Source organism: Lampris incognitus, chromosome 7 (assembly GCF_029633865.1).
Source record: "Lampris incognitus isolate fLamInc1 chromosome 7, fLamInc1.hap2, whole genome shotgun sequence".
Taxonomy (NCBI): domain Eukaryota; kingdom Metazoa; phylum Chordata; class Actinopteri; order Lampriformes; family Lampridae; genus Lampris; species Lampris incognitus.
This window is the reverse complement of record NC_079217.1, coordinates 25069896-25141984: the sequence shown is the minus strand read 5'-3', so window position 1 is coordinate 25141984 and position 72089 is coordinate 25069896. Positions and strand designations below refer to the sequence as shown.

The following is a 72089-nucleotide window of genomic DNA, read 5'->3' as shown; positions in this document are numbered from 1 at the left end:
TTGCGTAAACACAACATCTATTGCACACTGTCCATCTTGGGAGAGAGATCCCTCCTCTGTTGCTCTCCCTGAGGTTTCTTCCTATTTTTTCTCCCTGTTAAAGGTTTTTTTTTTAGGGAGTTGTTCCTTATCCGTTGAGAGGGTCTAAGGACAGGATGTTGTGTTGCTGTTAAGCCCACTGAGGCAAATTTGTAATTTGTGATATTTGGCTATATAAATAAAATTGATTTGATTTGACTTGGCAGCTCATTTTCTCCTTAGATGATTTACTAATATGCCCCTGTTTCAGGCAGCTGAAGCACAGGCCTTTTGCTCGTAAGAAGTCAATCTTCTCCTTATGAAGAGACTTCTTCATCTTCTTGCACTGTTCCATAGCATGTTCTCCACCCTGACAGAAGAGACATGATTTGGAAAATGCACAAACTTGGCTCCCAGTGACTTTACATTCTGACTTAGGCTGAGGACTCACTGCTTGATTACTGGTGATAGTTGCAGCTGTGGTGAAACCTCTCTTGTTACCACTTCTTCTGTACAACCTCTCATCCACTTGACCTTTAGCTTGGCACTTTGAAGCAAAGTGCTTGATATCACCAAATATTGAGTGCAAGGCTTCCTTTGCTTGATTGATGACAAAGTCCACAAGGTCGTTGAACTTGGCTCTGTGATTTTCCCTGTCCTGAATACCACAGACCACACTTCTCCACCTTTCCCTCAACTTGTACGGGAGCTTGACAGTGATTGCATGTATGTTAGCTGCATTGTCCAATTCTTCCATGTACTCCAGATCAGTCATAGCATTACGACATCCTGTGAGATAGAGGCCGAATGAATGGAGCGCTTCTCCGTTGTCTGACTTGATGGTAGGCCAGTTCAGGGCCTTGTTGATATATGCCACAGAAATCTTGTAAGCATTTCCAAAATGTTCTTCCAGAAGTCTCTTGGCTTCACAGTAGCCATGCTCGGGTTCCATATGGAGACATCCTTATCAGCTCCCTGGGCTGTCTGCTAGTATACTGCTCCATAAAGTAGAGCCGGTCTTTGCTTCTATCTCTCTTTTCTTCTACTCCATGTTTGAATGCCCTTAAGCCGATATTCTAGAGCAGCGGTGGCTAACCATGTGCCATGGAGAGCCATGTGTATGCTGGTTTTCATTCCAACCTGAATGCACACCAGGTGATTTCACTGATACATTCTTCCTCTTTGGTTGAAGGGTTACTAATCAGTGAAATCACCTGGTATGGAGTCCGGCTGGAATGAAAACCTGCATACACATGGCTCTTCATGGCACATGGTTAGCCACTCCTGTTCTAGGGGCTCTCCCTTAAACACAGGCATGTTCTGAGGGGGCAGAGTGGTTAGTCTTTGCTGCTTAGCTAGCATTTCAGTAACACCTTGTAAAGTCTCTGGTGTCTCTGCCCTTGCCTGAGTAGTTGCAGCAGTTGATCTTCGAACATTGTGTAGAAGGTCATTACTCTGCACTACTTGCCTGTTTGTGAGCAATGAACACTTTACTTGCCTGTGAGCTAGCAAATCTATAGATTTGTTTTAACTCAAGTAGGAGTTCATTCCATCATGAATTGATGCTCTGGATGAGATAACCCCTTTAAACTCGTTCAAGAGCTTAATTTTAGCATCAGATGCTGCTAAAACAGTTTGTATCTCCAGCTCCTTTCTTTCCTTTTTTAGTGTAGCTTCCTGTTCCTCTAAGATTTGTCTCTGTTTTAGAGTGGATGCTTGGGCTATCAATGTAACTATCTCCAATTCTGTCTTTAGACGAGTAGATGAAGCATAAGATGATGCATGAGAAGAATGCACAGAAGCTATCTTGGAACCATGCTTTAATAATGAGGAAGATGTCATGGATACGCTATCTGATGGCTGCACTTCTTCGTTGCATTTTGTAGCTTCTACAATGCATAGATGAGCCTCATATCCAAGCCTTAGCCCTCACTCCAAAATCCCTAAAGGCACCAGCCTTGGGTTCAAACCAGTTAGCTTGATCTTTGTTCATTTCTTCAGAAATTTGTTGAAGTATCCCTTTAACATTGGCATGGAGATCACAAAACTCCCCAAACAGCCTGTTTAACTCCACCATTTATTTGGTTTGAATTAATGTTAAGCTATTATCATCACCATCGTCCATTAAGCCGTGTATCTGACTCATTTTACCTGTTAGTTTAGCCTTAGCTAGCTTGGCCTTCCATGCACTAAAGGCATGTTGCAACCTTTCTTCCATTGCCTTAGCTGTGACATTCACCACCCTTGGCTTCACAACTGTAGCTGAATCTTCAACTCCGTGCTCCATTCTTTATGCGCCAACTGGGTTGAAATAGCTAAATGTGATGACGGTGTGACGGTTCAGAGTCTGATAATTACCCTCCACAATGTAGCATGGCTAACCGCAAGAAATCGTATATTTCCTTTTACGATAATGTCGGGCTAGTCCACTAGCTAACACTTACCACAGATGGCACCTTTATATGGGGAGAGTTGCGAATTGAACTTTACTCACAGCCACCGTATCGCGAAGTAGTTGTAATTCTTCTTTCCTTGTGGTTTCCTACCCTTCAAAAATGTCCATTCATTCAACTGGAGGTGTGTTTCTTACTAATGTGGGTGTTGAAGCTCAACAATTGCCTGGACTAAACTCGTGTACATTAACTTGAAAAGGATAAAACTTCCACAGGACTCCGATGTAAAAAAGGATAAAACAAGTATGTATTTTATTCCACAGTTTGTATTATCTTCTTACAGGAATCTTCAAGGTTAAGTTCTCCTTAAATCAAGGCTTGGTCACTGCTTGGCTTCAACTCCACAAAACAAAATGTCCTCTCCCTGGCTCCCTTCTAAACCCACAAGACCTATCTCTTAAAGCGACAGTAACCTAAATCACCATTCTAACAGAAAGTTCACAGTGTTGCCTTTTACAAAATATCACACTTACATCAACATGAACTAAATCAAATGACTATTAGCTGACTTTTAACAACTACTATTAATTAACTTATTCAATGAAATCACTTATCTCAATTTACATAAGCTGTTAACCCAATACAGACTGCTTATTTATAGAACTAAACATATAAATGTAACTTGGCTTCCACATTAACATTTAGTGGCTGCCCATTTTGTGTTTTTTTTTCTTTTCTTTTTCTTTCTGCCTTTTGACGACATTGTGAATTTTCATGATGCCCAGCCTCTGTTTTTGTGCCGCTGTCAAACCTGGGCCCTTGAAGCTCAATTGATTTGTGTTTGGTATCGCTTCCTTAAGTTGACTCTTTTGTTAAACTTTCATTCAGTGCTTGTAACAACAACAAAAACGGTTTGAGAAAAATGTTGTGCATTTAAAGTTCTTGCAAGCACACCCAAAAGGCTATTAAAAAGTTATAGCTATCACTTAATTCTCTACCCAGTCTGCTAACACACATTATCATATTTTTTAGCTCCAAGACCAATAAAGTTGGAAGTATCTAAAATTGTGTCTGTTATTTTTCTGACTAGTACCATTTGTGTACCACACAGAAGATAACACTTGGTTTGAGAGGATAATACAAACCTATTCATGAAAGGGAACCAGGTTTTGGCTCAAAAGGGCACTAACAAAGAAGCAAGTTCAAGTTCAACTTTATTGTCATATGTATTTAGATTTCAATGAAATTATTGTGTTCTGGCTCTCTCTGCCTTATCACAAAGACAAAGGACACACCATACCAAAAAACACACCACAGACCTACATAGACTATGTACACATGAATTCATACCGTGAATTCATACATTAGCAGAGATGCCAAGATTCACAGATCCTCATTACAATTGGAATACATTTGATCAATTTTATAGCAGTTGTTTGGTTCCTTACTGTTTCGCTCATTTCAGATCAAATTTTAGAATAGAAACGTCTTATTTGAAAATGTATGTTGCTGAACTCAGTATGGTACAGTGGATCCCGTTTAGTGGCAACAGTTGACTTTTAAACCATATTATTATCATAATATGACAATATGAATGTTATTATCATAATTATGATAACATTCATATTGCCATTTTGATATCTTCTTTTTCTTCTTCTTCTTGTTATTATTATCATGGTTAAAACTAAATAATATATTTTATTCTAAGCTACTACTTTCACATTACATACCATATTGTTACTTATCTCAGATTTGTATCACTTTATATTGCCTTATTGTATTATTACTGATTCATCATTCACATTTTGTGCTGGCAGTGGGTGTGTCTTACTGTAGTGACCCTTCTACTCTGAATGAAAACAGGGTAGACACCATGATGAGCCTTGGTCTAGTTAATTGGCAGCAGTAGGGATGTGGCATAACCTGCTGACTGCAGTTATCCAGGGAGGAGAACGAGCATCAAAGTGGTCGGCAGCTGACACATGGGGAAAATACAGAATGCAGCATATAGCATGTACAGGTTTGAATTGATACTTGAATAACAAACTTATGACACAATGGGATGCATGTACAGAGAACTCTTTTAAATCAATGTGATGTATCAGCCAGCCGTCTTCTGGGCAGTACAAATAGGATTCACTGAACAATTAGCACAAGATACAGTGGTGCAGCTGGTGCAGAAAACAGGATACAACAGATAAAGAATACAGTGAACAAAACAGGATGCAATTGACAGCAGGGACAGCACACAGTGGACAGCAAATGCACAATCTGATGCACAACAGGTACAGGATAAAGTGTACTGTAGCCACAAGATATAGTGCATGGCAGGTACAAGATACAAAGGAGAGCAAATACTACATACTGTAGTGAACAAGAGTAGGATAGGACAGCTGACATGTTTAGCTACTAGTCCATGGGCCAGACGATATTTCGGTACACTCAAGGTGGCAAAACTTACTTATAATTTTTGAAAGGATCCATGTCTGTAGATGATATTTTGGTATGATAACCATTCCTGAGTGGCAGCTGTATCACAGTTATCAGCTCATGAAGTTAACCACCCGCGAAACTAAATTGCATTTTAGACGCTGGTGCATATCCTGGTTTAGCCTCATGGTCAGGACATTTTTAAATGTTCTATAATATTGTCTTTGGTATCATTTTAAAGGGGACCTTCTTAGCTTTCATTCAAGCCCTGTTGTGGATATTTCTCACAAATATAGAGGTCACTTGAGCTCTTCAACCCGTCAATAACACACATCTTTCTGCAATTTTCGCCTAAACTATATACTTTCTTTTAGCCCTGTGGCATCTAGGAATATCAGGGACACAAAACACAAAAACTGGAATACTCACAGGACTGTAAAGATTCAGGAAATGTATAATATACCCATACTATTTCATTGTGTGAGGTGATTGTGAGCCTTAAATGAGAACTAGACCAAAGCCAGTTAGGTCACAAACTGGTCTCTATACATTTGTTTAAATACACAATCAAAATACATGATAAAAAGGAATACCATAGTGAGGTAATGAACTATTTTAATATTTTAAACAACATTGACATTTACATATACTTAGTCAATGATACATGTAATCCCATATCATTAGTGGGTATATGTAATGGTAATGGGTAGGGTAATGGGTATATGTGAATATGGTTACATTATTGTTATCAAGCTCTGGGTAACCAAGTCCAGAATCAACATCCTGTGCATCAATAGACTACTACCACAGTAATACCATCAGAATCATCACACTGTCATTCATCAAACTGCTCGTTTCTCTCATCATCTGACTCCCCAAGTTCAAAGTCCAGTTCTGGACCATCCTGCTGTTTTTGGTTACTGCAGGTCTGTAACCTGCACATGTCTGTGCATGGAAGTCCATTTGACAGGCACATGCAGCTTGGCATTTTGCATGAATGCACACACTTGCATGTTAGCATTTCCAAGACCACATCTGGTGCAGGTGGGGAGCGCATCCAGTAAATGGCCAGCTTGCCTTCATCGTCTGTCCATCCATACTCAGTAGGGCTTGGCACCACAGGGTTAGCCTGCAGACAGCACTTCCATATTGCTGCCTGATAGTTGGCTCGTTGAACATGCATAAAGAGACAGTCTCTACGTGGTGGCAGCTGGCTGGACTCAACCTCTCCCCTTTTGGTGCAGAAGAGCTGGTAACGCAGTTTGTTCACCTCAGCAGTGCTGCTATTAGCAACATACATCAGACAGGTGAACTGCTCAATTTTCTGGAACAGCTCATCACTCACATTCCATGTCTGTCCCAGTTGACTAAAAGTCTCTTGGCAGGAAGTGTGCTTTCTCACTATCTTCAGGGCATTCAGCTTCCCTCGACCAGCGAATGCACTGACAGTGTCGCAGCCTGTGAAGGCATGTAAGCCAATTAGGCTGTCACAGATGCTGTCTCCAAGTGAACTTGCCAGTTTGGTGATGTCGACAAACCGTGTGCGGTTCTGAGTCCCACACTTCTGGTAGATGGGACAGGTGATGTCCTTCTGGAAGCCAAGACAAAGCACCATGACATCAGTGTCCTCAGCTGTGATGATAACTGACTTTGAGCCCGCATTTGCTGCATGCAATGCATGCAGGAGCAGACGGGTGTCAGCTTCTTCATGTGTGGAGTGCAGTTCTGCTGCTTCCTCACACCCATCTTCTGTCAACTTGTAGCAGGTTTCCTCACAGGTCATGTACAACACCTTGCCATGCAGCATAGCTCTGTATCGTGGGAGTTTCCACTCTTCCACCAGAAACTTGATGAGACTGGTCTTGTTGGAGGAACTGCGCAGAAATTTTCTCCACTGCTGGACGTGGTGTCCCCCTGCAAGATTCTTGTACTGGAGAGTGATGTCTCCACCCCGATTCAGTCGTTCAGCATCTTTGATCGAAGTCTGGTGATAGACATCAAAAACAACATCAATCCTCCCACTCTGTGCTCTCTCATGGAGGACCTGGGTCAAGGCTGACTCTGCCACCTGTGCAAAGGTTTTGTTGTTGCCATTCATTTTTTGGACCAGGATCATCCCATCAATGATGGAAGTGGATGGGATTGGGATGTCTTCTGCAGGAGATACATTCTTTTCAAGCTCTCTGGCAAGTGCAGCCTTGTTTGTTTTTCGTAAGGACCCATCAGCATTTGCCAGTGCCCATGGTAGTGGGCCCAATGGGTAGGCAAGGACATCCTTCAGATTCACCTTCCTGCTTTCAGCCACCAGGATCATGTGACTGAAAAGGTTTCTATCTGCCTCAGAACCACATCCTGTGCTTTCTTTCCATGAGCTTGTTTTGTGCTGACATTGGAGAATGTTTTCAGACTTTGCTTGGTCATCTTGTCGTGGAATTTCACAGGTGGTGGGTCTGCATCGAACCTTGTTTGCTGGAATGCTTGGTAGGCCTCTTCTCCTTTCTCAAGAGCTCTCAAGAGATCTATGGTCACATCAGGTGGAGCCATGTTGCCAGTGGAGAGGCTAACCAAATCAATCTCATCAGGGGACATAGGATTGAGCCAGTTATTCTCCATAAGGTCCATGAGAGACTGGACATCTGCTTCATCTCTCTTGATCCTTGGACTCTGTAGATCTGGATGAGACCATTTGCACCTGCCTTGACCTGTCAGGTCTCTCAGCTGTCTGAGGTACATACTTCTATACTCAGCTGTGAGATAATATTTGGTCACAGCTCCTGGCTTCAAGCTGAATCCCTTTGTCCCTCCAGCTGTTTGGGTGTCTTTGTTCACCGTTTCTTCTATAGCTTGGTCAACAGGGATTCGGCCAAAGGGATTGGTGGAGCCCAGTTGGACTGAGAAGCCTCCTTCCATGAATTCTGTGTACACATCTGGGTGTGTGATGGGCAGCTCAGACATCTGGTTGTAGTAGTAGGGGAGGTAGCGTGCATAATTCATCCTGTCATAAGCAAAGCACCATGGGATCATTGCTCGAATGCTAGCCAAGTGTAGCATCCAGTCTCCCTCTCTGGATGCTCGGGTGAGCCCCAACAAGATTTCAACCATGTCCAAATAGGACATCCAGAAGTTCGAGAGGCTGCCGTTTCCACCTCTAAGGAACTCACGGTAGACTTCAAATAGATCCATGATGCGTGTACAAGAGCTGTTCTCGAGGACCTCCTTCAAAGCATGTTGTGAGACTTCTTTCCCAAGGCTGTCAATGGTCTTCAGTGTCTCATTCAGGTGAACCATGTCATTCCTGTGAGTTTCTTCCAACCAGGACAGGAAACCATTCAAGGTCAGTCGCATGAGAGCCTCATACAGGAGCTTGTGTAGTCGCACTGCCCTGTTGTACTTGCGGCCATCCATAACACCAGCAATTGAGCCTTCTGCAATCATGCCAGACTCAATGCAGAGGTCTTTGAGTCCAGCATCTTGGAAACGCTTTCCTATTATTGCCAGCAGTGTGCAGATGGTGTGGAATACCCCAAGCCTAACGATGATATCATGGAACTTGTCATGGTGTTTCCATGTGATCTCGACAGCCTTCGCATACAGGGCTTGGTCAAAGACACAGACAATCTTCCTCAGGCCTAAGCACTGCATGATGCTCAGTGACTGGTTAAGCACCTCGTTGACAGTAGACATTTGTGTCGCTGGAGCATTGATGGTAGGCAGATAGCCTATATTGTCGGGGATGACCGTCATCTCTCCTCGAGTCAGGATGTTGAAGCCTGTCCAGCTGCTGACTGACTGTTCTTCTTGTTGTGACATGCGTGCTAGGACCCAAAGAAGGTTTTTCTCTCTGGCAAGCTTAGTATTGGCTGCAGTATCGGCATCTGACTTTTTGCTTTGTGGTGGCCCTACCCGTTGTCCAGCATTGTAAGTTGGTAACATTGGTGGGGGTCCATCAATGCTTCTCTTCTTTGTTTTGGGAACAGTGGGCATGGGTTGGACAGGAAGTGGGTTGACTGGCTTTGCTTGCACAGCAATCCCATTGACTCTGTGAGATGTTCCCTCACCACTGACAGTTTCTTCAAGACGGTCGATATTGTCCCAGGCTAAAGTTGTGAATATGCCAGGATGGATGTTAGCTGGAAGGGCAATGCCACTCCCTGATGATGAGAGTTTCTGGAGACACAGGGCAGTGTTGATCTCTTCCATCTGTGAATAGGACACACTGTGACCAAGTCGGTTGAGGATGTTTATCAACTCTACATTTCCTGTCAACGATTTGACACTGAATGGCAGAACAATGTGCTTGGAAGGCTTGGTATTTCCACATGTCACTGCATATACTATGTCATGGCCAAATGACTGCAGAAGGCACTGCACTCTCTGGGATGCATGATCAGGATCATTTGAGCCTGTGAGTAGAGAGTACAGGAAGATAATGAGCGACTCTGGAATGGTAGGACATTCTGCTTCTGGTTTGACTTCAGGCGGCCAGGTTTGAGGAACATCTTGACTTTTAATGTCTGCTCTCAATTTGATGGCTGCTTTGGCTATAACATCTTGTGCACTGACACTTTTCAGGGTCTGCAGCTCCCTTTTGAGAGACTGATTTTCTTTGGCAAGTTCCCTCATGGACAAGTTATCGGGATAGAGGAGGAATTTTCCTTTCTCATCAGGGAATATCTGCAAGGCTCCAGCAAACTCACTCTCCAGGTTTCGCCTTATGTGCTTCTTGGTTGATTCCTTGACTTGGGCAATGCCTTGGGAGTTCATTGAAGCTACCAGTCTAGAAGAGAGAGCAGTCATTGTCATCACTTGAGGATTGCCAAAAAGCTCCATCCTGATGAAGAGGAACAGCTCATTGTATGCCTTATTCACAGCAGCTTCATACTGGGCTGCAGCATCATCATCTTCATTGCTGGCAACCTCTCCTTTGGAAACCTCTTCTTTGGTGTAAAGTCTATAGCATGACCTGTGGTAGTGCCCTTCAGCTGCTATAAGGTCTCTACTTACAATGGCAAGGATTCTGCTGTCCCTTTTCTTTGTGGCTGCACTCCTGATCTTTGCATCAGCTCGCAGTTCTCGACACTGCACCAGTGCTTCTCTCGTATTCTGTCTCTTGGAATATTTGCTGTTTTTCTGACAAAATATGCACTCTGCATCATAAGTCCTAGATGTACTTGGAGCATGTCGAGCTACTCTCTTAGATTGTTTCTCTTCAGCAGAGACACAACTTTTCTTTTCTTTTGCAAGGAGGCCATCAAGAATTTGCTTCATAGTGAAGATACTGTGACACTTTCTGTGGTAGTAGATTGCGGGAATCTGTCCCTCAGGAATGTCTTTTGCCAGTTTCAAAACTGGTGCATGATTTCGTATCTGAGCTGCCCTGAGCAGAGTTCTCCATGAGTCGACACTTTGTAGTGAAACCAGCTTATCTGTATCATCAGAACAGTGGATAATGCACTCCACCCGTGGGCGCTTTGGTATTGGGTAAAAACTTGCTTGTTCACCAGTGGCCATATTCAGTCAGTTTTCACCTGCCACATACAAACAAATACATGTAACTTAGGTGTATGAACACTACTAAAACAAAGTTTACTTTGCTTCACCAGCGTCATATTACCATTATTTATCTTACATAGCCACAAATAGATACATTACCTAGTTGCTATGCAACAGCTGTATTTTGTCCACATGAGGCCGCTAAAATCAACACAAGATGAAAGTTCCTCGTAGCCACTTTAACTAATCATATTAACATATACATTAAAAGAACATGCTAACATTATGGGAAATTAGCTTACAATCTTCTCCAGAGTGAGACAAGAAGATAGATACCAGTTTCCTCTATATGTGTTTAGTAGAAAGCTATCTGGCTGCACGTTAGCCTAGCTTAGCACAATGAATGGAAGTACACAGTACTGGTTATCCTTGGTTGTTGGCCAACTAAGAACTGTCCCAGAGTTTAAGCTAGGCTAATCAGTACCAGGGGTGTTGAAATGCTATATTTGTAAAAATCTGGGCAAATACACAATCGTGAGAGGCACAGAAACAGGTTTCCTGAAAGAAAAATTAAATAGCTGCTCATTTGGAAAGGTTATCATGTATTATTTTACTTCTGTTAGTGTACCAAATAAAATGGCACCAGTGAAGTTGTGTCACCTTGGGTGATATCGATATCTGGTCTGACCCATGGACTAACTGGCTTTGGTCTAGTTAGTTTCTTAGTAATAATGCCCTTCTAATTTAAGGTTCACAATCACCTCACACAATGAAATAGTATGGGTATATTATACATTTCCTGAATCTTTACAGTCCTGTGAGTATTCCAGTTTTTGTGTTTTGTGTCCCTGATATTCCTAGATGCCACAGGGCTAAAAGACAGTATATAGTTTAGGCGAACATTGCAGAAAGATGTGTGTTATTGACGGGTTGAAGAGCTCAAGTGACCTCTATATTTGTGAGAAATATCCACAACAGGGCTTGAATGAAAGCTAAGAAGGTCCCCTTTAAAATGATACCAAAGACAATATTATAGAACATTTAAAAATGTCCTGAACATGAGGCTAAACCAGGATATGCACCAGCGTCTAAAATGCAATTTACTTTAGGGGGTGGTTAACTTCATGAGCTGATAACTGTGATACAGCTGCCACTCAGGAGTGGTTATCATACCAAAATATCATCTACAGACATGGATCCTTTCAAAAATTATAAGTAAGTTTTGCCACCTTGAGTGTACCGAAATAGGAAATTTTGGGCTCTGGCCCATGGACTATACAGCATGCATTGCATTGTTACAAGAAACAATCATCAGCATGTATAAGATACAGTGCATTGCAAGTACAGGATATAGGATACAGTGCACATAAGGCACAGAAAACATGACAAAGTGGGCAGAAAGTACATAATATAGGATACACTGGACAAAAGGTAGAAGATATAGGATACCATAGACATCAGGTACAGGACATAGAATACAATAGACAAAAGATGCAGAACATAAGACACTTTAGACAGCAGGTACAAAATATAGGATACAATAGACACCAGGTACAAGATATTGGATATGATAGACATCAGGCACAAGGTATAGGATACAATAGACAGCCGAAGAATTTAAGGATACAGATGACAGTAGGAACAAAAGGGGAAACATAGGGTTGTGCGGATAAGCAGTTCAAGCTCCAGCTTTCAGGCCAACAGTGAGAAGAATCTCACATAAATAAGGAAGTAGAGCAGGCAAATAAATGACATCAGACAGCACAGGGCATCTACAGGGTAGATACACAGGCTGAGGCCCCTGGGCAATGCTTTCACATCCCAACAGGAGCATTCTCCCTCACTTTCTCTCGTTCTCGCTCCCACTCTCATTCATTCTCCCTAGCTTCCTTTCTTCTGACATGCAGCCTTTCTCTTCTCGTCCTCTTGTGACCTTTCCTATCCATTCAGCTGACTGCTGAGTTAAACGAAATATCCTGATCCTCAGTGTTTGGTGGTGTGCTTTACTTTCTGTCGATGCCGGTTTTTCTCTCCGAGGCATTCTCTCTCTCTTCGTCTCACTCACTCGCACGTGCACACACACACACACTTACTTTATGGGCTTCTTTTTAATCCAAATTCCTAAAATCGCCCATCTTCCCACATCCCCTAATTATACCTGATGAACATATGTTTTTCTGTATGCACAGCGCATGTATCTAACTCCTACTTACCTTGTTTCCTAATATGATTAAAACTTTTGCGATGCCAACTAATTTGTTTCCTTGTGTCTTCTGCATACTCTACAGTGCCTGCCTTTGGCCTTCGTCACTCACAGCTAATGGATGTCCTTACCCAGTATGCCTACAATGAGAGTTTCTTTAATGGGACATGGAGCTTCAACGAAACAGAGCAAGAGCAGAAGCACCCCTACAACTACTATGCTATGCTCCTCACACTGCTGATCTTTGTCATTGTCTTTGGCAATGTGTTGGTGTGCATGGCTGTGTCCAGGGAGAAGGCTCTGCAAACCACCACCAACTACCTGATCGTCAGCCTGGCTGTGGCTGACCTGCTGGTGGCCACACTGGTGATGCCCTGGGTTGTCTACCTAGAGGTAGGGTAGCAAGAATGTGGTTACATGCACGGGCTCATGTACGAACACACACACACACACTCATGCATATTTATGAATAATGGATGAACACTTCATAAAACATGATCATTAAGGAAAATATGATTCACGGGAGACTGGCTCTTGTAAGCAGTCCTTCATATTGCTAGACACTATAGATTCCCTCTCTTCTCTGTTGCTGTTTTCTGCCTTAGCTTTCTTGGTTTCTCTTTCTGTGTCATCAGTGACAGCAATTGTGAACAAATGTCACATTAATTTTGATGATTACTGAGCTCTACATTATCACAGCTATTATAGGGAATGATTTTTCCTGTGTTCTGAAGCATTTCTTGGTTTTATATTGTTAATTTAGCCCAGAATGTTGGACAACCTTAGTTCAATCAACATCTTTTGAGAGGACCTTTCATACTTTGTGTAAAAGTAACTAGTGTTCCACTGTGTAGACCAAATGCCAAAATCAATGGAAAAGAATTATAATGGCTTCAGCATTAAAATATTGAATTTGCCTCTATTTAAAGAAAATTTTAATACGGGGCATCTGGGTAGCGTAACAGTCTATTCCGTTGCCTACCAACACGGGGATCACCAGTTTAAATCCCCATGTTACCTCCAGCTTGGTCAGGCGTCCCTACAGACACAATTGGCCATGTCTGCGGGTGGGAAGCCGGATGTGGGTATGTGTCCTGGTCACTGCACTAGTGTCTCCTCTTGTCAGTCAGGGCGCCTGTTCGGGGGGGAGGGGGAACTGGGGGGACTAGCATGATCCTCCCTCACGCTACGTCCCCCTGGTGAAACTCCTCACTGTCAGGTGAAAAGAAGCGGCTGGTGAATCCACCTGCATCGGAGGAGCCATGTGGTAGTCTGCAGCCCTCTCCGGATCAGCAGAGGGGGTGGAGCAGCAACCGGGATGGCTCGGAAGTTGGCCGGATACAATTGGGGAGAAAAAGGGAGAAGAAATCCAAAAAAGAAAGAATTTGAATGTAGTTAAGTGGGTATGGGCAATTTCTGACAGAGTGCTGATTTTTATCTTTCAGCGATATGAATACCAATAGCAAATCAAAATAGACAAGACATGCCATGTCAAATAGAAAGGTAGCAGATATCCAGCACATATGGCCATCTGCCATTTTCAAATACCCTCAGTAGATATTGGCAACCTGCCATCCCTGAAGAGAAAAAATGAGTAGCAACCCATGGTGGAAGTTTTTCACGTGTACTCGCCTGACAAAATCAATTAATCCAATACCACACATTTTTATAATAAGGGCATCTTATTTTCATCAATATGTTTAACTTACTGTAACTTATAATGAGTTAGCAGGTAATTACACTGTCAAACACATTGTTTTGCATATGAAAATGTACAAGTATCCGAATTTCCAAATGTCGATTCCAGGTGTTTGGCTGTACAATTAGATTACCTTTACTATATTCAAAAGCTGAAATTCCCATCAAAAATGGGAGTCTTATAGAGCCCACATACCCTATGTAAATTTGGGGTAGGAGTACAAAAACATTACCTTTTAAGTGAAAGAGATAAATGCAAAAAAAAACAAAACCCAAAAACTAAATTTGCTACAAACAAAACCAAACCATCACAAACAAGATTTATAGGGATTTCAAAGGTTAATACAAACCACTTTTACAGTCACTAACTATTGCAATGAAAGTGTTTATTCAATAATCCATCCTCACCTGCACTCTGTAGCTTCTTGGTGACTGATGTTAAAGCGACTGTAGACAACCTTTCAACTTTCACCCTCTAGCTTTTCCAAATGTTTTTATTGTTGTCGCAAAGCCAACTGGGTTGCTTTCCATTTATTAACAGCCTGGCTACTGTTTAAAGCAAGAAACAACTGTAAGAATCCCAACTTCAACTAGAAGCCCCGATCTCAGTGCTCTGATAAAGGCAAAGTAAAACATGAGCGTGGATGCGCGTATGTAGTAGATGTATGTCAGTGTTGTAGTCGAGTCACTAAACCTCATGGTCGAGTCTCGAGTCCCCAGTGTTTGAGTCCAAGTCCGAGTCCCCAAAGAAGAGTCTGAGTCAACTCTGAGTCAAGTCCCCATTACCTGAGTCCGAGTCATCAAGGTTGAGTCTGAGTAGCGTTCCAAGATGGGTTCCAGTGCTCTACTCTGGCACTGTAAAAAAGCTGACATACAAATAAAAAAGGTCAACATTAAACAAAAATGACACAGCTGTCACCATTTCAAAGGAAGTTTATTTACTTTGTGACACAACAGCCAAACAAACGCACTCGCAAGTATGTGCACACACACCAGTGTTGTAGTTGAGTCACTAAACCTCGAGGTTGAGTCTCGAGTCCCCAGCGTAGGAGTCTGAGTCCAAGTCCACATCATCAGTGCTCAAGTCCAATTCGAGTCATGAGTCCTGAAAATCAGGACTCAAGTCGGACTCGAGTCCAAGTCCTGGACTTGAGTACTACAACACTGGAGTATGTCATGTTGTGGTGTGGAGAGAGGGTCAAAGGGGGTGATGGGTAGGTAGGGGGCAGTGTCAGTTTCTCTAGGTGTCTGGGGGTTTGTTGGAAAGGCCTACTGCTGTGGGGAAGAAGCTTTTCTTGTGGATCAAGGTTCTGATTTTTATAGACCTGAGCCTCTTGCCAGAGTGGAGTATTTTGAAGAGACCATGACCTGGGTTAAAGAAAAAAAAAGCACTTGTCAGTAATGCCAGTTTCACATCTCAATTGGCTTGTCTGCCCTTTTTTCAATCATCATTTTATCTACCATAAAAACATTTGCAACTCATTTGGTGCATTTTGCAGTAAAAACTCTCATCAGCGTTCGTTGATGTAAAAATTGTGTGGCTGCTATGCAAAATATATTGAAGTTGGCAGGTCTGTATTAGTGTGTCGTAATCGCTGCGTGGTTTGCAGAGGACTTTGAGGGCGAGCCAAGCCTGTGGAGAGGTGTGGTGTCATGGCCCTTTTAACAATAACAAAAACACAACTGGCCCCAGATCCATCGAGTTTGAATGAGGAAATCTGGTAGGGAAGTTAAGTCATTACTATCACTCAGCAACCACCACTGATCGTTACAAGTCATATTATCATTCAGGAAAGCTGACATTTTACACACAGCCCCTGAAAAAAACCCCACTAGAAAATAAGGTTTAAAGATGACAACATGCCCAGAATAGTCAATAAGTCAAAGGATCAAGGCTAAGTAGGATAATGACGCTGCACAGCACTAATAGATTCACATCATAAGAATAAATGTCAGTTTTGCAGCAGTTAAAGGCCGGTAAAGTAGTGGCACTCTGTGACATTGTCAAAATGTCAGACTAATCTCTTCTAACCCAGCTCAAATGTTTGTGAATATCCATTACACTCCTGCGATCTGAATTGAAAATTCAGTGTAAGCCTGGTTTTGAAAACATATAGGACTGATTCAATGACTGCTAGTATTTGTTATTGAAAAAGCCTTGGGGCTAGCATACAATCTGCTTCTATCAAATCAATAGCATGCAGGAGGTGAGCTAGCTTTCAGGAAAATAGATATACAGTGCTGCTTGAAAGTTTGTGAACCCTCCAGACATGGTCACTGTTTTTGTAAAAAACATTAAAATAAGCTTATTACACATACATCCAAATCCCAATTTGTAAAGCACACCTTCCAAATAATGGACACACACACAAAAAGAGATATATTTTCATTATTTAATTCAACAAAGGTGGTTTATTTCACAAAAACTGAAAATTTAACATGTGCAAAAGTATGTGAACCCTTGTATTAGTAGCTTGTGGCTCCTCCTTTTGCAGCCATTACTTCAACCAAACGTCTTCTGTAACCACTAACCAGTCTCTCGCATCTGCTTATGGGGACTTTTGCCCACTCCTCCTTGCAGAACTCAGCCAGTTGAGAGAGGTTGGAGGGACATCTGGTATGTACCAACTTCTTCAGGTCTCGCCACAACATTTCAATTGGATTAAGATCCGGACTTTGACTGGGCCTATCCAGAGTACGAATCCTCTTTCTCTGAAGCCATTCCTTTGTAGTTTTGCTGGAATGCTTTGGGTCATTGTCTTGTTGCATAATCCATTTGCGTCCCAGCTTCAACTCCCTGACTGATGGCAGGAGATTCTGGTCAAGAATTTGTTGATATGCCGGAGAATTTATGGTTCCTTGGATAATACGGAGTCGTCCAGGTCCAGAAGCAGAAAAGCAGCCCCAGACCTTCACATTTCCACCACCATGCTTCACTGTTGGGAGGAGGTTCTTTTCTTCATATGCAGTGTTGGCTTTTCTCCAAACATGTTGGTTTTAATTGTGACCAAATAATTCTATTTTGGACTCGTCTGTCCAGAGAATGGACTTCCAGAAGGTCTCTGGTTTGTCCAAGTGCTCTCTGGCAAAGTTGAAATGGGCAGCTTTGTTCTTTTTTGAGAGCAGAGGCTTCCTTCTAACAACCCTCCCATGAATGTCATGGCTATTCAATTTTCGTCTGATTGTAGATGCATGCACATTTGTCCCAGATGCTACCAGAGAGGTCTGCAACTCTCTAGAGGTGATGTGTGGGTTGGCCTTTACCTGATTTATTATTTTTCTGGTGCTTCTGGGTGATAGTTTTGATGGGCATCCACTTCTAGGCAGAGTTGCTGTCATGTTGAAGGCCCTCCATTTGTAAATTATTTGTCTTACAGTGGATGGATGGAGCTGGAATCTTTTGGAGATGGTCTTATATCCCTCCCCAGACTGATGGGCTATCACTACCCTCTTCTTCATGTCCTCGGATATCTCCTTTGCTCTCGGCATTGTTGATTTGTATGGGACCACAGTGGTTTGGTTGGTTTCCTCTCTCTTTTAATTAGTGCAGGCCAAACCCTTTCCCAAGGATGTCTCATTTCATTGGTCTGCTTAAATGATTAATTAAGCACCCAAATGTGTTTCACCCGAGTCTGTTACCTGCTTGACTTAACCAATGCAGCTGGGGGTTCACTTACTTTTGCACATACACTAATTCCATGTTTCATGTAGTTTTTGGGCTACTTAAACAAGTCCCACTAAACAAGTACATGCAACTGATAAACATATATCTGACATTTCATACATAAAAACTGGTGATGATAGAATAAGAAAATCATGGTAAAACAACAGAAAAATCTGAACTGCTCAAGGGGTTCACATACTTTCAAGCAGCACTGTATCTCTCTAGCTCTCTCTCTTTGCTCTCCTTTTCTTTTCTATGCGCTGAGATTATTTGTGACCATTAGTCCTTTGGTTGCTGTGTCTGATGTGCAGCAAGGCAATCTAAGACTGCAGGAACTCTAATCCTCATGTGTCTGTCCATGAGCCATGATGATTACCACCTCGATCAAATTACAGTGCAGAAGTCCGTAGGCTGTCATGGTCTCTCTCTCTCTCTCTCTCTCTCTCTCTCTCTCTCTCTCTCTCTCTCTCTCTCTCTCACTCTCTCCTCCCCTCTCAGGGTCTTCCTTGCCACCTCTTATTGTTCATCTCTGTGACTTTGTCCTTAACTATGTTGTTAATATTTATAGTATGTCATTTGTACTGCATGGGCAGTTTGGTGTGCTTGTTGTGTTTTCATTGCTTTGCTTTTGTGTGTGTGTGTGTGTGTGTGTGTGTGTGTGTGTGTGTGTGTGTGAAATTTAATAATTTATTAAAGAGGCACCAGGTGACTTTCTGGGTTTACACTGCAAAGACAAACAATGAGCTTTATATATATATATATATATATATATATATATATATATATATATATATATATTCAAAGCATAGCAAGACAACAGATGCATTTATTTAGAAGCCATAGTTTGACACCAGAGCACTACAGATGTGATGTTTGCTTTGAGAATGTTGATGGAGTAGTATAGAGAAGGCCAGAAGGAGTTACATTGTGTCTTTGTGGATTTAGAGAGAGTAGATGACAGGGTGCTGAGAGAGGAGGTGTGGTATTGTATGAGGAAGTCGGGAGTGGCAGAGAAGAATATGTCCCGGGAGTGGGAGCGTCCGGGTAGTGTAGCGGTCTATTCCATTGCCTACCAACAGGGGGCTCGTGGTATTGCATCCCCGTGTTACCTCCGGCTTGGTCGGGCGTCCCTACAGACAGGCAGGCCGTGTCTTCGGGTGGGAAGCCAGATGTGGGTATGTGTTCTGCTTGCTGCACTAGCGCCTCCTCTGGTCAGTCGGGGCACCTGTTCAGGGGGGAGGGGGAACTGGGGTGATCCTCCCACGCGCTACGTCCTCCTGGTGAAACTCCTCACTGCCAGGTGGAAAAAAGCGGCTGGCGACTCCACATGTATCGGAGGAGACATGTGGTAGTCTGCAGCCCTCCCCCTGATTGGCAGAGGGGATGGAGCAGCGGAAGAGTGGGGTAATTGGCTGGATGCAATTGGGGAGAAAAGGGGGGGGTATGTAGGAGTGGTGCAGGATATGTATGAGGGCAGTCACAGTTATCAAGTGTGCGGTTAGAATGACAGATGGGTTCAAGGTGGAGCTGGGATTACATCAAGGATCGGCTCTGAGCCTTTTCTTGTTTGCAATGGTGATAGACAGGTTGATGGATGAGATCAGGCAGGAATCTCCGTGGACTCTGATGTTCGCGGATGACACTGTGATCTGTAGCGAGAGTAGGGTGCAGGTTGAGGAGAGCCTGGAGAGATTGAGGTATGCGCTGGAGAGAAGAGGAATGAAAGTCAGTAGGAGCAAGGCAAAATACATATATGTGAACGAGAGGGAGGACAGTGGAATGGTGAGGATGTAAGGAGTAGAGGTGACAAAGGTGGATGAGTTTAAATACTTGGGGTCAACTCTCCAAAGTAACTGGGAGTGCAGAAGAGAGTGCAAGCAGGGTGGAGTGGTTGGAGAAGAGTGCCAGGAGTGATTTGCGACAGAATGGTACCAGTAAGAGTTAAAGGAAAGGTTTACAAGATGGTAGTGAGACCAGCTATGTTATATGGTTTGGAGACAGTGACACTGATGAAAAGACAGGAGGCAGAGCTGGGGGTGGCAGAGTTGAAGATGCTAAGATTTTCATTGGGAGTGATGAAGAAGGACAGGATTAGGAATTAGTATATGAGAGGGACAGCTCAGGTTGGATGGTTTGGAGACAAAGCAAGAGAGACAAGATGAAGATGGTTCAGACATGTGTGGAGAGAGATACTGGGTATATTGGGAGAAGGAGCTGAATATGGAGCTGCCAGACAAGAGGAAAAGAGGAAGGCCAAAGAGGAGGTTTATGGATGTAGTGAGGGAGGACATGCTGGTGGCTGGCGGCACAGAGGAAGATGTAGAGGACAGGAAGGGATGGAAACAGATGATCCGCCCACTTGAGAAGCCTCTGACTGCAGTGTGCAGTTTGGGGCGATGCTCAATGTGGGCGGAGTTTGACTCTGATGACATGCAGGTGATGCAGGTCCAAGCTGGATGCTGGTGACCTCCCCAGGGGCCTCATGTATCAATCGTTACTATGGGCAAATTTGTTTTTACACACCCATGGAATTTTTTTAGCCCTCAAGATTGTCCGACAGCCAGTGAAAGCATGATGGTTATTTGTAATTCCTTCCTCCTAACATCTATTGTCTACCTCTTGCAATGAGCAATCACCCAGGCTTGCAAAGACATCATTGTTGGCCAATCAGTGTCTAAATTCAGGGGTTACCCAGGTTCTACACTGGTCTCTGAGACAAACGTCAGGGCTAAAAAATCCCATGGGTGTGTAAGAACAAATTTGCCCATAGTAACGATTGATACATGAGGCCCCTGGTCATTCAACTACAGTGGATGAGGACATCTGGTACTGCTCTTACTGGTGGTAGCGACTGGTCAGAGAAGGTTCTTCACCTCAGAATAACCCAGATGTCATCCACACCAAGGTTGGTCATGGTCTCCACAGCTCTCTAAGCCCCACACTGGACTGATGATCTAAAATTTGGCCATGGATGGAAATTAGATTGCAATAGTGACACATTAGCTAATGTGAATAATATGAATTCACAAAAAAGTTTCAATAACAAAATGACATGTGAGTCATGGCAATGGTGCTAGGGAACGCAAATGTATTGCGAGAGAATGCAGAAGTATTGCAAGGGAATGCAAAAATGCCCCCTAATTTTTTTTTCTCCCACAGCCCTGTTCACTGCTTTTTTTTAGGTAATTACAGCAGTGTCATTGGTAAGTTTTTTTATTTTGAGCTAAAAGTAATGTTTGGAAGTTCTTAGTTGGGGACTATCTCAAACATACCCCTGGGAGGTCTGCTGGTTGGGGGTATAATAAGAGGGGTGAAGCCAACAATTAAGTTTACAATACCCCCCCCCCCCCTATCCGATCTCAACCACAGTTGACTTTGCCACCCTGCTCCATGATGTCTCCCTCAGGTTCATCTGCCCACATCAGGACCACCCTCCGACCCTTCACCCCTCCCTTCAATACATGTTGCAGTTTCAATGGACTGAATTCATAGTTTTGATTCTCCACTACATTTTGAGCCCTTTTTGGAGCTTTTTGCCCTATTTAGGAGGCGTTCTGCGTCGAGTTTGTATAGTTCTTGTATAGTTCCCGCTTGGATTTCATTTTATTGTTTTGTAATTTATATTTCCCCTCTTACTCCAGGACATTGCTGCTCCCTGAATCCTTAACTTGGCTGACTCTGCCGACCCCTGAATTTATGTTTTAATTATTAAATTAAATTGTTCAAAGTTTAATTAAATACATATTTTCACAGTCTACTGTGTTAATGCAAAATGACTTAGTTAAACATTAGTATGTGGATGAGCATTTTAGAAGGGAAGTGGTCTATATTTGTGAGCACATATTTATTGCCTTATTTTTAGACAATGCTAGGTTTTGCAAAATGCCAAATCGTATACTTTTTCCACCTCAGGCGTGCTCTGGATTTAAAGTAATGTATAAATTAATCTTGCACGGCAAATTAGTAAAAGGCACATTATACGTCACGATGACGTGATGAAGTCTTTCAGTGACGTTTAGGACTGGGCCACACAGCCGATATGGGGATGATTTAGACATCATTTCCGGGACGTCATCTCAATGACCTAATACAGCCGGTTTTATGACTGGTTAGGGTCCTTAAAAAGTTGGCAAAATGACATGTTGGTTATGACATCTTTGGAAATGACATCTAAATCATCACCATATCGGCTGTGTGGCCTAGTCCTAAACATCACTGAAAGACTTCATCACAACCTCATTATGATGTAATTTTGCTTGCTGGGAACTTGCACAGGTTCAGCTGAACCACAGCTAAACCAGATGTATGATCAAATTACCTTACTCTGCCTGGCAAACTGGCAATTTAAAGAAACAATACTGTGCCCCCCCCCCCACCACACACACACACACACACACAAAAGCTGACATCAGATCTCTGGTCTCTGTCTGGTCAGCTTGATCAAGTGTTTAGACTTGATTTAGGACAAACATGAACCCGACAAACAGGAGGATCATAGATTTCAACAGGCCATTCTTGCATGCCAAGAAGATTAAATGTATCACTCTCCTATAACCTTACCTATCATTATAAATATCTATTGGCAGGGCTCCTGCAGGATTCTCTTTGAAGGTATATAGATGGATAAGAGAGGCTATGTGATGTCATGCGAACTATTACAAATTTGCTTCTACATTTAGTCTAGCCCAGAAGCAAACACACTATATACACTGTTTACTACATATATAATTCATGAACTGTGGTAAAAATTATACTTTATTTAAATACCTTCAACCACAAACTACTGCATCACTGCTGAGATGCTGAGTTTCCAATCTACGTGTGGCGCCGCAAATTCAAATTGAACCTTTTAATCAAGACCTTAACTGGCTGCAGCAACAAATACATTAAAATTACAATAAAATTATACTGAATTTGCGGCAAAATGAAGGTATTAATATCATTATTGTAAGCCTATGTTCTTTATAATCACATAGATATACCATGGTATCAATAACTTGACTCTTATGTAGGGCAGTTTATTTGAGAATTATGCTTGTATAAGCTATATTAGTCACAGTTTCAGTTGGAAATTATTCTTATTATACCAACCATTTTGGAAATAGCCCAGTATTATATAACATTGTGGTAGTGTTCACATCATTTTGCAAGAAACGGATCAGACCATTGCGTTATTCCTGCTAGTGTCAGGTAAATTAGAGTGGCCACGTAGTCCAGTGTTGTAGAAAAGTTAATGCATACTCAGCAAAGTTTGAATACCTTCCACAAGCTTAGAAGGATAGATTTGAATAGCTTTGAAAGTTAACTCAGAAATAATTTAATTATATGAATAATTCTTTGTGCCAGTTTTTATACAACAGTTGCCACAAAATGCATTATTGGTGTGCACAGCTGGCCCTGTTATAATGTACCAATGACCTGCAGGACACAGAGAAAAGATCACCGACACCAGTGTTTTCATTGAAAGCCATCAAAATTGTATTCAAATGAAAGTGTTGCATATTTTCAAAACGTATTAGCTATAAATTCAAATTTTGGGCGACGGGAGTACTGTGTTCATACTCAGCGTACAGCAGGGTGTGCCACTGAAATCAACAGGGAAAAGAGATGATTTTACAGGCAGCCTGTCACTGAATTGCCAGATGTTGTGTGACAGTGACTTTGGCAACATTGTTGTGAGGTAGCAGTATTCGGGATGCAACCTCTGACACCAGTCCAGAGGTCCATTATATGTATGGAAGTCTGGTTTATAAAAGCCACAGGAGAACCCCTAACTGCCACTAAAGATCACTTTATCTGATGATTAAGTTTAAACACACTGCACATATGTTTCAACCGGAATTTAAGGGAAGATGTAAACTGCTTAGGTCATTTAGTACTTCCATCCATCCATCTATAATCCAAACCACTTATCCTACTCTCAGGGTTACGGGGATGCTCGAGCCTATCCCAGCAGTCATTGGGCAGCAGGAGAGGAGACACCCTGGACAGGCCGCCAGTCCATCACAAGGCCAACACAAAAAACGTAAATGACTTTCACCATGTACGGCGTTATCAGAATCAGAACACTTTATTCATCCCCAAGGGGATGTGGGCAATTTTAACATCAGAGTAAACTAAGTGCAATATTGTGCTATCAAATGCATTTAAATTGTGTCACACCTGCCTTAAAAGTGTAAATTCACCCCCAGGTCTGAGCCTAACTCCACCCACTACATAATTTTAAAAAAATGCTAAAAAGTGGGCAAAAGGCTGAGAGGAGGGCAGGGCTGAGGAGGGGGGACGTGGATGTGTGAGACCGGAGTAGCTGGGGTCATCTGCCAGAAGGGCCCGGCATGCCTCCAGAGTTGCCGTTGCACACTGTCGTGACACCCCCCTCCACTGGCCCGCCTTCCGGCACGGCGTCTGCCACCACCCCGCGAAGAAGCTCGACCGCTGCGAGGTAGATGCGCCACAGCCGGACAGGGGAGGTGGGTCACCCACCTCTGATTAGAGGGCGTTAATTTTTTTTTTTTTAATTACGTAATAAGTCCCAACCGGTCGACCAGCAATGGCTTTGCAAGGTTTAGGACTGATTTAAAACAATAGATGGCGTGTTTGAGCCATTTTCAACCGATGAAATGCTGATTTTTATAAATTAGGCTCCAGCATTCCCGCAACCCTGAGCCGGATAAGCAGTTTGGATAATGGATGGATGGATGGTGTAACTACTCCCAAAGTTTTTCTTCTGGTACAGACAAAACTACGTTCCGACTGATGTTTGATAAGTGTTTTATAGTTTTCTTTCACAACTTCAAACACTGTGAAAAACTGAAATGAAATAATTACATTTTATCATATTATCAGTGCAAAATGAGTTTCTGCTGGCCAATAGCCATTTCTTAGCAAAATACCTTTTAGTGTCCATGTAGATAGCCATGTAGCTTGCCAACTAAAACTAGCATCAATGCCCTCTTGAAACTTGCATTCACATTAACTTGTGAAACAATAAATGAATTACACAAAGGTAGAATGATTAACAAACAATCAAATACCGTGTACGCCTTCTGGCTAGAAATATAGGAGTCATTACTATCTTTTAGTGTCGCACTAATACTCTTCTTTTGCAGACACTTTACTCTGTTTGTAACTTCAGATGGTTCAGGCAATGTACGCAATTCCTCTTAAATTAGTCAACTTGATCACATGACCAGTATCTTGCCTGTTCAGCATAGCTCACTTATCTGAACAGTAGGCGTCATTATTACCCAAAACATTGTGAAACCAAAAGTTATATTTACGAATATTATTTAAGTCAAGTCAAGTTAATTGTATTTGTATAGCCCAATATCACAAATTACAAATTTGCCTCAGTGGGCTTTACAGCAACACAACATCCTATCCTTAGACCCTCTCATCGGATAAGGAACAACTCCCTAAAAAAAACAACCTTTAACAGGGAGAAAACATAAGAAGAAACACAACACTTATTATACTAAAAAAAAACTGTTTCCTCTGGAAAGGTTTTTTAAGATATTAAGAAAGAAGCACATTTTCCTGCGACAGCTACAGATGGATTGTAAGAAATGTCAATATTAACACCAGCATCACCGGCATTGCTGTGTTTCATCACCATACAGTCATATCATTTAGTTTACAGCTCAAAAAACACTTTTAAGTGTGTAGTACCTCTGTGATTATTTTTGAAGCCGGAGAGGATTATTATCTGGTAAACTGAATTGGCCATATGCCATAAAATTTAGTTTGAATAAAGGACCTGTGTTTTGGCTTCACTCTTTGTATGAAGGCAAACAGTAACATATGTGGAGATGGCAGCTTATATTTATTTAGATTTTCTGGGGAATTGCATAGGTTGCATTTTCAAGGCAAATAGACACATCTCATTTAGATGCAAGAATATTCTTTATTTTTTTCCATTATGATGGGTGCTCCAAAAAACAAAAACTGTGTGTTTAAGAAAAATGACTGGCTATGATTGCAAGACAGAATGCACTGCCTGCAGTATCACCAGCATCAAGTTCAGTAACCGTATTGAAGGAGCTCCGTGAGATGTGGCTCCTCCCAGTCGATGGCCAAATGATGGAGGACTGCACAGGAGACTAGGACGTTGCTCGCTCTCTGTGAGGGAGTTCACAGGCCAAAGGAGACAGGTTTACGCAAAATGCCCTTCCGTGTATCAGCAGGATACAAGACACAACAATTGGGTTTATACTAAACTCGAGGTGCATATTAAACCGCAGCTTTAGAGGATACAGCAGATAACCAGTGTTATCTGAAACAAAGTCACATGGTCTCTTAAAACCCGATTGCTTTTAAGTCTTTTAAAAAGTTATCTTGCATCAGTCTTTGTTTGAAAGTTTTTTTTTTTATCTTTCTTTGCCAATTTAATAAATGGGTTGTTGCGTTATCATCTGCCATGGCTGTCCGTGTCTCCGCCAGGGAGCCCGGCTGTGGCTCAGACTTGCCACAGTATGATGCAATTCCTATGTGTTGTAGAACAATCCCTCTATCTCCCGGGAGGTTTCATGCCCGGTGGCAGACAAAATGCAAAGCGAAAACAAGACTTCCAGGGAACCAATCTGAAATGCAATTGTGTCATTCGTCCAATGTTGTCACACTGACCAAAATAAATCTATTGATATGTCGAAGGAAAAAAGTTAACTGGTGTCACTTTGAAAATATCGAGTCTCTTTTCCGTCTTTTTTCCCCTCTCTTAAAGGGATAATTTTCATACTTCCTGACAAACTGTGATTACTTAAAGTCCCCATGAATTCAAACTAGATATTTAAGTTTTGTGTTTGATTTTTTTTTAATCACATATGTCTTGCACTGATTGTCACCTATACGCAAATATCTGGCCAAACAATGACAAAAAAAGTCGTTTTGTAGGTACGCTTAATGGTATTTTTGAGTTTGTCAGTTCCTGGAAAACAATAATAAAACGTTGATGACTCATCCTGCACTCAGGGTTTATGAATTATATACTATACTAATACTAATGGTGTACTAATGGCATTGTGGAAGTTGGGAGAAAACAGACGAAAAACTTCTCTGACTACACGAACGTGTGTCATTTATTTCCTTCATATCACACCCTGCCCTCAACAAACATGGTGCTGCGTTACCATGGCTACCCACTGAACTATTGATTATTTATATCCATAAATACATGATGTGTCCGCTACAGTATACCAATTCTGCGTCCAATGGAACACTTTCTTGTAATTTTTATGGCCCTCCCCCATGACTATAAGTTCTGCCAGTTACGGACCAGCCCACAGGACCTACGAGCTATTTTTGTCACCCTGACTTGGGTGTCAGAGAGGATGAACATTAAAGAATCCTGTAAACAGGAAAGAAGAGGCACACAGCATAAGATCATGTTCAGCTTTACTGTAGGATTTAGTTTGCCTATTTTCTGAGTTTTACTCTTTAGCGGGCAAAATGTATAACAACATGGCAACATTCATATTTTGCAATAATCAAGACATATGTTGACCTAAGGATAAGCCACTTAAATGTCCATTTGCGACGCTTCTTGTTTTCTTATCAACTGTATCAAAAACAACCAAATACACAACCTAAAACTGCGCAATAAAATACAAACATTGTTTCTGTATTTCAGTTTCAGTTAAACAGAATTAATTTCCTTCTCTAATAACACTAAGTTAATCTCTACAGCAAAAAAGTCATGTTTCTATAAATAAGCATATTTTGTATCCACAACTATATAGGGTGTTCAGCTACAAGCCAGGCAGAATGTACATGAATTTACTTAGCTCTTGAAATGTTTAAAATATGAAATATGTATAAATCTCTGTATGATAAAAATTTTTTTAAAAATTAAACTCTTTTGGAAACAACTCAATGACTTTACCATTTTAACCCTAATTCCCGAAGGCTCCATTAATGCACTATTGTTTGCTGAGTTACAGAAACATCATAATTCACACTTTGGCCTAAAAAGTAAAACCTTACCTTAGTAAAACTGAGGGATGAGAGAAGCAGGAGGAACACAGGGTGATGTACAGGAGTGGAGGAAAGTGCACACAGGTGGACTATATCTTATGTAGAAGGTGCGATCTGAAAGGGATTGAAGACTGCAAGGTGTGACAGGGGAGAACATAGCTAGGCAGCATTGGATGGTGGTCTGTAGGATGACTTTGGAGACCAAGAAGAGGAAGTGAGTGAAGGCAGAGCCAAGGTCCAAATGGTGGAAGATGAAAAAATAAGACTGTTGTGTTGAGTTCAGGGAGGAGTTAAGACAGGCACTGGGTGGTAGTGAAGAGTTGCCGGATGGCTGGGCAAGCACTGCAAAAATAGTGAGGGAGACAGCTAAGAAGGTATTTGGTGTGTCATCAGGAAAGCGGAAGGAAGACAAGGAGACTTGGTGGTGGAATGCAGAAGTACAGCAAGAAAGAGGTTGGCAAAGAAGTGGGACAGTCAGAGAGATGAAGAAAGTAGACAGGAGTACAAGGATATGCAGCATAAAGTGAAGAGAGAGGTGACAAAGGCAAATAAAAAGGTGTATGGTGAGTTGTATTAGAGGTTAGACAGTAAGGAAGGAGAAAAGGACTTGTACCAATTGGCTAGACAGAGGGACCGAGCTGGGAAGGATGTGCAGCAGGTTAGGGCGATCAAGGATAGAGATGGAAATGTGCGGAAAAGTGAGGAGAGTGTGTTGAGAAGGTGGAAGGAATACTTTGAGGGGCTGATGAATGAAGAAAAAGGAGAGAGAGAAATTTGGATGATGTGGGGATAGCGAGTCAGGAAGTGCAGTGGATTAGCAAGGAGGAAGTGAGGGCAGCTATGAAGAGGATAAAGAGTGGAAAGGTAGTTGGTCCTGATGACATACCTGTGGAGGCATGGAGATGTTTAGGAGAGATGGCAGTGGAGTTTTTAACTAGATTGTTTAACACAATCTTGGAAAGTGAGAGGATGCCTGAGGAGTGGAGAAGCATACTGATACCGATTTTCAAGAATAAGGGTGATGTGCAAAAGTGTAGCAACTGCAGAGGTATAAAGTTGATCAGCCACAGCATGAAGATATGGGAAAGAGTAATAGAAACTAGGTTAAGACGAGAGGTGACGATTAGCGAGCAGCAGTATGGTTTCATGCCATGAAAGAGCACCACAGATGCGATATTTGCTTTGAGAATGTTGATTGATAAGTATAGAGAAGGCCAGAAAGAGTTACATTGTGTCTTTGTGGATTTAGAGAAAGCATATGACAGGGTGCCGAGAGAGGAGGTGTGGTATTGTATGAGGAAGTGGGGAGTTACAGAGAAATATTTAGGAGTGGTGCAGGATATGTATGAGGGAATGTGAAATAAGAATCTGTTGACTGTCGCTTTCAGTGCCGTGGGAAGTAGGGGTGCTGAGGGTGCTGCAGTACCTCCTGGCGTGGAACCCAATACAAATTGGGGGGGGGGGTTAAAAATAAATAAATAAATAGAATGTAACAAAAAATTGATTTTTTTTCATTTTATTCATTCGTCTATTCATTAAAATTCATTGGAAACATTAATGACTTGACTGTAAAAAGTAAGTGGCCTAAGCCATGATGACAACAAGCAACAATTGTCTCATGACAGCACCCGTCAGTGACTTAGTCAGGTCAAGTGTCTGAACACCAGTCCAAATGGCGCAAAAATGCATTTCTGAGTTTTTTGGGGAGCCCAATTTCTGAGTTTTTTGGGGAGCCCAAAAAAGACAAAAAGAGATCGAGCCTCGAGTTGGCGGATCAAGCGGAGGAGGAGGAAGCAGACTTGGAGCCTAAGCCGAGTAGGCCTACCAGCAGCAGCAGCTGCAACACCTCCGAAGCAACCGCCACACCTGCCCCGGGCCCAGGAGCCGCGCTAATTCAAGCTAAGGTCGTGGCAGTACCAGGACAAAATGCTAGCGTTAACGTGGTTTCAGTCGAGGCAATCAATCCACACCAACCAACCAACTTCAGTTTTCCTGGAAGGCAGTTTGGAAAAGAGACATTTTCTTGTTCATTCAATGCAAACTGGTTCCACAAATGGAGATGGCTGCATTATATTGAGGAAGGTGATCGTGTTGTCTGTTTTAGCTGTGTGAAAGCAGTGGAAAAACATTTCATCAATGAAGATAATGTAAGGTTCGACAGCAGTTTTGTCAAGGGAGGCTTCACAAACTGGCAGAAAGCCATAGAAAAATTCAACAAGCATGAAAAGTCTAAACTTCATAGTGATGCCATTCAAAAAAAAAATCGCTGCTCTACAAAACACCCCAATTACTGCCCTTTTATCTGACGCTGGCTGCCGAACTCAAGACACAGCAAGGCATGTTTTGGAACTGATGTTCAGGTCAGTGCTCTTCCTGGGAAAGAAGGGGTTGGCTTTTCAGGATGACAGAAGCCGTGATGGCATTTTGTATAAACTGATGCTTGAACATACCTACAACCTTCCTGGAGAAAGACAGTGGATTGAGAGGAGAGCTAACTGGCTCTCGGACATAATCCAGAATGAAGTCATTCATTGGTATGCCTGCACTAGTCAATGTGAGATTGCATCCCATGCCAGAAATAGTCCGTACTATGGACTCACAGCTGATGGTACCACCGACTCCGGTACAATAGAGCAGTTCTTATTGACGCTGCAGTATGTGGATGAGAAATTGGAGATTCACTCTGAATTCATTGGATTTTACAATGCCCCCAACAGCAGCGGAGAGACCCTGTTCAAGTGCATCAAAGATGTATTTCTCAGGCTGAACATCCCAATTGAGCGTCTCCATGGATATTGTTTTGATGGCGCCTCTAACATGTCAGGACAGTTTTCAGGTGTTCAGGCATGGCTAAAAGAAACATGCCCTGAGTCCCTCTTCCACTGTGCCAACCATTCACTTGACCTAGTTCTTTAGGAGGCTGCGCATAAGGTGGGTCTCATCGCTGATTCCGTGAACTTTGTTCAGGGCATAGCTGTGGTAATCTGTGAATCAGCAAAACGCAAGGAGCTCTATGAGTCCATGTTTGGCTGCAATGAGATAGTTACCATACTGGCCATATGTCCAACAAGATGGTGCATATGAACAATAGCTATCGAATGTGTGTGTAGTGCCTACAGAGAAATCATCAAAACACCGGAGCAGCTTAAGGATGACAAAAATGTGAGGGGAGAGACCAGAGCTAAGATTGGCGGCCTGCTCAAGCAATCAATGAAGGCTAAAACCTACTATGGCCTGCTCTTGTGAAGCAATATTTGAGCCGTGCGAGTCAGTGGCCAGGAGTTTGCAGCATACCAAAGCTAGCGCACTGGGCGCCCTTGAGTGTGCCGAACTGCTTGGAAGGTACATGGAGCCCCTTTGGGATGATACAGTGGGGGATAACATGCTACAACAAACTGTATCCACAGCGGGACTTAAAATGCCAGGTGAGCACAGGGTGACAAAAACCCCAGCCCGTTGTCGACACACAGCAGAGCCAGAGGCAGACGCACAATTTGCGCAACACTCATGGAGACGAGAGTTCTATGAAGCTGTGGACTTGGTCACAGCAGAAGTAAAGAGGAGATTTGATCAAGATGGTATGAAAACAGCAGCTCTCAGAGAAAAGGTGCTTATTAAGGCAACCTACAAGGAACAAATACTGGATATAGATTCCCTTCACCTCCCCTTGCACTTTGACAAAGCCCGACTGGAGATCCAGCTGAAAATGATTGGAGACCTCTGCAGTGATTCTCCCAAGACAGTAAAAGACATTGCAACAACCATGTCTAAACTCCATCCACAAACAAGGGCTCTTTTCAACAAAGTTGAAAACCTCATCAAACTCTGCCTAAGTCTCCCCATCTCAGCTGCTTCATCAGAGAGGACATTTTCCACTCTCCGCCGTCTGAAGACATGGTTACGCACAACTATGGTGCAAAAAAGACTTACCCTCCTTGCTGTGATGCATGTTCATGGAGATATATTGGACAGTTTGGACACTGATGCCCTCATGAGGAACTTTATCAGCACCAACCCGGAGAGAAAGGCCACATTTGGAGTTCTGCATGCAGGCCGGCAGTAAGGCAAGACAATTATATATTTCTTGATTGGAGATTGGCTGATAGGTCTATGTGTATGGGTTGATTTTTATATGCTGTCATCGTGCAGCCTGCAGTTGTGTTTGGAGATTGTGCTTTGGTTATAAGCATACATATTATGTGTGTTTATGTATTTGTTTGTTTGTTTTTATGCTGCCACCGAGCAGTCTGCATTTGTGTGGTGATGTGCTTTTATGTGTCATGCATAAATGAGTGTTGATGTTCAGCATCACGGTCAGCGTACAAGCACTCTGTATAAAAAAAGCAGCGCCCATAACATCAGGCCTGGCACCACCGTGTGTGTGTGTGTGTGTGTGTGTGTGAGAGTGTGAGAGAGAGAGGGGGGGGGGGGAGTCTATTTGTCCCTCAGCAGCAACTAATCTCACATTCTAGTCATTTATCAATGTTTTACTTAAGCGTCTAGGCTATGCACAGTCATAACATCAATCCTGGCAAAACTCGACCCCCCCTCTTTTTTTCTCGGCCCCCCCGCTCAAAATACGTTCCTGCGGCTATGGTCGCTTTGATGGCATGTGTGAGTCCGATAGGTTAACAACTTGATCATGTACGTTGCTCCATCATTTCCTGCTCTCCATTGATGGTCTGCAGTAACTTTTTAGCGAGCTTTCAGACCTGCAAGACAAACAAGTTTTATTGTTTATATTTTTTATATTTCCCGATTCATTATAAGTCACAATTCACATCGTAGTCTCTGTATGTATATATATATATATATATAAAGCACCTGACCTATGCCCACTCACTGCCATGATTTCCCTCACCCCGAGTCCTGTATCAGACAGTTTCTGTATGGCAGTGATTCTCAGGCTGTGGTTGGTATAAGACGTGTGTGTCCGTGCCGCTTTGCACGTCCTGGGTAACATCTGTCACAGCTGGTTTACTCCCAGGGGAACGGCGGTATACCAGAAGCTGTCTGTCGCAGCGGGCCATACCTGAGCAACGTGTGTGTGCCGCGGAGCCTCTTGCTTTTCATTTCAGTGCCCATGTTAACAGGTTAGAGCAGCCACACGGTCTGCATACCCTGAGCCGCGCTGCAGCCGCATTTTGGCGTAATGTCTATTTTCTCTGTGTGAGGCGCACGGTTCTCAGCAAAAATAGACAATGAAAATGATCTGTTGATAATCATATTAACATACCAGCAACAGTATATAACTGACACCTTTCACTATGGTTTCAATGTCTATATATGTAGAATATGTCACAGACGTGAGAAAAATATAGATTTTTTTCAACCATGTTAGCAATTGCATGTTAGGAGAAAGTGGAGGCTACATGGGTACAGTAGGATAGTCATATAGTCATGGGTACAGGGTATAGTCATAGCAGAAACCCCATGTAGGCTATAATTATAATATGTTAATAAGTTAAAAGAACATTAGCATCAAGTAAAGGGCAGTAGTTTTCAGTGCACTCTCTCTCTCTCTCTCTCTCCCCCCCCCTCTCTCTCTGTTTATGTTCAATGGCAGCCCAGTAATCTCTTATCTGTATGCTTTAACCCTTTTCTGGCAAAATGAAATTTAAAATCAAATGAAATGAAACATTCGATTGTGGCAACTATGAAAGGCAAACTCAATGTAGAAAGATAGGGCTGGCAGTAGCAGCGCAGCAGCAGCACTGTTGTCTGTGTGGACACCACACACATGCAAGCCGCAGCCGTTGTGCGAGGTAGCCGTCACGCACAGGTCAAGGTAAGCGGTGTGGACCAGGTCTTACCCTCCTGGGCTGCAGATAGACGGCTTTTGCACCAGGTGGAATTTTGCTCAGGAATTTTTCGAGAGATGCTACTGGGATGAGGGGATTTCCTCACTCCTTAAACATAGCGCCCCTCCGATTTTCTCTGTCTCTCTCGAGTGGGTCTCGAGTGGGTCTTGCTATTTGTGGAAATATGTTCATCTTTATAGTGTGAAGTCTGTTACAATCTAAGATCGATAATGATTGTTAATGTAATTAACAGTTATTATAAAGCGGAGTGATACATGTATAGTTAAAAGTCCAAATGCCGTTATATTCTATAGCAACCCTCTTGGAATGCCCCTTGTCCAGTCATATTACTTGGTTGGAACTAACTGTTGTCTAATATAACTTTGAAATACATCTGTGGCATTTTTTTTTTTAACCAAAAGTTTTTTGGTTTTACCAAACGTAATTTAATTCCCAGTGCTCCACAACCACCTCTAATGAAACAGGCTGTTTGGGGGGTCATTAATATAATGATGGCATTATTGATGAGCTGCTACACTGCTGGCCTTGCCCCTCCCTTGACAGACACAATAGCTGCTCAACCAGAGGATACCTTACTCTTGGCATGGGCGGCCTTTCACAAAAACTGGGTTTATAGTCCATGGGCCAGACGATATTTCGGTACACTCAAGGTGGCAAAACTTACTTATAATTTTTGAAAGGATCCATGTCTGTAGATGATATTTTGGTATGATAACCATTCCTGAGTGGCAGCTGTATCACAGTTATCAGCTCATGAAGTTAACCACCTGCTAAACTAAATTGCATTTTAGACGCTGGTGCATATCCTGGTTTAGCCTCATGGTCAGGACATTTTTCAATGTTCTATAATATTGTCTTTGGTGTCATTTTAAAGGGGACCTTCTTAGCTTTCATTCAAGCCCTGTTGTGGATATTTCTCACAAATATAGAGGTCACTTGAGCTCTTCAACCCGTCAATAACACACATCTTTCTGCAATTTTCGCCTAAACTATATACTTTCTTTTAGCCCTGTGGCATCTAGGAATATCAGGGACACAAAACACAAAAACTGGAATACTCACAGGACTGTAAAGATTCAGAAAATGTATAATATACCCATACTATTTCATTGTGTGAGGTGATTGTGAGCCTTAAATGAGAACTAGACCAAAGCCAGTTAGGTCACAAACTGGTATCTATACATTTGTTTAAATACACAATCAAAATACATGATAAAAGGAATACCATAGTGAGGTAATGAACTATTTTAATATTTTAAACAACATTGACATTTACATATACTTAGTCAATGATACATGTAATCCCATATCATTAGTGGGTATATGTAATGGTAATGGGTAGGGTAATGGGTATATGTGAATATGGTTACATTATTGTTATCAAGCTCTGGGTAACCAAGTCCAGAATCAACATCCTGTGCATCAATAGACTACTACCACAGTAATACCATCAGAATCATCACACTGTCATTCATCAAACTGCTCGTTTCTCTCATCATCTGACTCCCCAAGTTCAAAGTCCAGTTCTGGACCATCCTGCTGTTTTTGGTTACTGCAGGTCTGTAACCTGCACATGTCTGTGCATGGAAGTCCATTTGACAGGCACATGCAGCTTGGCATTTTGCATGAATGCACACACTTGCATGTTAGCATTTCCAAGACCACATCTGGTGCAGGTGGGGAGCGCAGCCAGTAAATGGCCAGCTTGCCTTCATCGTCTGTCCATCCATACTCAGTAGGGCTTGGCACCACAGGGTTAGCCTGCAGACAGCACTTCCATATTGCTGCCTGATAGTTGGCTCGTTGAACATGCATAAAGAGACAGTCTCTACATGGTGGCAGCTGGCTGGACTCAACCTCTCCCCTTTTGGTGCAGAAGAGCTGGTAATGCAGTTTGTTCACCTCAGCAGTGCTGCTATTAGCAACATACATCCGACAGGTGAACTGCTCAATTTTCTGGAACAGCTCATCACTCACATTCCATGTCTGTCCCAGTTGACTAAAAGTCTCTTGGCAGGAAGTGTGCTTTCTCACTATCTTCAGGGCATTCAGCTTCCCTCGACCAGCGAATGCACTGACAGTGTCGCAGCCTGTGAAGGCATGTAAGCCAATTAGGCTGTCACAGATGCTGTCTCCAAGTGAACTTGCCAGTTTGGTGATGTCGACAAACCGTGTGCGGTTCTGAGTCCCACACTTCTGGTAGATGGGACAGGTGATGTCCTTCTGGAAGCCAAGACAAAGCACCATGACATCAGTGTCCTCAGCTGTGATGATAACTGACTTTGAGCCCGCATTTGCTGCATGCAATGCATGCAGGAGCAGACGGGTGTCAGCTTCTTCATGTGTGGAGTGCAGTTCTGCTGCTTCCTCACACCCATCTTCTGTCAACTTGTAGCAGGTTTCCTCACAGGTCATGTACAACACCTTGCCATGCAGCATAGCTCTGTATCGTGGGAGTTTCCACTCTTCCACCAGAAACTTGATGAGACTGGTCTTGTTGGAGGAACTGCACAGAAATTTTCTCCACTGCTGGACGTGGTGTCCCCCTGCAAGATTCTTGTACTGGAGAGTGATGTCTCCACCCCGGTTCAGTCGTTCAGCATCTTTGATCGAAGTCTGGTGATAGACATCAAAAACAACATCAATCCTCCCACTCTGTGCTCCCTCATGGAGGACCTGGGTCAAGGCTGACTCTGCCACCTGTGCAAAGGTTTTGTTGTTGCCATTCATTTTTTGGACCAGGCTCATCCCATCAATGATGGAAGTAGATGGGATTGGGATTGGGGTATATTATACATTTCCTGAATCTTTACAGTCCTGTGAGTATTCCAGTTTTTGTGTTTTGTGTCCCTGATATTCCTAGATGCCACAGGGCTAAAAGAAAGTATATAGTTTAGGCGAACATTGCAGAAAGATGTGTGTTATTGACGGGTTGAAGAGCTCAAGTGACCTCTATATTTGTGAGAAATATCCACAACAGGGCTTGAATGAAAGCTAAGAAGGTCCCCTTTAAAATGATACCAAAGACAATATTATAGAACATTGAAAAATGTCCTGACCATGAGGCTAAACCAGGATATGCACCAGCGTCTAAAATGCAATTTACTTTAGGGGGTGGTTAACTTCATGAGCTGATAACTGTGATACAGCTGCCACTCAGGAATGGTTATCATACCAAAATATCATCTACAGACATGGATCCTTTCAAAAATTATAAGTAAGTTTTGCCACCTTGAGTGTACCGAAATAGGAAATTTTGGGCTCTGGCCCATGGACTATTAGTTTTCCTGGCGTGACGTCACTCTGAGGGGGCAATTGGTGCTATTTGGTTATGTATACAGCCTATTAAATAAAGACGTTATTTAAATGCCGTGAAAGCATGTAAATGGTACTCCTCACCAACAGCAAAACCCAAAGAAAGACTAGACATCTTATTTTCCACAACATTCCCTCTTTAAGCTCTCTTCCTCCCTCTTTTAAACTAAAAAACAGTGTCATGTCGCCCCCACCCATGATGTGTAGATTAGCTCCCACAATTAGTTTAGCAAAGCACTATAAAACTTCTGCCCATGTAATATGAGAAACATGATGATTGAGGTGACTTATTTATTTTGTTGCTTTATTTTCTATATTTGTGGATACTTTTTGTTAGATCCCCCCCACCTCATGGCAGACACATTTCTTTACACTGTGAGGGAAAAAATGAACCAAAGTTGGAATACAGGCAGATCTGTAAGTCCCCCACTCCGATTTCAATGAATTGGTGGGAAAAACTCAATTAGCAACCTTATGACCACTACCATCTATTTTCATTTGAAATACAGCACACACAACCTTAGGGCCAGGAGGAATGGTAGATACAGTACCTGGCATGACTACTGTCTGAATGGTATTATTGTAAGTTTAAGGTCAATCAAAAATTATTTCTCATGAATAAGAAATTGATCCGAGTGCATTCAACCAGAGATCCAAGATGTACAAGAAAAGTATCAAGTAATATCTGTATCTTTATGAAAGGGAAATACAAGTAATTAGTGGCTCCATGAATTTAAGTGTCACATGACATTTGATAAGCCTTGACCACAACACAGAATTACAAGACACTGTTTTACTTTCCACTGAGATTTACTGATCTGCCAGAAACTGAATCAGCGCCACTCAGGATTAAGGTAAAACAATAGAATTAAAAGTGGCACGATAGAATGACTGCGGGATTCCCCCTAAAGTAAATGAGAGCAGGCGCAGCACCACGACAGGATTTCGACTTGTTGATCCAAATGATAACTGTTTTAAAGTCATGTCTTGATGCGTGCTCAATAATCCAGGTAAGAAAATCACTCAAATCACGTTTCATCACTCAAGTGATGAAACGTATTTGTCAATAAATGTTGTATCCAGATGAACTGATTCAACTTTCTTTGGTGTTTTGAAGTCAAATGGTGAATGACAAATAGCTGAGCCACGTGAGGTTCCCCTCAACTATCCTTTCTCCATTAGTCATTCTGCTCCATGATGTACCACTTTCATTAGAAATATACCTTGGTTTGATTATAATATACACACATGATGGCATGCATGCACTAACCCTCTGTATTTATTTATGTGCAAGCATTTCAGCATGATTGTGAGAGGCAACAGCTTTGACTCGTTCCCTTGCTTTAACAATCTGTCATGAACTTTTAAGATGGGCTTTGTCACACTGCTGGCCATGCAGCGGCCTTGCCCTTTATTATTAAATGCTAAATTAGCATTAATTATACAAGTTTTCATGTTCTGCAACGTGTGACCAATTGAGAGTGTATGGCTGGCACATTTTGCTTGACCTGAGGTCTGGAGATTGTTAAGCCGAAGGTGAATAATAAGACCAGGCACTCTTTTTATTAAAGATTAACCTGTCCATGTTATGGCAGAATTTCAACCAGGAAATCATTATACATGTGCATCTTTTAGCTTTGAAACCTTCATGAAAGTTACAACAATGGAGTTTTTGGAGGGTGAGAAAGGCTGCTTGAATATATTGCTTAAAATACATGAATTGCATTATCCTTTGTGGTTGTTGTTTTTTCTTTATTTTAGTATTTTTGCTGGCCGTTCAGTAAAAATCAATTGTGTCAACTCTATATAAACTCTGTTAATGTAATTTTGATGGTAAAGGTGATGTGTCTTTCCCTTTCTTTCATAATTATGAATTGATATGATCCCTAAAATTATACCCTCCAACCTTTCTCCGGGGTCATGCCCCCATTACTGCAATTTCAACTTCCCAAACCCAAACATTTCTAAACAAATGAAGAATGCCGATGTGTCTTGCAATATAATACCCAATACACTTTATCTGCAGATTTCATGTGTATTATGTTGACATTTACATAACAATTGGGTTTCATCTTTTAGTGTGTGTGTGTATGTGTGTGTCTGTGTGTGTGTCTGTGTGTGTGTGTTTGTTTCAACCTCATTGCTTTTCTGTGGTGGGTGAAATAATCAGACGTATCAATCTCACACCCCGCGATTATGTTTTCCTATATAGATATGGATCAATAAAGAGGTTAGTGATGAAGCAATAGTGAGAAAGAGGAAGAGGCAGATTGTTAGGGGGGATAGCTGAAAGATTGAAAACCAAGCATGACACAAGAGCAGCAATATCAAAAGTTGGAGAATGCAGAAGTTCCAAAAGAGGCGAAAATAGAGACAAGCAACCAGGAAAAATAGAGAGGTGGGGTTTTCATCCAAGCCGTCAAATCTTTCATCACCAGTAGTGTGGTGGACACCTGCAAACACATTAAGCTCTTCAAGATGCCTGTCAATTCTGAAGACATGGCCATGGGACTCAGATTAGCCAGTCATAAAAGAGTGAATGTGAACAAAGGCAAGGCAGTCCTGTGAGGCAAATACAGAATGATGAAAAGGTGAGAGGCAGGTAATGCTGGATGGACTACTCTCAAACCAAAGAAGTCAACAAACGCAACTCTCTCCTCCTCTTGGTCTATTTCTTCATAAATTAAATGTCAAAGCTGTTAGGGAAAGTGTATGGATTTTATTTATCAGTCACAGCAATGATTGATGTAAGGTTGTTAGCGAGGACCTTACCTCAGTTAATAGAAGGCAAAGGTGGCACAAATTGACAAGTTGTAAAAAAAAACTCTTATCGAATGAACAAACCCAAACATACCAGGCATGGATAAGAATTTCTTAATTCCTCATCCAGGTGGTGTGGCGGTCTATTCCATTGCCTATCAACACGGGGATAACCAGTTTGAACCTCCATGTTACCTCTGGCTTGGTTGGGCATCATGTCTGCAGATGGGAAGCTTGATGTGGGTATGTGTCGTGGTCACTGCACTAGCACCTCCTCTGGTCGGTCAAGGTGCCTGTTTGGGAAGGGGACTGGGGGGAATAGCTCGATACTCCCACGCGCTATGTCCCCCTGGTGAAACTCCTCACTGTCAGGTGAAAAGAAGCGGCTGGCAACTCCACATGTATCGGAGGAGACATGTAGTAGTCTGCAGCCCTCCCCGGATCGGCAGAGGGGATGGAGCAGTGACCGGGATGGCTCAGAAGAGTGGGGTAATTGGCCAAGTACAGTTGGGGAGAAAAAGGGGGACCCCCCCCAAAAAAAACTTAATTCCTTAGTAATTGATGTAAGTGGAGATATGGGGGCTGTTGTGGCGGACACTAGGGGCTATGCCTCTCACCCAGCAGGACTGTGAGCTGGGGGCGTGGTTTACGTTCCCGGGCTCGCCGGGGCAGGGTTGTTCCTGCTGCAGTTGGTTTTTGGAGTTGAGGAATAAACATCAAACTCGCCTTGGTCTCACCCCGAATTGAACATGTTTGGAGCAGAAGATGTGTGTGAATCCACTTCGGCCACGCCGCCCCAACTCTCACAGCCGGCCGTTCTTGCCGCGGCTGTAAAGCTCCCAGGGTTCTGGAAGAGCGACCCGGCCTCGTGGTTCCAGCATGTCGAGGCGCTGTTCCACCTGCGTGGAATCTCCGCGGACGACTCCAGATACTATCTGGTCGTCGCTGCGCTGGATCAGCAGTCCACACGCCGGGCCATGCAGCTGTTGCGCGCCCCTCCGCAACACGATAAATACGTCGCCCTCAAACATCTTCTGCTCCGGAGGTACAGCCTATCTACCGCAGAGAGGGCAGATAGAATCCTTTCCCTATCCGGTTTGGGCGACGGGACGGCTGTGGATCTCATGGACAATATGCTGTCGCTGCTAGGCTCAGACGAAGGTGGGTTCCTTTTCCCGCACGTTTTCCTGCGCCAGCTCCCGTCTCCTGTGCGCGCGGCTTTGGCTAACTCCCCGTGTCTGGCCGCCGGTGACTGCCGAGGTTTGGCTGAGGAGGCCGATCGGGTCCTGCTGGCTACCAGACGGTTCTCTGTGCAGAGTGTGGCATCGGAGCCTCTGCAGCCGACGTCGGAGGACGCAGACCCGGCAGTGGTGGCTGGAGTGACTGCCCGGAGACGGCGCGGGAGAGGCCTCTGTTTCTTCCACCAGCGGTTCGGCGGCAAGGCGAGGCGCTGCGTCCCTCCGTGCACGTTTGAGACGGCGGGAAACTCCCGGGCCAGCGCTCAGTAGCAGCTGTGGGCGCTGGCGGACGTAGTGAGCTGCTCTTCATTAAGGACACGATGTCAGGAAGACGGTTTCGGGTGGACTCAGGCTCGCAAAAGAGCCTACTCCCTCCTGCTAAGACAGACAGGTCGGCCGAAGGCGGCGGCCCACAGTTAAGTGCAGCTAACGGTTCGTCCATTGCGACGTTTGGCACAAGGTTGGTGACTGTTTGCTTCCACGGGCGCCATTTTGAGTGGGACTTTGTAGTGGCCGCCATTACTGTTCCTATTATCGGCGCGGATTTTCTGTGTGCTAATGGTCTGCTGGTTGATGTTGCAAACCGCCGTTTAATTGATGCTGTGTCTTTCGCCACTGTTCCGTGCGAGACAAGGGGAGCCGGGCCGTTAACACACGCTAACTTTTTAGCATTAGGGGATGTTTTTCAGCGTTTGCTGGCGGATTTTCCATCGGTGACTACGCCTGCCTTTTCCACCGCGGTTACTAAACACGGGGTAGAACATTTCATTCCCACTCTGGGACCGCCAGTTTTTGCGCGCGCGCGGCGCCTCGACGCGGTAAAATTGGCTGTAGCTAAGGAGGAGTTCGCCATCATGGAGCGTCTGGGTATAGTGAGGCGTTCCAACAGCCCGTGGGCCTCGCCGCTTCACATGGTGCCCAAGGCGGATGGGTCGTGGCGGCCTTGCGGCGATTTTCGCCGCCTGAACAACGTCACCGCCAATGACCGTTATCCTATCCCACACATACAGGACTTTTCCATACGCCTGGCAGGTACCACTATTTTCTCTAAGGTGGACCTGGTGCGCGGCTATCATCAGGTTCCCGTGCGCGCAGAGGACGTGCCCAAGACCGCAGTGATCACCCCGTTTGGGCTTTTCGAATTCATGCGCATGCCTTTTGGCTTGAAGGGGGCAGCGCAAACCTTTCAGAGGCTGATGGACTCGGTGTTGCGTGACCTTGATTTCGTGTTCGTTTATCTCGACGACATATTAGTGGCCAGTCCGTCAGCTGACGAGCACCTGGCGCACCTGAAACAGGTTTTCCGTCGTCTGGACGAACACGGCCTGATAGTCAACCCGGCCAAGTGTCAGTTTGGACTGCCGGTGATTGACTTCTTGGGTCACCGCATTTCGCCGCAAGGCGCGGTCCCGTTGCCTTCTAAGGTGCAAGCGGTGGCGGAATTTCCCCGCCCGGTCTCTGTTAAGGCATTGCAGGAATTCTTGGGAATGGTGAATTTCTATAACCGTTTCCTCCCTCGCGCTGCCCACCTCCTTCAGCCACTTTACGAAGCCCTGCGGCTTAAGAAGGCTAACGACCTTGTCGACTGGACTCCCGAACAGGTCCAGGCCTTTGACGGAGCTAAGTGCGCCCTGGCTAACGCTGCCCTCCTCGCCCATCCCACACCCACGGCGTCCATAGCTTTAACAACCGATGCGTCTGACATAGCCGTGGGGGCTGTGGTTGAACAGCGTGTGGCGAATGCGTGGCAGCCACTCGCATTTTTTAGCCGCAAACTGCGAGATAGCGAGCGCAAGTGCAGCGTTTTTGACCGGGAGTTGCTGGCACTGCACCTTGCAACCCGGCATTTCCGCTTCCTGCTGGAGGGTCGCCCATTCACGGCTTATGTGGATCATAAGCCGCTGACTTTTGCCATGTCCAAGGTGACTGAGCCGTGGTCTGCTCGTCAACAGCGCCACCTAGCGGCGATCTCCGAGTTCACAACGGACATTCAGCATGTGGCCGGGAAGTCCAACCCTGTTGCTGATTGTCTGTCGCGTGTGCTTGTGTGTCCTGTGCACCTCGGTGTGGATTTCTCCGCTATGGCTGCCGACCAGCCCAGTGACCCGGACGTCCTTGCCCTTAGGTCAACGCGTACCGGTCTCAAGCTAGAGGACGCTGTGATGCAGGAAGGCAGTCCTGCCCTCCTCTGCGATGTCTCCACCGGCCGTCCCCGCCCCGTTGTTCCAGTGGCCTGGCGCCGTCGAGTTTTCGATTCGATTCACTCCCTCTCGCACCCTGGAGTTCGGGCATCGGTGAAGTTGGTCGGTTCCAAGTTCGTCTGGCCTGGCCTCCGCAAGGACGTCAAGGGGTGGGCAGCTGCATGTGTAGTGTGCCAGCGCGCTAAGGTCCACCAGCACACTAAATCGCCCCTCGAGCCGTTTCCGATCCCGGCCAGACGTTTCGACCATGTGCATGTGGACCTGGTGGGCCCTCTACCTTCTTCACAGGGTTTTACGCACCTGCTCACAATGGTAGATCGGACCACCAGGTGGCCAGAGGCTGTCCCTCTATCCTTTACAACATCCTCGGAAGTTGCACACGCTTTTCTTTCCTCCTGGGTCGCCCGTTTCGGCACTCCGTCAGATATCACCTCAGACAGGGGCCCCCAGTTCGTGTCAGAGCTCTGGTCGGCACTTGCGCGATCCTTGGGTGTGCAGGTACACCGCACTACCGCGTATCACCCTCAGGCTAACGGGTTGTGTGAACGTTTTCACCGGTCGCTGAAGGCAGCGCTGTGCGCTGCGCTCTCGGATGGTAACTGGGTGGATCATTTACCTTGGGTTATGCTCGGGTTGCGTTCGGCTCCTAAGGAGGACCTCGACGCGTCACCCGCTGAGCTGGTGCTCGGTCAGCCACTCCGCGTCCCTGGGGAAATTTTGCCTGGGAGTTCCGCTCCTCGACCCCGTCCGGCCGTTTATCCTTTTTTGTCCGACAGCACTCGGGTTCTAGGCCCCGTTCACCACTGTTTTCCGCGGTCGTTCGTGCCTGCGGAGCTCATGTCGGCTCGTTTTGTTTTTGTACGGCATGATGCTCACCGCTCACCCCTCCAATCCCCATACGATGGCCCATTTCGGGTTCTTGAGACGGGTCCTAAAGGTTTTGTGCTAGATATGGGTGGGCGTAGGGAGCGTGTCACGCTTGATAGGCTTAAACCGGCGCACAGGGTGGCAGGCGAAGTTGTGTTTCCGGCCCAGGTTCCCCGTCGGGGTCGTCCTCCTTCCAGGACCCCGGCAGTGTCTTCACGGGTTCAGCGTTCTGCTTCTCAGCCGGCTTTGGACTGTTTCACCTACTGTTTCGGCTGAGGGACAGCGCAGCCGTTATGGCAGGCTGCTTAAGCCTCCAGTGAGACACTAAGTTTCTTTCCAGGAGTCCCTTCTGGGTGTTCGGGGGGGGGGGGGGCTGTGTGGCGGACACTAGCGGCTATGCCTCTCACCCAGCAGGACTGTGAGCTGGGGGCGTGGTTTACGTTCCCGGGCTCGCCGGGGCAGGGTTGTTCCTGCTGCAGTTGGTTTTTGGAGTTGAGGAATAAACATCAAACTCGCCTTGGTCTCATGTGTTTTTCCTCATTCCTGCCACACTGTGTTGAATAATGGAGCCACCATGGACGTAACGGGATAACAGCTCAGATACAGATCGCCTCTGCTGATGTGTTCTTTTGAGTTTTCAAATGGTATGGAAAAGCTAATTTGTGCATGTTACACTGTCTCCCAATCATCCACCAGATGAGAAATCTTATAGGAAATCAAGAATCAGCCATCCTTCATCTGCACCACCAGTCATTAACTACCTCTCAGTCCTTTAAGGACCCCTTTTTAAATGTAATCCTCCTCTCCATGTTGTCCAAATCTTCGCTCCTTAGCCTCCTCGCCTCCCTTTCCTCTCCCATGTTTTTTCAAATGTTCGTGTAAATAATTTGAAGAACACAAAAGGAGGCTTGACTGTCTGCCTCTTGAAATCTGGTGAACAGGAAGAACACTTGACTTGTGCTAAGAGGCTGTCATTGTTAACGCAAATAACACAATTTGGATCTATTGACTTCTGGGAAAACTCCTGTTTGCTGTTCTTTTGCAGGTGGTGGGAGAGTGGCGTTTCAGTAAGATCCACTGTGACATATTTGTCACTCTGGACGTGATGATGTGTACAGCCAGCATCCTCAATCTCTGCGCCATCAGCATTGATCGGTGAGTTTGCCGCTGCACAGATTGTTCAGTCTGAACCCCTGTCACACTTCCTGCATGGATCTACAATGGAAATCTTTAGATTCCAATAACAGGAGAGAAATGCTACCTGCAGGAGTGGAGGGCTTGTCTGAGTGTGGTTTCTGATGCCGGCATATCTATTCAAACATTGCATTGCTCATCTGTGTGAATTAAAAAGGTGTTTAACATTACAGACATGAGAATGGATAATGTATTTCAGACCACGACATAATCCATTTTAAATCTTAATGAAGTAGACAGCATATAATTGTGGCATTAGGGGTGGATGTTTAAAGATTGTTTCTATTCTAGAAAGCATGTTTTGCTCTTGCTAATCTAGTCAAAGGCAACAACAATAATTCCCTCTCAGCATGGTATAGTTTACTGTCATGTTTCATTTTCTTTTTTTTTTCTTTTTAGCTGTGTTTTCATGTCAAATATATATGAAATTAAAATGCTCACCGCGATCATATGAAAATAAAAAGTGCAATTTCAATTTTGATTGAATTGATCTAATATGCTCTGGCATTTGCAATGTTACTTTCCCTAAACAATCTCAGAGCAGCCGAGAGTCTGTGTCTTGGAGCCGATTGTTGAAAGTATGTTGGTGAGAAACAGCATCAAGATTTACATTTCATTATTATTCACATGCCACAGGACTGGCTTGTTTATGTTCACAGAAACCAGCCAATGAAAAAATGAGAACAACGACAGCACTGAGAATAATTATTGCTGAGATAAAGGAACATTTTCAGGGTAAAACACTATTCTGTATATTGTATAGTTTATTTGGAGGGGGGGCAGGACATCTCGCTCCTAGATATTTTCATTAATGTCCCAGACAGTGGTTTATAAACTGGAGACTTGTTTTTTTTTTTTTTCTCCACTAGCTTTTGAAAAGGCCTAGTCATACTCACTATAGGATTACAAGTTATACAATTTAAACATTCCTATCTGTATCTGCATGCAAAAAGATAAATATATGTGAATTAATTAGCTGTGTTTGATCCCATCCTCCCATACTGTATGTCAATCCAGATTCAAATCCAGACAAGCTGCTTGAATGATTGCAGGTTTAGAGAGACAGTTCACCCCAAAATCAAAAATACATGTTTTTCCTCTTAGCTGTAGTGCTATTTATCCGTCTGGATTGTTTTGGTGTGAGTTGCCAAGTTTTGGAGATATTGGCAGTGTCTGCCTTCTCTAGAATGTAATACAAGTGGATGGCACAAAATCCACAGACCTTGTTGTAAACAGTTTCATGTAGGTTTAGTCCAGTCTAAGAAAATAGCTCCTACATGAAACTGCTCACAACAAGGTCTGTGGATTATGTTGAATAACCGGGTCATGATTTCTGGAAAGAGACATTACTGTTGAGTTTTTCAAATGTATTTTTTTGGCACTTTGAGCAAAACAAGCCGAGTGCCATCCAATTCTATTGTATTCGAAAGAAGGCAGACGTCTCTATGGGTGATAGCTCCAAAACTCGGGAACTCGCACCAAAACGATCTAGATGGATAAATAGCACTACAGCTAAGAGGAAAAACATGTATTTTTGATTTTGGGCTGAACTGTCCCTTTAAACCCTAAAGGCTTGGAAAGTGGATAAGGGAGAAATCAATGCGAGAGATGTTATAAAAGGCTGCGCATTTCCTGGGGATTTCAGCCAGTTCACTAATAAGGTTAGCAGATGTGTTGAGATTAATTGATATTGTCTTTCCTGTGAGAAGGAAAGACATTTCAGAAGGTGACACCCTTCCACTGTTTCTTATAATGTGAATTGAAGCCTGTAGCATGCAGCCATTAAGCAAAGGGTAGGTTCACTGTCAGAAAACAAGCTTATGAGAGATGCCACCCCACTTTGGTAATGTTAGACCTGCGGCACTGCCGTTTAGTCTTAAGCTATGTGGTCGGTATTTAACTCTTCCAAACATGACCATTTTATTTGTCACAAGATCGTGGGCCTCGTGGGAGATCAGAAAAGGTTACCATGATAGCCACATTTTCTTCCACATTGTCCAAAATAACTAACTCATGAGAAGAAGATGCCTTTGTTTCTCCTTTTTGTCTTTTTCCACATGTGATCTCTATCGTTCATAACGGAGAAAAAATCTGAAGCGTTAGCTGAAGCAAAAGTCCTCTTGAAGGAATACTTTGTCACTTTGAATCACAGCTGATTATTTTTCATCACCAGACATACCAAGGTATAAAAATAATCCACTGAAATTCAAAATGTCAGAGAATATCTTCACCCCAATTTTTTTTTGGTGTGCTGTATGTCCATGTCCATCTAATTGAACTTAAAAATAAGAAAGAGGGCCCCCCCCCTCCAATTCCTATGAGGTTGTCACCAGCTATAATCCTTAGCTTAAGTAAGCAATGGAAAAAAATGCCTGTGTACAAACCCAGTGAAGCCGCAGGTCAAAAATTTGGCTAATGGGGCATCCGGGTGGCGTGGTGGTCTATCCCATTGCCTACCAACAAGTGGATTACTGGATTGAAACCCCGTGTTACCTCTGGCTTGGGTGTCCCTACAAACACAATTGGCCATGTCTGCGGGTAGGAAGCCGGATGTGGGTATGTGTCCTGGTCGCTACATTAGCTCCTCTTCTGGTCGGTCAGGGTGCCTTTTCAGGGTAGAGGGGGAACTGGGGTAAATAGCGTGATCCTCCCACGTGTTATGTCCCCCTTGGCGAAACTCCTCAGTGTCAGGTGAAAAGAAGCGGCTGGAGACTCCAGATGTATTGACAGAGACATTTGGTAGTCTGCAGCCCCCCCCGCCCCCCGCCCCATCGGCAGAGGGAGTGGAGCAGCCACCGGGACGGCTCGAAGGGTGGGGTAATTGGCCGGGTATAGTTGGGGAGAATAAGGGGGTAAAATTTAAAAAAAAGCTTGGCTAATCTGTAGTGTAAAACTATAGCTATGTAAAATGCAACTTGATTGATTGATTGATTATGTAGGTTTATGGCCAGCATCCCTGCTACCCTGAGAGCAGGATAAGTGGTTTGAATAATGGATGGATGGATGTTCCTTTGGGTTTTTGGCTTAGTTCAATTTCACTTCTTAAAGAGTATACATTTTCCCATTAAAAGATAAAAGTTAGAGTCAGTCTAAAGTAGGGGTGTCAAACTCCAGGCCTCGAGGGCCGCAGTGTCTGCAGGTATTTGTTGCAACCGTGCACTACACCACCTGATTTAACTAATTAGCTCACCTCCTGGATCAAGGAGGGAAAGGAACTAGTTTAATCAGGTGGTGTACTGCATGGTTGCAACAAATACCTGCAGACATTGCGGCCCTCGAGGCCTGGAGTTTGACACCCCTGAAGTGATATGCAGACAGCTCTTTACGCCAGAGATGAAAACACAGTCCCCGTGTTGCTCTTTCAGATAGCCGCTTTGCCACCAGTTGCACATTCATTGCTGGCTATTCTCCTCTGCTGACTATTGTGACAAAGCCCGTCCATGCCAAAAGCCTAAAAAAAAATCCAACTTTAATCGCAACAAAAGAACTTGAAACATGAAACACATGACAGGGATTTCAAAACTGGAAAACAGCAGGAGGCATAACATGCGGAGAAATGCCATGAATTACATTGTTTGTTCTTCATCTCGGGTATCAAGGGTGTAAACGATACTGTCTGCACCTACATACCTCATTGTCCTTGATATTCATTGGCAAGTTGAAGTCAGATCAGTACCAACACACTGAACTACTTTGACGTGGCAGTGCTTTTGCTCTGTTGAACGCAGATCTTTTAGTGCCCGGACTTCCTGCTTTTCATGATTCTCAGAGCAATTTGGTTTTGGCATTCTTTAGTTTGTCAGGTGGCAAGTAATTGAGACAAGGAGAGGTAGGAAAGGAGGAGTTTGAGAATTTGAGGCGTGGGTTATGAGCAAATTTAAAGTCACAAAACCGTAAAATGGTCCATAAAAGTCCACGTTAAGACAGGTTTCTTCTCCAGAGCCCCTCCCCTTTGTCACAGGTGAGATACTTTTTTTTTCTTGCCACTTCTACCCAGTTATCATCCGACAGAGAGGCATCATGTCTCATAGTTGTTCTGACCAGTGTATCCTGTTGTGCTATTGGTTTCTTCCCACCACCTCTACAGTTACACAGCAGTTGCCATGCCAATGCTGTACAACACTCGCTACAGCTCCAGGAGACGGGTCACCGTAATGATTTCTGTAGTATGGGTGCTGTCTTTCGCTGTATCATGTCCTCTCCTGTTTGGACTAAATAACACAGGTAAGAGAGCCTACCAATACTGCTGAAATAAAAGCGGGCTTGTGAAAATGTGCCTTTGACATTGTAGAAGCATTGTTTTAATGCTAGTAGTATGTAAAATGTCAGAATATATGCACTATATTAAGTGGGAGAGTACTGCTGGCGTCATGTGTGGCTGCCGCTCGTCCCTCTCATAGCCCCCCCTTCCCATCCACCCCTGTATGTCTGTGTTATGTTTATCTGTTGTCTTGTTTCACCCCGTTTATTGTAAAGCGACTTTGAGTGTTAGAAAAGCACTATATAAGATTGATTTATTATTATTATTATTATTGTTGCTGTTATTATTATTATTATATAACATTTGTTTTGCACTCCACATTTTTTTCCACTCGTAGCAATATGACAACTTATAAATAATATAAATAACTTTCTCACTCATCTTTTTGTTGCATGTGCTGCTCATATTTCATTAATGTTTCACAGAAAATTCAAGGCACCACAGTAATTACATTTAGAGCTGCTACTGGAGCAAATCTCTGCTGTTGGCAGATAATTATCAGCTCATCGACTGTGTCAGAGGGATATAGAATTTGCTTCAGATTGGACCCAACGACTGACGTGCAGTCTTGAAGCCTGAATTTACCCTGTCTTCATTTCCACAGCTACTCGCAATGAGTCCCTGTGTGTGATTGCCAACCCGGCCTTTGTGGTGTACTCTTCCATTGTGTCCTTCTACGTCCCGTTTATCATCACTCTGCTGGTCTATGTTCAAATTTATGTGGTGCTACGGAAGCGACGTAAACGGGTAAACACCAAACCAAAGCAGCGTGCTTGTCAGGCTCCTGACAACGACTTGACCGCTTCACTGAAGGTGAGCAAGCAATATGGGCTCTGTGTACGACTAATGCACATTTAAAATTGTGATGGATGTGGACCTGTATTATGCTTGACCTTGATAAATGCCTCCCTGTACTTCTTTGTACATTTAGAAGCTAAAGCTGAATTTCAAAGTGGGGTTGTGGAGAACTGGTCGCTTTTTTTATTGGTTTGAAAGTATGAAACAAGATATGTTGCCACAAAACAAAGGAACCTGTTGCCCTTAAAAATATGTTGAAAACTAATGACGTGCTCACCATGAAAATACAATAAATCATTGTCCCAATCCAGCACAAATGACAAGCCCTGCGTCATTTTAACAATGTACTGTAGTGGTTATGGGGATACATAATTCCCCTTATTGAGCTAGTAGGAACATTGGTTAACAGCTGCTGTTTTCTCAGTTCGGGTTTGCAGCGATAGACTTCCGCTGCGAAGGCTTTTGTTGTTGTTGTAATGGTGGAAGGAATAAATGGTGCATGTTGTGTAGCCGAAAGAAAGTTGTCACGACTCCTGCTTGAGCTCCTCTACACTGGTGACCCTGACGTTTGTCTCTTGGTAGTTATCAGAGACAATCTTTCGAACGAACATGGTTGACGAAATCAACGCGGTTTCTCTCAAATTGCCAGAGTTCTGGGAGTCATCGGCAACGACATGGTTCGCCCAGGAGGAAGCGCAGTTTACCATCCGCAAAATACCAGATGACGCTACTAAATACTACTACGTGGTATCGGCGCTCGGGTGTTCGACTGCAACTAGAGTGGTGAGTCTCCTTACAAATCCTCCGGCGGCAGACAAATACAAGGGGCTCAAAGATCTCCTCTTGAAGATTTTTGAACTTTCCGACGCCGAGAGGGCCCACCGTCTCTTTTCTCTGCAAGGCTTGGGTGACAGCAAGCCATCCGAGCTCATGGACAAAATGCTGCATCTGCTGGGACCGGCGCACACACCTGATTTCCTCTTTGTCCAACTGTTTCTGCAACAAGTGCCTGCTCAGGTGCGGACCGCTTTGGCTAACACCAGCATTACCGATTGCCGCAAGCTAGCTGAAGAAGCTGACAAGTTCTTCCTGGCCAGCCAACAGCAGCACTGTGCGTCCGCGCTCACCCCTGCCCACCCCCCACACGCCACCACCTGGTGACTCCATGGTGGTCGCCGCAGCAACCCCCGGTCGGCGACAGGAGCCCGGCCTGTGCTTTACCATGCAAAGTTCGGGGCCAAGGCGAAAAAGTGCAACTCCCCGTGCAATGTCAGCTCATCGGGAAACGCCAAGGCCGGCGCTCACTAGTGGCCATGGGCGTCGGCGTGGAGGACAACAGGCTACTTTTCCTGCAAGACTCCATCTCGGGGCGGCGTTTCCTATGCGACACTGGGGCGCAGAGGAGTGTCGTACCTGCATCGAGTGTGCACGCCCTGTCGGGCGCTCACGGCCCTCCCATGGAAGCTGCTAACGGCAGCTCTATCCGTACGTACGGCACGAGGCACATTGACATGTATTTTAACGGACAGCGGTTCAGCTGGGATTTTGTCACCGCCGACGTGGCATTTCCCCCTCCTCGGTGCAGATTTCTTTTGTGCTCATGGGCTGCTGGTGGATGTCAGGAATTGACGCCTGATTGACACCGTCACCTTCGCTTCACACACGTGTGCATTCAGCGATACAGGCTCCGTCAGGCTGTCCAGCATGCTCTCCAATGAGGACGTGTTTCTCCATCTTCTCTCTTGAGTTCCCTGACCTCACTCAGCCCACATTCTTGTCATCTACGACCAAACATGGGGTTGAGCACCACATCATCACCACTGGCCCGCCGGTGCACGCTCGAGCTCGGCGCCTCGACCCGACCAAGCTCTCTGTCGCCAAGGCGGAGTTTGAGAACATGGAGCGCCTCGGCATCATCTGCCGCTCCAGCAGCCCATGGGCTTCACCCCTCCACATAGTGCCTAAGCCTGGCAGTGGGTGGCGTCCATGTGGTGACTACCGTCGGCTCAATGACGCAACAACACCGGACCGCTACCCGGTCCCTCAGATCCAAGATTTCTCCGCCCACCTGGCTGGGAAAGTGATCTTTTCCAAGGTGGACCTCGTCTGTGGATACCACCAGGTGCCCGTCCATCCCGCTGATGTCCCCAAAACGGCTGTGACAACTCCGTTCGGACTGTTCGAGTTCCTGCGCATGCCGTTTGGGCTCAAGAACGCCACGCAGTCCTTCCAACGCCTCATGGACTCAGTGTTGCAGGACCTGCCTTTCCTCTTTGTGTACCTGGATGACATCCTGGTCGCTAGCACCTCCGTGTCCAAGCACTTGTCCCACCTCAGAGCCCTTTTCGAGAGGCTCAGCCTGCACGGGTTGATAGTTAACCCGGCCAAATGCCAGTTTGGTCTGAGCACCATCGACTTCCTGGGCCACTGGGTCACCAAGGACGAGGCAGCCCTCCTTCCAGCTAAGGTGGAGGCCGTCGCAGACTTTCCACGCCCACACACGGCCCAGTCCCTCTGGGAGTAAATTGGCATGGTGTCCTTCTACCACCGGTTCATCCCCCAGGCTGCCGATCTCCTCCGCCCACTATATGAGGCTATGAAGGGCACAGCCCCCAAACACGCCGTGGACTGGTCTGCAGAGAGGGACACGGCTTTTAAGGATGTGAAGGCCGCCCTGGCTGACGCGGCGATGCTGGCACACCCTGTGTCTGGAGCGCCCATCGCCATCACAACGGATGCTTCGGACTATGCTGTCGGCGCGGTTTACGAGCAGTGGGTGAGCGGCACGTGGCAGCCGCTTGCCTTCTTCAGCCAGCAGTTGAACCTGAGAGAGCGCAAATACAGCACCTTTGATCGTGAGCTGCTTGGCCTTTTCCTCACTGTTAGGCACTTTCGTTTCCTACTGGAGGGCCGTCAGTTCACGGCTTTCGTTGATCACAAACTGCTGGTGTTCGCGATGGCCAAGGTGGCAGAGCCGTGGTCAGCCCGCCAGCAGCGACAGTTGGCCTACATCTCTGAGTTTACCACCGACGTGAGGCATGTCGCTGGGAAGTCCAACCCGGTCGCCGACTGTCTCTCCCGGGCCATCGCTGGTGCCGCCCATTTGGGACTCGACTACAGCCAGATGGCGGCTGACCAGGCCGCCGACCCAGGCATGCAGGCATGCAGGACCGCCGTCACAGGGCTGCAGCTGGAGGATGTGGCTTTCAACGACGCCGGCGCCACACTCCTGTGCGACGTCTCTACGGGTCAGCCCCGACCTGTCGTTCTGACTGCTTGGAGGCGGTGGGTTTTCGACGCGGTCCATGGGCTGTCTCACCCTGGCAGAAAGCCTTCACAGAGGTTGGTGGCAGCAAAGTTTGTCTGGCATGGACTCAAAAAGGATGTGAGGGACTGGGCTGACACCTGTGTGGAGTGCCAACGCTCCAAAGTGCTCCGGCACGTCAAAGCGCCCCTGATACCTTTCACGGTACCTGAGAGGCGGTTCGACCACGTGAATGTGGATCTGGTAGGCCCCCTACCCCCCTCCCGTGGTTTCACATACCTGCTCACCATGGTCGACAGGACCACGCGATGGCCAGAGGCCGTCCCGCTTTCGTCCACGACAGCGCCTGAGGTTGCCCAAACGTTGATCGGAACCTGGGTCGCCCGCTTTGGCACCCCATCTGACCTCTCCTCGGACAGAGGGCCGCAATTCACGTCAGCGCTCTGGGAGGAGATCGCCGCGGGTTTAGGGGTGAGGCTCCATCGCACCACAGCGTATCACCCTCAAGCGAATGGATTGGTCGAGAGGTTCCATCGCTCGATGAAGGCCGCATTGCGGACTACCCTCAAGGATGACCGCTGGGTCGACAAACTGCCTTGGGTCATGCTTGGGCTCAGGACGGCCCCAGTGAGGACCTCCAGTCCTCATCCGCCGAACTGGTCTACGGACAGCCATTTCAGGGGGGATTTCCTTCCCACTGCCACAGCTCCCTGGTCTGCCAGCTGCCAATGGACTGCGCTGCAGGAGGAAGCCAGGGCTTTTGCACCGGTCCCCACTTCTCAGCATGGCGGCTCTCAGTCCTATGTCCCCACGGCACTGCGGTCGGTGGAGTATGTTTTCATCCGTCACGACACACACCGCGGTCCCCTGCAGCCACCCTACGACGGCCCATTTCGGGTACGGGACACTGGAGATAAGCACTTTGTGGTGGAGGTTGGCAGCAGGCTGGAGCGGGTTTCTGTGGACCGCCTCAAGCCTGCTCACCTGGACTTAGACTGCCCTGTGGGTCTTGGCCTGCCCCCACGGCGGGGGCGCCCCCCCGGCCCTGCCCCCCTCCCCCGGGGAGCCGCCCCCTTCTTCCCTAGCCCCTCCCTTTCCCCAGTCCAGCTGTGAGGACTCTGCTGCTTTGCCTGCGGTTAACCAGCCCCCAGCTCCTGTTCAGCGGAGCCGTTGGGGCAGAGAGATCCGCCCCCCTCGCCACACTGACTTTTCGTATTAAGGCGAATTCTGGGGGGACGTGTGTAGTGGTTATGGGGATACATAATTCCCCTTATTGAGCTAGTAGGAATGTTGGTTAACAGCTGCTGTTTTCTCGGTTCGGGTTTGCAGTGATAGACTTCCGCTGCGAAGGCTTTTGTTGTTGTTGTAATGGTGGAAGGAATAAATGGTGCATGTTGTGTAGCCGAAAGTGAAAGTTGTCACGACTCCTGCTTGAGCTCCTCTACAGTACAGTATGAGAAGAAAACCCAGGGGCATTGATTTTCTCCCAAAAAGATCAAAACGATGGGTAATATTCAAGGCGAGGGATTCGGAGGGTAGGGTTCAGTTATCCTTAATGCATTACGAGTGCTTTCATTTCCCATTATTGTGACCTCAACCCTCTCAGCTCGCTCAGATTGTTTACATCATAAAGATTCACTTCAATCTCACGATAAAATTTACTGGACTGGCAGTTTTCTGTGTTAAAAGCCATAACGCAACAGTAATTACGATGGGCTTTTAACAGCCTTTTATCTGGTTATTGATTGTAATGACAATGAGAAAATCAATAGGATCAGCAACAAGAAACCAAGTGATGCTTTTCAGCTTGCATGCTACATTACTCATGGTCATGCATGATTTTGCCCTTTGTCGTGTGTGCGTGTGCGCGTGTGTGTGTGTGTGTGTGTGAGAGAGAGAGCGAGAGGGAGAGAGAAGGCAATTTTGTGTAACAGTAAAGACCAATGTAGAAAACACATTAATTATATGTGGCTTTGCAATTTTGTAAGGAATTCAGGACTCAGTTTTCAAAACACGTCAGTACATCAGTAAATTTGCTATAATTGGCTTGTGTTGTCTTGACAGAGAAGCATATCAACAGACTGTGGAGGTAATAACTATTGAGTCAAAGTATCTGATTTCTATGGAGCCTAATTATTTTGTTAATTGCTTGGATTCCTTTCTTAAATGGCATTTAATATTGCAGTAAAAGCATTATATTCTCCTTATTTGCTGTTTTCTCATGTTCTGAAAACTGTAGGACAAAACAAACGGTATCAGATTCACTAAATTGGATTTCAAAATTGACATAATTGGGTTTCGTATTAATTCCAGAGGTGGACGTAGCCTTACTTGATTATGAAGACTTGTGCTTAGACACCTTTAGCAGCTGAGCTCTGACTTCCCCCACATAAGCCCACGCCAACTCATCCCCAACCTTATCTTTTGCCATGGCTGTTTTTGTTTCAGGATAAGTGCACTCATCCAGAGGATGTGAGGCTGTGCACCATGATGGTCAAATCTAATGGGAGTTTTTCTGTCAACAAGAAGAAAGTGGTGTGTTGTCAAAATTCTCTCTTTTAAGCTTTTTTTTTCTAGAGGTTAACAGGGTTAGCGAATATTTGTCTTCCCTGTAAAAGATTAAGCAATGTGTCACCTTGAGTAGTTCCCCTATTTGTCAGGGAGAACATGGCTCTCTTTACAGCAGCTGTGAACAAAGCAAAACAAACTAGGTAATGCAGGAATCACATAACTATGCCTGTTTAATTTAGCCATTCCACAAGGAAAGAAGTTATGGGGATCAGAATCCATGTCTCCTCTGTTTATCTCCATCATTCTTCAGATATTCATCAAAGAGGTAGCCAATGAGGGGGAAGATCTGGAGCTGGATGAGCTGAACAACAGTAGCAGCAGTCAGAAACAGAGGCAGCAGCAACAGTGTACTCCTGGTGACACCCTGGCCACCGGCCACCAGCTACTGATGCCCAACAAAGGCAACGCTAGCCCCACCTCAGCACCCCCCAGCCCACCTGAAGGCTGCCTTAAATTGGAGAAGAACGGCAACACCACCAAGAAAGCCCTGGTGGATACTACACCCGTTGTTGCCAAACCCTCTCAAACGCAGGCCTTATCTAACGGCAAAACCCAGACCACCATCAAAACCATGAGCAAGAGAAAGATCTCCCAGCAGAAGGAGAAAAAGGCCACCCAGATGTTAGCTATTGTCCTAGGTCAGTTTATTCATTTCCTTTGTTTAAGGAGATTTCTGTTGTGCGTGTCAGTGTTCATGGATCTGCATTGTTATAAAATGTTCCACAATTTGGTTAGATTAGATTAGATTAGGCTAGATTAGGCTAGATTACATTAAATTTCAAGATATATGGGAAATTATTCTTTTGCTTAAAAGTATTATATGATCTGAAACCAGTATTTTGAACATACACATAACCCTGTTTTGTCAGGTCAAGTCAAGACAATTTTATTTGTATAGCCCATTATCACAAATTACAAATTTGCCTCAGTGGACTTTACAGCAACACAACATTCTGACCTTAGATCCTTGCATGCCTTGGGTAAGGAACAACTGTCTAAAAAAAAAACTTTAACAGGGAGAAAAAACAGGAAGAAACCTCAGGGAGCACAACAGAGGAGGGATCTTTCTCCTAAGACGGACAACGTGCAATGGATGTTGTGTTTACACAATTTACAGACTACAACATTGAAAGAGGATAACAGAATTATAGTGAAATTATAAGATATTTGAAGAATATGATGAAGAGGATGCCAAGCAGTGTCCAGATGCCACCGAAACAGCCTAGGACCTGAGCCATGTGACCCGCATCACCATGGAGACCTAGCAGGAGGACATACGACACATGCACACAGGGGAGACTCACATCACACCATTCACATACACGGGAGAAGAGACAAGAAAAAACAGTCACACATCGGAGTGAGAGAAGGATACAACATTGAAACAGTATATGGGTTTATAAGATATAAAAAAAAAATTCAGATGATTGCATGCAGAACAATTTTTTACTCTACTACATCACAAATTACCAGTATTGGTGCATTAGAAGTGTACAATATTACAATTCTTTTGTACATTATAGCTCATATTGCTTAGTTTAGGCAGTTGTCTTTCTTGAAATGAGCTCCCAACAGTGAAGTTCCCTTGACTGCTTGCACAGGTGTTGTTCTACTTCCTCCTGAATCATTGGTGAGAGCTGAAAGGTAGCCTGGAGAAAACAAGGAAGGCAGTGATGCAACAAAATGAAAGGACTCTGTTTAATGTCAAGGAGACAGTTGTCAATTACACGGCAACTTCCAAATACTAGCAAGAAAAAAAATACTGTTTTACCATTGATCTCGTTTTCTCTTAACTTTCTCCTGCTATCTCTTCACCAGCCCCTTAGCACTCTCTCCCTAGCTACCTCTAAAAATCCCCTTTCTTCTTTATTTTCACAGGTGTATTCATCATTTTCTGGCTGCCGTTTTTCATCACGCATATCTTGAATATGCACTGCACCAAATGCAAGGTTCCTGCTGAGATGTATAATGCTTTTACTTGGCTGGGCTATGTAAATAGTGCTGTAAATCCTATCATATACACCACCTTCAATGTCGAGTTCAGGAAGGCATTCATTAAGATCCTGCACTGCTGAAATGACAGTATCACCTGATTTCATCAGGCTGAGGGAGAGGTTATGAAGAGACATCTCTTCTCGTAAACGCCTCATCCCGTTGTGATGAAGGAGACACGGGGGGGAAAATCTGCAAACTGCTTTTAAAAAGTTACAGAGTCGAGTCGGAAGGGATAATAGGTCACTCTGTGATGTATTTGCAGACTAATGATCTTCAAAATGATTGAATGTAAATCAAGAATTAATGTCTGTATTGATGACCTTTTTCCTGGCGAAAAGAAAAATATGATATTGTTCTCTAAAACCATTACTTGTTGTTGCATCAGGACATGTGTATAGAACACACATTAAACAAACTGTGTTTGGTGCCAACAGCGAAATGCTATTTACTGTGTGTGTATGTTGTGTTTTTGACAATGAGACCTTTCTATAATTCATCTAGGTAACAACAAAGTCAGTGTTCATTGCAGTGTTATATCAGAGAAGAGCTCCTAATGGCAATAATTAATTATTGTTATTATTATTATTGTTGTTGTTATTATTTGCTGTACATGCTATTTCTAAACACATTTATTGTGATTTGCCCGGAATGAAAATGTGATGCATGCTACATTGCTCCTCCTACTTGACTTGGAAATAAATGGGTGTTTAACGAAATGGTTGTTTAGCCAAAAAAAAAAAGAATAATCACAAAAGATATCCAATAAATGAAGTTCTGCGACACTGTAATGTGCCATATCGATATTGCTCTGTTCCTCCAGACATGGTCTTTTTAGAGCTACACCATTTTTCAACAGAGAAGGTCACTGGTTCAGTTTCTCAGGGTGGGTTTGGAAAAATTTGAGAGCAGCGGCTGGAGAATGAATATTCCTCTCACAGCAGGCTGTTTTATCACTTACTCATTTTAAAGCACTAGTCACTAAAAATTAGACACAAGTACTTGTCAAACACCAGTCGCTATTTTGATTGTCACTATTTTATTGACTATCACTATTGACTTTACAATAGTGACAGTCAGAATAGCTACTAGTGTTAAAAGAATACCTACTAGTGTCTAATTTTTAATGACTAGTGCCTTACAGTGAAGAAATAATGAATCCGAATCATCTTTATTTGGCCATGTATGTTTTCACATACATGGAGTCATTGGTGTTTCTAGTATTTCAGGACATTCGGGGCTTAGCCCGAACCTTTTTAGGGGGTCGAGGGGGATCCTGCCCCGTACACTTGTTTGATAAAGAAGCTCTATTGTGATGCTTTTTTTTTTGCACTCTGGCACCTTATTTACATTCAAAGGAGATGTCTTAATCATTGAAAAATTTAAATGTGTACCTCAAAAGTTGTTTTTTACTTTTCAGATTAATTGTGAATTGTGAAGTTAAAAATATTAGTTGTCAGTAATTAGTATTAGTATTGAGTAGAAGCAGAATACTTCTCTCTCGCTCTCATACACACATACACACACACCCTTTTTAGACACAGTTAATGCGGTGCAATGCTGCACTGTTCACCTCTCCATCATCTGTCTGTCTGTCTCTCTCTCTTTTTATTTCCATCATCTGTCTTGTCTCTCCGTCTCTCTTTGCTACCCTCTGCAAAACCATGAAATCAAATTAAATGAAACTCATAATTAGATATCCCACCTAATGCAACGTATAGGCCTACACTGTTTTGAACACAATGGTCCCTTTGAAATATTACTGCAGTGTATGTTATTGAAATGTTATGGGTTTGATTTGCCTACAGTACAGCCAACCCATTATCAACCCTAATTTTTAATTTACTGTTAAAAGAGCAACATACTTTAATTGTTGTCAATGTGAAACACCTAATTACATTACATGATCTAAGTGTAATAGTATCAAAACAATACCCCCAAACATAATGGCATAATTTAGGCGGGGGGTGGCGGGTCAAGTTAATTATTTATTTACTGTAAATTCATTTAGATTTAAATCAATATGATGGTTAACTTTTGTTTGTGCCTATAGTAATGGAAATTTAGTTTATTTACGAGAAGGACAATAAAAGTATGCTGTGGGATCAGATGAGTATATGGCCAAACACCTGAGCAGGTCATTGTGATCTACACGTTTCGATGTTGTGTTTTACTGCTAAATTGACATTTTTATCTAGTTTTTAGCCACAATTTTATGCTGCACTTTCAGATCCTGGTTGTTTTACCTATGTAGCCGGGTGGTAAAGAACCGATCTTTCTTCCTGCAGTGAAATGTAATTCTGTACTGCCCCTTTAAGAGATTAAGCTCGACGCAGGGTTATAACGTCACACGCGCGACGCCTAGTGTCAGTCAGAGCGAGGACAGGGTGAAGCATGGTGGACAGAGATGCATAGCAGTCTGCATCGGGGTAGACAGTTTTGCTGTCGCTGTTCTTGGCCAGCCACGCTGAGGAGGCCATCTTGAAACGTGGCTGCAAAAGCCCACTACTGTATTTCATTTGTATATATTTCATTTGGGTACATTTTCATTTGTATATTTTATTTTCATGCAGTCGTGACCTATTTCTTTCTATTCTCCTATCGACCGCTGTCCACCTATTGAAGTGAGGCAGCATTCAGAATAAAAACCCCAAAATAGAATTTTGTGTTGTCCGGTGAGTTCATTACCCTAAGGACCCATCACACCTATATATTTTAACAAGGTAAAACACTTTAGTCATCAGAACTTTGGATCTTAAGGTACTAGTAGTTTTAAGTTGGCTATCAGCTGGACGTAGTTTACTGGGCCAACTCGACTGCTGCCAGCTTAACTAGGTTTATTTTTAGCCTGGTGGCTAGGCTAGCTGGTCAGTTTTATTGAGGACTTTGTGTTTTGCACCTTTACAGACTTTAATGCCAATTTTCTTGCTAATTGTCTGACAAAAAAAAAGACGTGTATGGATTGCTGTCCTACCTTTGCACAATTGAAGACTGATGTTACCTGACTGCAGGATAAACTCAGGGAGAGAGACAAATTGATCCTGAACCTATCATACGTGGCCACAGCACAGTCAAAACACTTCTTCCTTGGCAAATAGAGGGGCGCCAGTACATCCTAGCCCCCAGACCATACAGCATTAGCCCAGGACAACAATACCACTGTTCCATGGTCTGGAGGTGAAGTGAGCCACTCTACAGGCCTCTGTCCTGGGGGAGGACATGTGGCTCAGCCTTGGAGCAAAACCTAAGACCCAAGTTTGTTTGACTCCATCCATCCCAGAGCCTTGGGTCCAGATTAAGAACAGTAAACCCCACCAGGGTAATCATTGCCTGCAGCCACTCTCAAATGAGGCTTTCCAGCTTGGAAATAAACTTCAAGCTCTGGAAAATCTGACCTCCCCAACTTCCCCAGCACATCCTGATCGGGCTGGCTGTCCTTCCTCCTTATTGGCTGCTTCTCCTGACCTTCCAGCAAATGGATTTGACATTCTGACATCCAGTCCATCACATCCAGGAGCAGAGCACTCACCATTGGCTACTGCTCACCACCCCAGATCCCGAAAGGAAACCTCATCTGTTCGACGTAGGATGTTGAAGGAGGCAGTGTCCAGACACCCTGCCAGCTCTGAACTGGCCACCGGTGGCATCCTGCCTGGTGCTGTGTCCTCTACACTGGCTGGGAACCCCTATACACCGGTGTATGGTGATTGAGTGTGCTCTTCTACTGCACCCATTCCACAGCCACCTTCTGTTCTGATTGTGGGTGATTCTATCATCAGGGACGTCAGGTCCAACAGGGCTGCAATACATTGCTTTCCAGGTGCCAAGGTAAATTACATTCTGGTAGAACATCTTAGTTTGTTATCTCTACCTTCGTTAAGAAAGTTGTTATTCATGTTGGCACAAATGACATTCCACAGCAGCAGTCGGAGCGTTTAAAACCTGATTGTATGTCTGTTTAACCTTCTAAAATTTAGTAAGAGGAAGTTTTTATCTCTAGCCCACTTCCCACTTATGGCCGTGGCACTGGTCGTTTTAGCAGACTTTTGCAGCTTCACACCTGTCTTCAGTCGCAGTGCTGTCATTTACAATTTGGTTTTATTGACAATTTTAATATGTTCTGGGAACGCTCTTCTATTTTTAAACATGATGGACTCTATCCAAATTGAGCAGTCTCACGAATGCCAGCTGCAAACATGTTTTATTCCATTGTCTACAACTCTCATGTCCATGCTTTGGACAACAGCATTCGGCACCTGCACACAGCTGCGGACAGTTCCGTCACTAATCGACATCCACAGGGGCAGAGTGGTTTCAATTTTGGTTCTGCGATAAACTACACTTATTCAAGTCCTTTGCTGAGTCCAATCCATCATACTAATGACTGTCACTCTGCCATACTAATTCCTATAATAATAAACCATAGACACAGACCCCATAATCTCCCCATAACATACAGGGCTCTAAGCAATTTCTTACCATTTCGGACTTCAGTTATCAGTCCCCCACAGAGCCATGCACCTTGGACAATAAAAATTGCTTTATTAAACGTCAGGTCGCTAACTAATAAGTAATTTTTAGTTAATGATCTCATAAGTACTCATAACCTGGACTTCACCCTACTGACTGGATAGAAGTGTTGCAGTCACGCTCATTGAGACTGCACCTCCTGGCTTCAGATTCATCCATGCCACCAGATCTGATGAGGCAGTGGAATAGCTGCTGTCTTCTCTGATTCCTATAGCTGCAAGGAAATCCCCCCTCGGGGAATTCACGTCTTATGAATACCTTGCTTTTACTATACATTGTAATGCTACAATTTTAATAATTACTATCAGCCAAACTCTAAATACGGCTTTCTTGATGAATTTCCTGAGCTACTGTCTTAGGTTTCCACAGAGTATGATTGTTTCATCATCTCAGGTGATTTTAATGTTCATGTTGACAATCAAACAGACCCCGATGCTAGAAACCTAATTAGCTTATTGGAGGCATTTGCCCTCACTCAACATGTTTCTGGACACACCCACAATAAAGGGCATGCTCTGCACTTAGTAATGTCAATAGGACTTAATATTACTGTACCCTGTGTCATGGAAGTTGCTATTTCAGATCACTGTTGCTTATATTGTAATGTGTCTGCTTTTCCTGTACAACAGAAGAGCACTTGAACAATCAAAACATTTTTCCTTGACAATAATACAATTGAAACATTTAAGCAAACTGTGGCATCATGAACTGAGGATCTTGTGAAAAACTTCAACTCAAACATACGAAATATCTTTGACAACATTGCAACTGTTAAAACTACAAACATAGAAAAACAAAAAGCCCCCTGGAGAAATGGAGTGGTTGTTGAGCAGTTTGAGTGTTGCCAGGCAGAACGACAGTGGCAAAAGACTAAATTTCAGGTTCACCTCAAAATCTACAAAGATAGACTGAATAAGTACAACTAAGTAATTAAACAGGCTACACAGTCTTTTTTTCTCTAAAATCATTAATGAAAATATTAACAATAGTAACGTGCTCTTCTCTACTGTTGATTGACTTAATAGTCCACCATCTCCAATCCCATCAGAGATGCTGTCCACTGAAAATGTGAGCAATTTGCTATATTCTTCAATAACAAAATTATTGCCATTAGACAGAACATTAGTGCCTCAAGACCCAGAAATGAACCTGTGCTCCAGTTCTCCAGAAATACCTTTGGCGCCATATCTCACTTTGACCCTAGACCTTAAATAACTAGACAATATTGTTGGGCAGCTCAGCTCCTCTACCTGCTGCTAGGATCCTCTCCCTACCACATTTTTTAAGACTTTTCAATTGCTTAGCACCTGAGGTATTAGACATTATTAACTGCTTCCGAGTCAGGTATATTTCCTGCAGCACTTAAAACAGCTATCATTAAACCACTTCTGAAGAAGTGCAACCTTGATGTGACAGTTATTGTCAACTATTATATTCGGGGCTACACTCAAAACATTCGGGGCTTAAACCCCCCAAAAAATGACCTTGGGATGCCGACACATGGAATTTGACTGCATTTTAGTGGCTCTCAATGCACTTACACAGAATAACAGCCCAACAATCTTCAGGAACATATACAAGGAATAACTGTATAAAGGTGAAATTGGAAGACAGTAGTGCAATGGTGCAGTGTGCAAAGATGCTGGAATAAATATGTTAGCAGGTTACTTATATACATGAGGTAAGTGGATATGACAGAACATGCATGTATATGAACAATATACAGTATATACAGCATGCGTAGATTTATTATGACAATGTTAAGTGTCCATCAGAGTAACAGCCTGCAGAAAAAAAATGTGTTCTTGTGTCTGGTTGTTTTGGGGTATATTGCTCTGTGGCGCCTACCAGAGGGGAGGAGTTGGACTAGGTTGTGACCAGGGTGCGATGGGTCTGCAGTGATGTTGCCTGCCCATTTCTTGAGTCTGGAGGTGTGTAAGTCCTGAATTGAGGGCAGGTTGGCATGAATGATTTTCTCTGCAGCCCTGACTTTCCACTGTAGTCTGTCCCTGTCCTGTTTGGTGGCTGATCCAAACCAGACGGTGATGGATGTGCAGAGAACTAAACTGGATTACTGCAGCATAGAACTGAATCAGCAGCTCCTGAGGCAGGTTGAACTTCCTGAGCTGATGGAAAAGGTAGATCCTCTGCTGGGCCTTTTTGATGATTGTGTCTGTGTTTGACGCCCACCTTAGGTCCTGGGAGATTGTGGATCCCAGGAAATGGCCTGCCATAAGGAACAGCCAAAACACTTGAAACCACAGGACAGTGCTGTCACTCAGCAGCTAACTGTACAAGGCTGTGTCTAAATTCGAGACGTTTATGAACGTATCCAACCCTCCTCTCCCTTACGGTTTCTGCAATTCAAAAATATTTCCCTTTCTTTCAGCTGAGTGCTCAAAAGGCTTAAAAATGATCTTTGTTCAGTCATAGTTGGGTTCTTCTCATTGGTGTGTCATAGGTATTAGCTTCAAAATAAAAAAATGCCCAATGAAGGAAAATAGTTCTTTAGTTCCCCATTTTCTCCTCTAATTTGCCATTAAAGTTCAAGTGTTATGATGAAGCTTTTAATTTCCCTTTGTCTCATTGTGGCAAAACAACACACTCATCGGGGCCTGCTCTGTCAGATAGACTGTGACCCTGAAGGCGGTGTCTGGCTGGTATGATGTACTCGGTGACAAAGCTTAATGGACTTGCACCGTCTCTGAGGACATTAGAATGCCATTACCCAATGGCAGCCTTTGTGTGGGAGAGCCGAGACATGGGTTTGCTGATGCCGAAAAACAAACAAGCAAACAATCATATCCAAGAGCGTAGTTAAATAAAAAGCAATTTAGCCTGTGTGAGTTATTTTGCTGTGGATTGTTCTGCCTGAAATTTCAGAAGTCAAAAATTTTTAAAAAGTTTGTCTATAAGATTGTGTAAAAGGAATTCCATGTTTGAATAAGTATGTGATTTTACAGGGTTTTACATGCTGTGGAGCCTTTCTTTAACTGGCAGTCCATACATAGTATACACTTAAATTGGGCACCACACAACATAATTTAAGCCTCTGGGTTCTTCTAGACATGCTGTTTCCAAGAGGGGATGTAACTAGCTGGTTTCCAAGCAGGAGGCATATACCAACTAACTTGTATGTGCCTAAATGATCAAAATTATCATACAATACCGCCATAATAATTATAGAGCAAGTTATACAGCAAAGCCACTAGTACATACTGCGTGTGTATCAGTTGGTTCAGGTGTTCTTACAAAGACATCTCAGTGAATGAAAAAAAATCAAATCCTTGATGTGGAACAGAAGCTGTTTTGATTGACTCGTGCTTACAGGCATGTTTATTTTTTCTGATTCGTCCACGCATTTACTCAAGTGTGTACCTGTCCAATCAACACACCACAAAAGGCCAGATTTCCCCAACCGCCAGCATTGCTAGGGGAGGAAAACAAGACCAAGAGCATAAAAAATATTGTTTTCAAAAGAAACTGTCGTACAAAATAATTAATAAAAAAAAACTGATGTAATGTGCAGGTAAAGGCGTCTGCTCCATAAATTGCAATGTGGCTCCCAGTTCTCTTTGCCCATATTGGTCTCAAATCAGCAATTGTGAGGTCAATACACAGCAACTACAAAACAACAATTGGTACCAAGAGTTTTGTTGACATTTTATTGAAATGGCAACAAAAATTGTTCATTTTTTGTTTTGTTTTTTTTAAATTTACATCATGTGGATAGCAAAATTATCGTACAAATGCGATAAATATGGTTACTCTGACGATGCTATAGGACAATGCTGCACAGCATCATCACAGTAAATGTCTCTCACAGCATTCCCCACTAAAGTCTAGATTGTACATTACCCTTTTTTATCATCAATAACTTTGTTTTTCTACTCTGAAAATCTCAGTTATTCCTTCTTAATGCATTACATTTTTGCATATATTAAGAACTTAAAATATAAATATATTTTTGTCTGAAAAAGTGGTACAAAAATGATTTTTTTTCAAACTTATGAAAGATTACCTTTTGCAATATGCCACCAGGCTGAATCAATGTATGTAATGTCTGTGCCACATATAGATCTTGCAGACATAGCTACTCACATACTGAAAACCCATGGGAAAATGTCCTGAGCCAAATTATGAAACTCGGGGCAATCATATCTGAGCACCATACTTGCACTGTCATTATTCCAAATAGCTGTCTACTACTACTACTACTTTCGGCTGCTCCCGTTAGGGGTCGCCACAGCGGATCATCCGTTTCCATTTCTTCCTGTCTTCTGCGTCTTCCTCTGTCACACCAGCCACCTGCATGTCTTCCCTCACCACATCCATAAACCTCCTCTTTGGCCTTCCTCTTCTCCTCTTTCCTGGCAGCTCCATATTCAGCATCCTTCTCCCAATATACTCAGCATCTCTCCTCCACACATGTCCAAGCCATCTCAATCTTGCCTCTCTTGCTTTGTCTCCAAACCGTCCAACCTGAGCGGTCCCTCTAATATAATCGTTCCTAATCCTGTCCTTCTTCGTTACTCCCAGTGAAAATCTTAGCATCTTCAACTCTGCCACCTCCAGCTCCGCCTCCTGTCTTTTCGTCAGTGCCACTGTCTCCAAACCATATAACATAGCTGGTCTCACAACCATCTTGTAAACTTTCCCTTTAACTCTTGCTGATACCCTTCTGTCGCAAATCACTCCTGACACACTTCTCCACCCACTCCAACCTGCCTGCACTCTCTTTTTCAACTCTCTACTGCACTCCCCGTTACTTTGGACAGTTGACCCCAAGTATTTAAACTCAAATGCCTTTGTCACCTCCACTCCTTGCATCCTGACCATTCCACTGTCCTCTCTCTCATTCACACATAGGTATTCCGTCTTGCTCCTACTGACTTTCATTCCTCTTCTCTCCAGTGCATACCTCCACCTCTCCAGGCTCTCCTCAACCTGCACCCTATTCTCGCTACAGATCACTATGTCATCCGCGAACATCATCGTCCATGGAGACTCCTGCCTGATCTTGTCTGTCAACCTGTCCATCACCATTGCAAACAAGAAAGGGCTAAGAGCCGATCCTTGATGTAATCCCACCTCCACCTTGAACCCATCTGTCATTCCAACCGCACACCTCACCATTGTCACACTTCCCTCATACGTATCCTGCACCACTCCTACATACTTCTCTGCAACTCCTGACTTCCTCATACAATACCACACCTCCTCTCTCGGCACTCTGTCATAAGCTTTCTCTAAATCTACAAAGACACAATGCAACTCTTTCTGGCCTTCTCTATACTTCTCAATCAACATTCTCAAAGCAAACATCGCATCTGTGGTGCTCTTTCGTGGCATGAAACCATACTGCTGCTCGCTGATCGTCACCTCTCCTCTTAACCTAGCTTCTATTACTCTTTCCCAAATCTTCATGCTGTGGCTGATCAACTTTATACCTCTGTAGTTGTTACAGTTCTGCACATCGCCCTTGTTCTTGAAAATCGGTACCAGTATGCTTCTTCTCCACTCCTCAGGCATCCTCTCACTTTCCAGGATTGTGTTAAACAATCTAGTTAAAAACTCCACTGCCATCTCTCCTAAACATCTCCATGCCTCCACAGGTATGTCATCAGGACCAACTGCCTTTCCATTCTTCATCCTCTTCATAACTGCCCTCACTTCCTCCTTGCCAATCCGCTGAACTTCCTGATTCACTATCCCTACATCATCCAACCTTCTCTCTCTCTCATTTTCTTCATTCATCAGCCCCTCAAAGTATTCCTTCCACCTTCTTAGCACACTCTCCTCGCTTGTCAGCACATTTCCATCTCTATCCTTGATCGCCCTAACTTGCTGCACATCCTTTGCAGCTTGGTCCCTCTGTCTAGCCAATCGGTACAAGTCCTTTTCTCCTTCCTTAGTGTCTAATCTGTCATACAACTCACCATACGCCTTTTCCTTTGCCTTTGCCACCTCTCTCTTTGCTTTACGCTGCATCTCCTTGTACTCCTGTCTACTTTCTTCATCTCTCTGACTATCCCACTTCTTCTTTGCCAACCTTTCCCTCTGTATAATTTGCTGTACTTCCTCATTCCACCACCAAGTCTCCTTGTCTTCCTTCCTCTGTCCTGATGACACACCAAGTACCTTCCTAGCTGTCTCCCTCACTATTTCTGCAGTGGTTTTCCAGCCATCTGGCAACTCTTCACTACCACCCAGTGCCTGTCTTAACTCCTGCCTGAACTCCACACAACAGTCTTCCTTCTTCAACTTCCACCATTTGATCTTCGGCTGTGTCTTCACTCGCTTCCTCTTCTTGGTCTCCAAAGTCATCCTACAGACCACCATCCGATGCTGCCTAGCTACGCTCTCCCCTGTCACCACCTTGCAGTCTCCAATCCCTTTTAGATGGCGCCTTCTACATAAGATATAGTCCACCTGTGTGCACTTTCCTCCACTCTTGTACGTCACCCTGTGTTCCTCCCTCTTCTTGAAATATGTATTCACCACAGCCATTTCCATCCTTTTCGCAAAATCGACCACCATCTGTCCTTCCACATTTCTCTTCTTGACTCCATACCTTCCCATCACCTCCTCATCACCTCTGTTCCCTTCACCAACATGTCCATTGAAGTCCGCTCCAATCACCACTCTCTCCTCCTTGGGTACCCTCTCCACCATGTCGTCCAACTCATTCCAGAATTCTTCTTTTTCATCCATCTCAGACCCAACTTGCGGGGCATATGCGCTGATAACATTCAGCAATAAACCTTCAATTTCCAGCTTCATACTCATCACTCTGTCTGACACTCTCTTCACCTCCAGCACGCTCTTGACATACTCTTCCTTCAGAATTACCCCTACCCCATTACTCCTCCCATTCACACCATGGTAGAAGAGTTTGAACCCACCTCCGATACTCCTGGCCTTACTCCCCTTCCACCTGGTCTCTTGCACACACAGTATGCCTACCTTTCTTCTTTCCATCATGTCAGCCAGCTCTCTCCCTTTACCAGTCATAGTGCCAACATTCAAAGTTCCAACTCTCACCTCCACATGCGTACCCTTCCTCCTCTCTAGCTGCCTCTGGACATGCTTTCCCCCTCTCCTTCTCCTTCGCCCAACAGTAGCATAGTTTCCACCGACACCCTGCTGGTTAACAGTACCGGTGGCGGTCGTTGGTAACCCGGGCCTCGACCGATCCGGTATGTAAGTCTTATTTATGATCCGCATATTTGATTTGGCAAAGATTTTACGCCGGATGCCCTTCCTGACGCAACCCTCCCCATTTGTCCGGGCTTGGGACCGGCACTAAGGATGCACTGGCTTGTGCATCCTCAGTGGCTGGGTTATTATTCCAAATAGCTGTACTGCACATAAATAAATAAATAAATAAATAAATAAATAAATAAATGTATAAATAGGCAGGTGCTGCTGCATTTGCTTGTCACTGAATTATTTATTGTTACTTAATACTAAATGTACTTTGCAAAATGTATTTTATATGCTTTACAAATGTATATAGCCAAGTATGTTCATGTGTAAATCTTCGATTACATAACACATTTTTATGTGATGCTGGTGGATGGAATATAGTTGTGTGTGTGCGTGAGTGCATGCGTGCGTGCGTGCGTGCGTGTGTGTGTGTGTTTTCATGATGAGGTAAGTGCATTATCTAGCTTACATATCATCACACAATGCTGAATTAATTGTCTATACAGGCCAAAACAGTCACAGGAGAATCAAAGCCACAACTGAAACTGAATTCATGCATAATCGTTCACTCAAGCAGGCACAAGGCACAATTACCAAAACAACCAAAACAGGTATGTTATTTCACTATAGATTCTTTGTCTAAATATGTCAGCCTATAGGAGCCTATAGGAGCCTTAAGGAGCAGCGTCTCCGCCCCCCCCCACTTCATTGTTGCTGTGGGGTTCCTCCATGTTTCTGATTGGTTCAGCAGCAGGTGCTATATCTGAATTCTAGTCAGGCTAGCCCTCATGTCACCCCTTAAAAAGTTCCTAAGGGCCCTAATTCAAGCAATTCTCTGTCACTTATCCACCTCCTTTCCATTTTGGTGCAACCACTAACTAGCACGTACCCTGTCACCAACAGACTCACACTACATCGCCAGTCTGTGACAATCTCTATACTGCCCCTTAATAAGGCAGCTGAAATGAGCTTGCAATCGTCTGTCTATTCTACTCTGATTTATGACATAATACCCTGTGACAGATTCTGCCATGAGGTCTCGTGACACCAGAAGCAACTTTGGTGATGAACCAGCTAATCTTGGTAGATGCTTGTGTTCAAACAAAAATCTGCAGCCTGCCACTTAATTTCTCTTGAGAGAAAACTTCCTTTTGTTTATCATCCCTTACTAATCCCATCCTAAAATCTCCAGCTGCTGTTTTTCCTCCTCACCTCCATGCAGTCCCAAGCTATACTGCATGTGATGATTGGCATGTCTAAAAATAGTCATGACAGAGTAGAAGGCAGAGGATCTTTTGTGTGTACAACATGTTCAAGCACTTGGGGTACTCTTAATTAACTAAATCACAATGGCTTGCCTACAGTATTGAAAACTATTAACTATGGAGACCCTGGAACCAAGTCTTCTAATGGAACTGAGGTCGAAGCCTTCGGTGAGATTGCTATGGGGTCATTAGCTCACCCCATTTAGCTCCTGCCCAAGCCCTGAGAGCTGTGTGCCAGGCTAGATGGTGGGTATTGTGATGTTCAGTATTAGAGGAATACACCTTTAAGGACACAGGGAATTATGGGATAGTAAACAGAGCAGCCACGGGAGCGGGAAGGTAGACGAGGGTCAGTCGGATTATGTGCACGTTATGCATGGAGCGAAATAAACATGCCGAAGTTCCACGGCTAATTCAGAAACGGTGTTATCATCTGTGAGAGTGAAAAGTAGGTCATTACAGGTATGTCCCTCAAATGAAACCTCATAACCTCTCAGAGGCATGACTTACGTAGTTATCTTCACAAGTCAAACAGTTGGCCTTGCTCTGTCTGCCCAGGAGGCACACAGTGAAAAGGTAGGTTTTACTGGCGCATTTTAAATGCTACCTATTTTCCTGTTAGCTGAGGCTCATAGATAAATACAGCCAATAAAAGTGGCAGCAGGTAACTTTTTGGATTTCAGCAACATATTTTACATTAGTTGTCGCAAAAACAACCGAGGACCTTTTCTTTTTTCATAGCATAGCACATCTATTTACAAGCCATAGTTCAAAAGAATATTGCTGAAGAGGAGATGCCACTATGGTCACAGGCAAGGTAAAGGAAAAATGCTGTATTTATATGTGTGCCTCAAAGTACTCCCCAGGTTTTGTGCCTAGCAGCAGATGAAACGCATATGGAAAATAAGGCTTCCAGGATTCTGACCTGAATGG

The 72089-nt window shown here is 44.1% G+C and overlaps 1 protein-coding gene across 1 annotated transcript; it reads left to right on the top strand.

Moving 5' to 3' along the window:
- The first annotated feature begins 12654 nt into the window (after positions 1–12654).
- On the top strand, positions 12655–58235 carry drd2a (dopamine receptor D2a). The gene is made up of 7 exons (XM_056283511.1): positions 12655–12930; positions 45117–45226; positions 49353–49489; positions 50131–50339; positions 56038–56131; positions 56430–56798; positions 58039–58235. Exons 1-7 carry the CDS (start codon positions 12655–12657, stop codon positions 58233–58235), a joined length of 1392 nt encoding a protein of 463 aa, XP_056139486.1.
- The last annotated feature ends 13854 nt before the right edge of the window (positions 58236–72089 follow it).

What these genes read in the sequence shown, in the direction of transcription:
- drd2a (XM_056283511.1), top strand. Translation starts at nt 12,655, where the DNA reads ATGGATGTCCTTACCCAGTATGCCTACAATGAGAGTTTCTTTAATGGG. An exon ending in ACTTGACCGCTTCACTGAAG is followed by an intron (nt 50,340 to 56,037) that starts GTGAGCAAGCAA and finishes TTTTTGTTTCAG; the next exon opens with GATAAGTGCACTCATCCAGA. An exon ending in CAAGAAGAAAGTGGTGTGTT is followed by an intron (nt 56,132 to 56,429) that starts GTCAAAATTCTC and finishes TCAAAGAGGTAG; the next exon opens with CCAATGAGGGGGAAGATCTG.